Raw genomic sequence first — 72,089 nt, 5'->3', positions numbered from 1 at the left:
AAGGTCACAGTCTTCTGTTTACCATCAATAACATCACACCACTTATCTAAATCTCCACCGTCCTACAAAACAAACAAAGTGTAATCATATTAAACTGAATTGTCAAGGATAGTTTGTGATATATTTACATGTTTATATACATGTCAATGTAATGGGAAGGAAAAGAAGATATGGCTGAACTGGTGTCACAATGGGGATCGAATCCAAGGCCCTTCGTTCCCACGATATGATAGGACCAGGGATTGGACCTCAGACCCCTGTATTAGTCAGGTGCTCTAACCACTGAACTATCCAGATTAATATCAGTGGTTTTTACTCGACTAGGAATCGAACCCTAGACCCCTGTATTACATATGTAATAGTCAGGTGCTCTGAACACTGAACTATCCAGACTGATATCAATGGTTTGACTGGACCGGGAATCAAACCCGAGATCCCTGTATTACTAGTCAGTTGCTCTAACCACTGAACTATCCAGACTGATATCAATGGTTTGACTGGACCGGGAATCAAACCCGAGACCCCTGTATTACATATGTAATAGGCAGGTGCTCTGAACACTGAACTATCCAGGCCAATATAACCAATACAAATTGAACTTTTCCAATTGAAATTTATCTGTTGTTATTGACTTTTTACATTATCATCTTCTTCTCCACAACCACTTGGCCAATTCCAATCAAAACTGCTACCATTCATCCTTAGGTAAAGGGAATTCATGTTTGTTCAAATGATTGATAGAATCTTGTTTAAAATTTAAATTTAGACCTATATTCGGCACTTAAAGGGACTGGTTCACGATTTTTGATAAAAATATTTTTCATTTTTGATGTTAAACATTAGAAATATAGCTCATTTAATGTTTACAGCCAAAATTTTGACCTTCTGAATGCAAGAATAAAAGTAATATTTTAGCCTTAAATATGTGTTATGTAAACAAAGACTCGAGTCTTTTTATGTAAACAAACAAACAAGTGAAATATTGATTTTGTAATATAATGCATCTTAATTCTGCATAGTCACACATTTTAACTTTTAGATGACACATTTCACCCCAAAAATGCTTGAAATGTGAAAGATATAATAATACTTAGATAGATATCCATTTCTTTTGAAAATTTCGTAAACAATAGCATACCGCAAATCTTTGTTTACAAAACAAATAATAAACTCTCTAAAATGAGCTTCGGTGATGATGTATCACCTTAATTTTCATGTGAAATCTTTCAAACACATTAGACAGTAGATTTTGATCATTAAAAGTGAAAAACAAAATTTTGGGTAAAATCGTGAATCAGTCCCTTTAAGGCCATTGAGCAGTGAGCGTTCTTTAGCATGCCACACCTACAATGTACTGTGACATGGTACATCCATTTTTAAGGTCATCTCCGAGGACCCGTGACATTCACACCTGATGTCGAGCGTTTGACGATGGAACTGTCACTACCTGTTCTAACGACTTAGATCTGTTGTGGCCAGGATTCGAACACCAGCCTTCAGCATGCGGGGCGTGCGATTTAATCTCTAGACCACAGTGGCAGTACCGTTTGTTCAAATGAAGAGTCAAAGGGAAAATAATCAAGAAAAGGCAAAAATTGGTGGGTCATTTAACAAGAGGCCCATGAGCCACATCGCTCACCTGGTCACCTTGGCCCATATCTGAAGACTTTCCATATATATTTGCATGTAAAACCTTAGTCCCTATTATGGTCCAAACTACCCTTTGCAAACTTGAATCTACACTATGTCAGAAAGCTTTCATGTAAATGTCAACTTCTTTGGCTCAATGGTTCTTGAGAAGAAGATTTTAAAAGCTTTTTCCTATATTTGTATGTAAAACTTTGACCCCCCTCCCCCACTTGTGGCCCCATCCTACCCCCTGGGGGCCATGATTTGAACAAACTTGAATCTGCACTATGTCAGAAAGTTTTCATGTAAAAATCAGCTTTTCTGGCTCAGTGGTTCTTGAGAAGAAGATTTTTCCTATATATTTGTATGTAAAACTTTGATCCCCTATTGTGGCCCCATCCAACCCCCCGGAGCCCATGATTTGAACAAACTTGAATCTGCATTATGTCAGGAAGCTTTCATGTAAACCTCAGCTTTTCTGGCTTAGTGGTTCTTGAGAAGAAGATTTTTAAAGTTTTTCCCTATATATTTGGGCGTAAAACTTTGATCCCCCCTTGGGGCCCCATCTTATCCCTAGGGGCCATGATTTGAACAAACTTGAATCTGCACTATGTCAGTAAGTTTTCATGTAAAAATCAGCTTTTCTGGCTCAGTGGTTCTTGAGAAGAAGATTTTTAAAGATTTTTCCTATATATTTGTATGTAAAACTTTGATCCCCCTTGTGGCCCCATCCTACCACCGGGGGCCATGATTTGAACAAACTTGAATCTGCAATATGTCAGAAAGTTTTCATGTAAAAATCAGCTTTTCTGGCTCAGTGGTTCTTGAGAAGAAGATTTTTCCTATATATTTGTATGTAAAACTTTGATCCCCTATTGTGGCCCCATTCCCCCCCCCCCTCCCCCGGAGCCCATGATTTAAACAAACTTGAATCTGCATTATGTCAGGAAGCTTTCATGTAAACATCAGCTTTTCTGGCTTAGTGGTTCTTGAGAAGAAGATTTTTAAAGTTTTTCCCTATATATTTGTGTGTAAAACTTTGATCCCCCCTTGGGGCCCCATCTTATCCCTAGGGGCCATGATTTGAACAACCTTGAATCTGCACTATGTCAGAAAGTTTTCATGTAAAAATCAGCTTTTCTGGCTCAGTGATTCTTGAGAAGAAGATTTTTCCTATATATTTGTATGTAAAACTTTGATCCCCTATTGTGGCCCCATACAACCCCCCGGAGCCCATGATTTGAACAAACTTGAATCTGCATTATGTCAGGAAGCTTTCATGTAAACCTCAGCTTTTCTGGCTTAGTGGTTCTTGAGAAGAAGATTTTTAAAGTTTTTCCCTATATATTTGGGCGTAAAACTTTGATCCCCCCTTGGGGCCCCATCTTATCCCTAGGGGCCATGATTTGAACAAACTTGAATCTGCACTATGTCAGTAAGTTTTCATGTAAAAATCAGCTTTTCTGGCTCAGTGGTTCTTGAGAAGAAGATTTTTAAAGATTTTTCCTATATATTTGTATGTAAAACTTTGATCCCCCTTGTGGCCCCATCCTACCACCGGGGGCCATGATTTGAACAAACTTGAATCTGCAATATGTCAGAAAGTTTTCATGTAAAAATCAGCTTTTCTGGCTCAGTGGTTCTTGAGAAGAAGATTTTTCCTATATATTTGTATGTAAAACTTTGATCCCCTATTGTGGCCCCATTCCCCCCCCCCCCTCCCCCGGAGCCCATGATTTAAACAAACTTGAATCTGCATTATGTCAGGAAGCTTTCATGTAAACATCAGCTTTTCTGGCTTAGTGGTTCTTGAGAAGAAGATTTTTAAAGTTTTTCCCTATATATTTGTGTGTAAAACTTTGATCCCCCCTTGGGGCCCCATCTTATCCCTAGGGGCCATGATTTGAACAACCTTGAATCTGCACTATGTCAGAAAGTTTTCATGTAAAAATCAGCTTTTCTGGCTCAGTGATTCTTGAGAAGAAGATTTTTCCTATATATTTGTATGTAAAACTTTGATCCCCTATTGTGGCCCCATCCAACCCCCCGGAGCCCATGATTTGAACAAACTTGAATCTGCATTATGTCAGGAAGCTTTCATGTAAACCTCAGCTTTTCTGGCTTAGTGGTTCTTGAGAAGAAGATTTTTAAAGTTTTTCCCTATATATTTGGGCGTAAAACTTTGATCCCCCCTTGGGGCCCCATCTTATCCCTAGGGGCCATGATTTGAACAAACTTGAATCTGCACTATGTCAGTAAGTTTTCATGTAAAAATCAGCTTTTCTGGCTCAGTGGTTCTTGAGAAGAAGATTTTTAAAGATTTTTCCTATATATTTGTATGTAAAACTTTGATCCCCCTTGTGGCCCCATCCTACCACCGGGGGCCATGATTTGAACAAACTTGAATCTGCAATATGTCAGGAAGCTTTCAGGTAAATTTCAGCTCTTCTGGCCCAGTGGTTCTTGAGAAGAAGATTTTTAAATGACCCCACCCTATTTTTGCGATTTTGTGATTATCTCCCCTTTGAAAGGGATATGGCCCTTCATTTGAACAAACTTGAAAGCCCTTCACCCAAGGATGCTTTTGGCCATGTTTGGTTGAAATTGGCCCAGTGGTTTTGGAGAAGAAGTTGAAAATGTAAATGTTTAACAGACAGATGGACAGACAGACGGACAGACTACAGACAAAAAGCGATCAGAAAAGCTCACTTGAGCTTTCAGCTCAGGTGAGCTAAATATCTCTCAAAAACCACTGGGCAAGAAAAAATGAGATTGAGGTAAAAGTTTTCTGATATAGTATAGATACAAGTTTGTTAAAACCATGGCCTCCTTGGGTTTGTGTAGGGCCTCATCAGGGGTCAAAGTTTTACATGGAGATATAAAGGAAATTTCGTCTTCAAAAGAACGAGAAGGTCATAATTAATCATATCACAAATGTGGTCCTCGGGGAGGGGGAGGGGGGGGGGGTGAACCACAATAATGGACACAAGTTTTTAAGGAAATGTTTTTGAAATTCTTTTTAATCTCAAAAACAGCAGGGTCATCATTAATCATTTTAATATGCAAACACGTTTAGATAGTGCAGGTAATTCACTTCAACAAATCATTTTCAAGTGTAGCAGGTGTGTGGATTCAAGTGTTTTATACCCCTGCGACTATAGCTGGGGGGGGGGGGGGGGCATATTGTCCTGTCCTGTATATCTGCCCCCTACTTTAACATTGCTACTAACTTTTGAATTGTGAATCATATGGCTCTCATATTTCATATATCGACTTTCTATGTAAAAAGACCTTCCTGATATTACCAGAGATTTCAACCTTGTGACCTAAACCTTACCGTCTGATTTGTTTTAAAGAAACCCAACCTTAGACAGTATCTCCTGAACTATTTAAAGTACGGCCTTTAGATTCCTTCTGACAGAACCTTTCATTTTACACTATTGTCTTTGAAATCTTGACCTTGAAGTTTGACTTATATTTCAAAACTTCAGGGGAAACTTGAACCTTGCTGCTCATCACTAATGAATTGTAAGAGATAGGTCAAATTTGCGAAATATTCTCCAACACAGGTCGTAGAAGTTTGGCATCCATTACGGATTTTTACCGTGACCAACATTCTCAGTGAAACTACCAACGATAGGTTAAACATAAACTACTAGCTTCCAAGAACCAATGAAATTGCGTGTTACGTCCAATGATGAAAGATAGTATGAAAGGATCTAAAATAGATTCACCGGATAAAAATAGTCATGTATATCTATTTTTAAAAAGTGGAATACAAATTTATTAACGGATCGCACAAATGTAAAGAGCGGAATTTCGCTAAAAAGCGGAAGAAAATCAGGTGAGTGATATTAGCTGTGTGGAGCTTGAGAAGAAGTCAAAAATGTTAAAAGTTATGAAGAGACTAAAAGACTGATGCTGGACAAAATATGATCAGAATAGCTCACATTAGCTTTCAGCTCATGAGCTAAAAAGGGTTAACACTATTTGTCCCAGCCATTGTCTGAATGAGTTATAAAACAATTTACATAATTTCATTAACAAACCTGACAATTTTTACAGCAATAGAGCTATCCAAGTCCTACAAAATGTTAGAGTCTCAGGGAAATTATCCTCATCAATCAGCCGGACATCTCAAGTAACTGCTACCCTGTAAAATTGATTTCAACATTAAGCATTAGGTAACCAAAATTATTTCTTCCCACCATTATATTATACTATTAGAACAAGAACGTCTACAAAAAAACCATGTAACCCTGTCATCCCCTCTTGTCTCAACGTAAAGTTCAGAAAATAGTTCTCATCCCTGTCAACTCACTACATAAAGTTCTGAAAACAGTTCTCCAACCCATCACGTCTCGACGTCAAGTTCAGAAAATAGTTCTCCATCCCTCACCTCCCAATATGAATTTCAGAAAATAGTTTTCCACCCCCTCATCCCCCCGACGTAAAGTTCAAAAAATAGTTCTCCACCCCACCCCCTCACCTCCCAACGTAAATTTCAGAAATCAGTTCTCACCCCCTCACCACCCAACGTAAATTTCAGAAATCAGTTCTCACCCCCTCACCACCCAACGTAAATTTCAGAAATCAGTTCTCACCCCCTCACCACCCAACGTAAATTTCAGAAATCAGTTCTCACCCCCTCACCACCCAACGTAAATTTCAGAAATCAGTTCTCACCCCCTCACCACCCAACGTAAATTTCAGAAATCAGTTCTCACCCCCTCACCACCCAACGTAAATTTCAGAAATCAGTTCTCACCCCCTCACCACCCAACGTAAATTTCAGAAATCAGTTCTCACCCCCTCACCACCCAACGTAAATTTCAGAAATCAGTTCTCACTCCCTCACCACCCAACGTAAATTTCAGAAATCAGTTCTCACCCCCTCACCACCCAACGTAAAGTTCAGAAATCAGTTCTCACCCACTCACCATCCAACGTAAAGTTCAGAAAATAGTTCTCCTATCCTAAGGATATAAGGATTTCCCCATATGTTGACATGTAAAATTATGATCCCCTATTGTGGCCCCATCCTGCCTCCAGGGTCCATGAATCTTATAAACTTGAATCTGCACTATGTCGGGAAGCTTTCAGGTAAATGTAAATTTCTTTGGCCCAATGGTTATTGAGAAGATTTTTAAAGATTTTCCCTTTATATTTGTATACAAAACTTTGATCTCTTATTGTGACTCCACCTTTCTCCAGTCGTCTCCACATGAACTCGTGAAATATCCTCGAGAGGGACGTTAAACAATATACAATCAATCAATCCACCCTTCTCCTGGGGGCATGATTTTAAAAAACTTGAATTTGCACTATGTCAGGAAGCTTACTGGTAAATTCAAACTTTTTTGGCTCGTGATTTTTCAGAAGATGATTTTTAAAAGATTTTCCCTATACATGTATATAATATTTATCTATAAAACTGTGATCCCCTAATATGGCCCTATCCTACACTCGGGCGCCATAATTTTAACAAACTTGAATCTGCACTATGTCAGGAGGCTTTCATGTAAATTAGTATTTTTTTCTGGCATAGTGGTTCTGAAGAAGATTTTCAAAGATTTCACCTGTACATTTGAATGTAAAAGTTTGATCTCCTATTGTGGCCCTAATGAATCCCCGGGGATCCTGGTTTTAACAAACTTAAATTTGTTCTATGTCAAGAAGCTTTCATGTAAATCTAAGCTCTTCTGGTCCAGTGGTTCCTGCCAAGAGCATTTTTAAACAACACCACCCTATTTCTGCATTTTTGTGATTATCTTCATTTAAAGGGGACATGGCCTTTCATTTGAACAATTTTGAATCCCCTTTACCCCTGCAAGGATGTTTTGTGCCATAATTGGATGAAATTGGCCAATTGTTTCTGGAGAAGAAGATTTTCAAAAGTCGTCAATGTATTTTCACTATTTCACTATTAACCCCACTTGGAAAGGGGCACGACCCTTCATTTGAACAAACATGAATCCCCTTGTGTCAGGTTTGGTTGAAATTGGCCCAGTGGTTCTGGAGAAGAAGATTCTTTAAAGATGTTAATGTAGTTTCACTATTTTGCTATCATCTCCCCTTGGAGAAGAATGTGGTCCTTCATTTGAACAAACTTGAATTCCATTTACCCAAGGATGCTTTGTGTCAAGCTTGGTTGAAATTGGCCCACTGGTTCAGGAGAAGATGAACATGTGAAAAGTTTATGATGACCCCTACGACAATGATGACGGACAATGGACAAATTTCTGTAAGAAAAAAAATGGCCTCAATTTACATTATTTCAGCCCAATAAATTTCAGAATGTCCCCTCCGATTTACCATAAATGGGGTCATTGGCCTGTTGTGTTTGTCTTTCCTAAGCACCGGTGACCCTAATCCTATCCCCTGGAACAAGACTTCAAACAATTTACAATATGTCCGTAAGGCTCAGTGATTGGGATAAGCACGCGCCCTGCGCCAGTCGCATTAAATTTAAAAAAAATGGCGCATAGAATATTGAAACACTGCGCCAGTCTTCGAAATTAAGCGGTAGCCCGATGACCGTGGCTAGTAAAATCGGGATTGGGCTACCAAAAATTATTAACGCGCATGCCCGGCGGGCCAGTACATATTTCCGGCAGCGATTAAGATCGTGATTTCTGGTTGAAAATCGGTGAAACAACCAGTTCTTACAGAAGAGAAAGTTGGGGCTAAGACGTATGAGGCTTGAATACAATGATGGTCTCATATTTTGCATCTGGTGCAGAAAGGAAACCATTGGAAATTGTGAGTTCGTGTTCGTCTCAGATAAAGTTACCTATGGCATTACAGTCTGTCAGTAGTGTTTAGATTATAATTTACTGGACTCTCAGACTTGTCATTTTAAAATGTCTCATAAAAATTTCAATATGGCGCATTCATTTTAGAAATGTCACATTGACACTAGCTGGTAACGCACCATTGTCACATTAAGGACATGCGGGACGATGTGGCGAAAAATAACTTGTCAATGAATATTTTATCTTTTTTTCATGAAGCCAGGATGTCCTGTACAATGTGTATAAATTTCATGGCCACTTTCTAGGTATACAAGGGAGATAATAAGCTTTGAATTACCCCCCTTTTCGAAAATTGTGAATTTTACAAGATTATTCCCATTTTCAATTCAAAAAAATAATTTGATGGAATTTTTATCTATATCTTTTACAATAATTTTTAGAATATATGTAAAATATAAAATATATAATAATAAAATGCTTAAACATAACCATATAATAAGAAATTGAGAAAATTTAAGGATTTGGGGTGGAAATTGGTACCCCAAAACAGGGTAGTCCAGATACTAAATGAAGCACTGCTCAAAAACTTGTCAATGAATTTTTTTGCAAACACTGCAATTAAAGCTGGAAATAAAGGACACCACAGAGTCGTCCACTTCTGCTTCATACTTAGATATTTTATTGAAAGTAGACATTAACGGCAAACTAACAACTCAACTGTATGACAAACGGGATGATTTCAGCTTCTCCATCGTCAACTTCCCACATTTATGTAGCAATATTCCATTATCACCTGCATATGGTGTTTACATATCTCAACTGATTCGATATGCAAGAGCTTGTTCTGGGTATAGTCAGTTTTTAAATCGAGGTAAGCTACTGACAAACAAGTTGATGGTACAGGGATTTCAACAGTCTCGATTGAAGTCAGCATTTCGCAAATTCTATGGTCGTTATAACGATCTAGTTCGTCAATACAACCTCGCATTGGGTCAAATGCTGTCTGACGTGTTTCATACCGATTGTTAAGCCGTTCTTGGCACACTGATTTTGACTGCGGATAACTCCGTTTACCTGATCAGGATATGGGGCTCACGGCGGGTGTGACCGGTCAACAGGGGATGCTTACTCCTCCTAGGCACCTGATCCCACCTCTGGTGTGTCCAGGGGTCCGTGTTTGCCCAACTATCTATTTTGTATTGCTTGTAGGAGTTGTGAGATTGATCACTGTTCGTTATCTTCACCTTGCATTCATATACCTAACTTCCTGTAGAAATATGAAGGGGTGAAGCTAATCTTGATTTTGAGGTAGGCGTCCTTGAAGTTATACATTGATATGTTCACTTGGAGTTAGGCTTGACGAAATATTTGTTATTAATAACTTTCAAGCTTATATTCTTTTCATGTACAACTACTGTTAAAAGTAATGGGGGATGGTACAGTCTCAATTTATTTGCACTTCAAAATTAAAAAAAAAGGGGGGGGGGGGGGGCAGCCTAATTCTTCGTGCCTGTTTTGAAATACATTGTTAGAAACTATATTTGTTTGGAACCTATTGAAATATTTAGAATTTTCATAATTATGGAACAAAAATTGAGTTAATTAATGAAAACAAATTAAAAGTTATTTTTTTTAAACATACATGTATATATTAAACATGGCTTCGAACAAAACGTCTTGTCTAGCTCTAAACAATACGTCTTCTTTCAAACCACGGGTTAGGTCTAGTTAACGTCAATATGAGCTACTACTTCCTTTACTAGATCAACAGCATTTCCGCGGCCATGGTAGCTAGTGTCGCTTGACTCGATCATCTCCATGCTATTTTTGAAGGTATTTATATATCGCACATGTTGTGACTTTGCACTTTTTTCTTTTTCACATGTCTGCTTCTTGCATAAATTCCGACGTGTGCCATATTTTTTTAATTAGTTACCATTTTAGCAGCAGTGTTTCGTAAAGTTAGTAAAAATAATTTGGAATATGAAATAGTTTCAGAGATAAAGCATACTTATATTTTCATGAAAATGCATTCCTAGTATGGACGTTAATATTTGAACAAAAGTAACGATTGTCGTCATAAAGGGGGAGGGGTATTTTTCGCAAACAAGGATCGATTATAAAAGCACCTGAATAATTCGTACGTTTCCCAAGCAAGATTCGGAGAAATGTGTGTCCAGTTCTAGTTTCACACTACTATAGTAAATATCAACAAACGATCATCATCTTACACTTGCACTGAGTCATTGTTTACAGACGGTTGACTTTCTTTTTGTAAATGCCTAGAGATGCAAATTGCATGTGCATGCAGGAGCGATTTCGGTGACTTGTAGGCTATACTATCAAAATTATTGTGGCGCATACTATACATATATAAAATATATGCATTGTATATATATGAAAAAGAGACTTGTAATTACTATGAAATAAAATGAAAATTATCATTTGACAAGAATTCAATCAACAGATTTACACATGACACTTTACAGCGGTAGCAAATTACGACAAAATATGATGACATTTTCCCCGCGATACAACGTCGTGACGTACTTTTTTTTTATTATGACGTCATATAGTGTGTCTGTACAGTATTGTGATTTTTCTCAGGAAGCTTAACTACGCTGCGTCCAGTTCTAAATTTATAATAAATTCGCGAACATCACTTGATCATCGTCCCGCATATCCTTAAGCTTATCCCAATCACTGAGTAAGGTTTCACATGACTTATAGATGTTTCGTCATTTCTAGCTCAGTAGTTATGGAGACGATTCTTAAATGACCCAATGTTATCTTTTTTCAATTGTTGATTATCTTTGAAGGTCCTTCATTTAAACGATTTCTAATCCTTTAGGGGTAGTAAGTTTGGTTGAAATTGGGCTCTGTGATTGCAGAGAAGTTAAAAATAAGTTTACAGACAGACAGATAAACAGATGTACGACAAACAATGGGTGATCAGAAAAGCCCACTTGAGCTTATAGCTCAAACAAGCTTAAAAAAAAGATAGAACTTTTACCAGCTCCATACAAAAGTTTGTCCCCAGCAATGGATCAGATGCTAAGAAAACCTCTGTCTGCTTTTAAGAGATACCGGTAGGAACTGCTCCTACTACAGGGTGTCACCATCTCAAGAGGCCCAGGGAGCTGAAAAACCAAAGTGACAATGAGAGCTGGAATGACCAGAAATCAGACAGGTACTAGTAAAAAAAAGTTTGAGCAAATCAAAATCCTCATGAATTTGTCAAAAGAAGGCAGCTTGATATCATCACGGTTGCTGAGAGGTTGGACGTTCACCCCGCATGCGGGAGGCTGGGGTTCAAATCCCGGCTGTGACAGACCTAAGTCGTTAAAATTAATAGGTAGTGACAGTTCCATCATCAAATGCTCGGCATCAAGTGCGAATGTCATGGGTCCTCGGAGAAGACCTTAAAACAGATGTCCCGAGTCACAGTAGGTGTGACACGCTAAAGAACCCTCACTGCTCAATGGCTGTAAGCGCTGAGCATAGGCCTAAATTTGAAGCCCTTCACCGGTCTTGGTGACGTCTCCATACGAGTGAAAAATTCTCGTGCGAGATGTTAAGCAAGATACAATCAATAAATCTAAACAGGTTACTCACTGGCCTTATCGGTCACCTGAGTATTAGAGGGCATTTCATACATCATAACAAAGCATTCAGATGGAGGACAGTGCATCCCATCTTAAAACAGACACATACATTGCTGTACCATAATACGTCCCATCTACAGACAGATACACAGACATTGCTGTACCATAATACGTCCCATCTACAGACGGACATACAGACATTGCTGTACCATAATACGTCCCATGTACAGACGGACATACAGACATTGCTGTACCATAATACATCCCATCTACAGACAGACACACATACATTGCTGTACCATAATACGTCCCATCTACAGACAGACACACAGACATTGCTGTACCATAATACGTCCCATCTACAGACGGACATACAGACATTGCTGTGTCACAATACGTCCCATCTACAGACGGACACACAGACATTGCTGTACCATAATACGTCCCATCTACAGACAGACACACATACATTGCTGTACCATAATATGTCCAATCTACAGACAGACATACAGACAGTGCTGTACCATAATATGTCCAATCTACAGACAGACACACAGACATTGCTGTACCATAATACGTCCCATCTACAGACAGACATACAGACATTGCTTTACCATAATATGTCCCATCTACAGACAGACATACAGACATTGCTGTACCATAATATGTCCCATCTACAGACAGACATACAGACATTGCTGTACCATAATACGTCCCATCTACAGACAGACATACAGACATTGCTGTACCATAATACGTCCCATCTACAGACAGACATACAGACATTGCTGTACCATAATACGTCCCATCTACAGACAGGTATATAACATGTTCAATTGGTAATGCACGACAGACGAAACACAATGATGTATGCAGACCAACAGCAATAATCACTCAGGCAAAAATGCATCCCTAGAGAGTCAGGTACATGTAATATACTGTTAATTCTGTAGGTAACTGTATGTGAACTGGTACAATACAGGCAGCTATAACTCATGTCTTTGACTACAAACCAAATTGACAACATTCAAACAACATTTAATAGGTGAAATAACATCATTAGCAAGAGCTGTATTATAATTTACATAGTCTAAGGGAGATAACTGTAAAATCTGCCTTCATGCTCTTTACATGAACTAAACTTTTTAAAGTAAAAATGAATACTTCTCTGACTCTTCTCAGGGCGATGACACCCACTGTTTGCTACACCCCAGCAATTTACAATAAAGTGTTCAGTCTCCAACAGCAGGCAATGAAGGGATATCCAGTGAAGAAAAAATTTCTTCTGCCCATTCATACAAGTCCCTAAAAAATAAATGATAATTTATAACCCAAATTGAGAATGTAAATGAGGCTTAGATGATCAAGACACATGTTGCCAGCTGGTAAATGTCAAGACACTCGGGAGAAATGAGTCCCTACATGAAATCCCTGTTTAGAGTGAGTGGTACCTACTATAACCCCCTGTACACATTATGTACTCGGGGGTGAGTGAGCCGTTCTTGCAACCAGAAACACAAACTGTGTACTCCTTCCTTAAAAGTGCCACCTCAAAGCATGAAATAATTAAAATGGTGACAAAGAATGAACTTTGCTTTACGTCCGATCTACAGACAGACATTGCTGTGTCACAATACATCCCATCTACAGACAGACATTGCTGTACCATAATACATCCCATCTACAGACAGATACACAGACATTGCTGTACCATAATACGTCCCATCTACAGACAGACACACAAACATTGCTCTACCATAATACATCCCATCTACAGACATACACACAGACATTGCTGTACCATAATCCATCCCATTTACAGACAGACACACAGACATTGCTGTACCATAATACGCCCCATCTACAGACAGACACACAGACATTGCTGTGTCACAATACGTCCAATCTACAGACAGACACACAGACATTGCTGTACCATAATACGTCCTATCTACACAGACATTGCTGTGTCACAATACGTCCCATCTACAGACAGACATTGCTGTACCATAATACATCCCATCTACAGACAGACACACAGACATTGCTGTACCATAATACGTCCCATCTACAGAGAGACAAACAGACATTGCTGTGTCACAATATGTCCCATCTACAGACAGACACACATACATTGCTGTATCATAATATATCCCATCTACAGACAGACACACAGACATTGCTGTACCATAATACATCCCATATACAGACAGACACACAGGCATTGCTGTGTCATAATACGTCCCATCTACAGACAGACACACAGACATTGCTGTACCATAATACGTCCCATCTACAGACAGACACACAGACATTGCTGTACCATAATACGTCCCATCTACAGACAGACATTCCTGTGTCACAATACGTCCCATCTACAGACAGACACACAGACATTGCTGTACCATAATACGTCCCATCTACAGACAGACACACATACATTGCTGTACCATAATATGTCCAATCTACAGACAGACACACATACATTGCTGTACCATAATACGTCCCATCTAAAGACAGACATACAGACATTGCTGTACCATAATATGTCCCATCTACAGACAGACATACAGACATTGCTGTACCATAATACGTCCCATCTACAGACAGACATACAGACATTGCTGTACCATAATACGTCCCATCTACAGACAGACATACAGACATTGCTGTACCATAATACGTCCCATCTACAGACAGACATACAGACATTGCTGTACCATAATACGTCCCATCTACAGACAGACATACAGACATTGCTGTACCATAATACGTCCCATCTACAGACAGACATACAGACATTGCTGTACCATAATACGTCCCATCTACAGACAGACATACAGACATTGCTGTACCATAATACGTCCCATCTACAGACAGACATACAGACATTGCTGTACCATAATACGTCCCATCTACAGACAGACATACAGACATTGCTGTACCATAATACGTCCCATCTACAGACAGACATACAGACATTGCTGTACCATAATACGTCCCATCTACAGACAGACATACAGACATTGCTGTATCATAATACATCCCATCTACAGACAGACATACAGACATTGCTGTACCATAATACGTCCCATCTACAGACAGACACACAGACATTGCTGTACCATAATACACCACATCTACAGACAGACATACAGACATTGCTGTACCATAATACATCCCATCTACAGACAGGTATATAACATGTTCAATTGGTAATGCACGACAGACGAAACACAATGATGTATGCAGACCAACAGCAATAATCACTCAGGCAAAAATGCATCCCTAGAGAGTCAGGTACATGTAATCTACTGTTAATTCTGTAGGTAACTGTATGTGAACTGGTACAATACAGGCAGCTATAACTCATGTCTTTGACTACAAACCAAATTGACAACATTCAAACAACATTTAATAGGTGAAATAACATCATTAGCAAGAGCTGTATTATAATTTACATAGTCTAAGGGAGATAACTGTAAAATCTGCTTTCATGCTCTTTACATGAACTAAACTTTTTCCAATAAAAATGAATACTTCTCTGACTCTTCTCAGGGCGATGACACCGACTGTTTGCTACACCCCAGCGATTTTCAATAAAGTGTTCAGTCTCCAACAGCAGGCAATGATGGGATAGTCAGTTAAGAAAATTTCTTCTGCCCATTCATACAAGTCCCTAAAAAATAAATGATAATTTATAACCCAAATTGAGAATGTAAATGAGGCTTAGATGATCGAGACACATATGTTACCAGCTGGTAAATGTCAAGACACTCGGGAGAAATGAGTCCCTACATGAAGTCCCTGTTTAGAGTGAGTGGTACCTACTATAACCCCCTGTACACATTATGTACTCGGGGGTGGGTGAGCTTTTCTTGCAGCCAGAAACACAAACTGTGTACTCCTTCCTTAAAAGTGCCACCTCAAAGCATGAAATAATTAAAATGGTGACAAAGAATGAACTTTGCTGAATACATGGTCACTTACTAGATGACAATGACAAAACGAAGATGATGTTGACTATTGTGTTAGCTTTATGTGACAAACAAAACCTAGCTCAGACTCACTTTAAATTATGTAACAGGAAGACTTGATTTATTTCTTCAAGATATCATAAATACAGTGTATATTTTTTTTTCTTTTCTTAATTATTTGCAAGTTGTTAACATGGTTATTAGGTACAATATATATACTAGTTACAGGTATAGTATATATACTATGTGTTAGTAAGTTTAATAATGAATGTTTCAAATCTAAGAACTAATGTTTTAAATAAAAAAGTTTTCAAATAATTATTCAAAAAAAAAATTTGATAGCTGGCCAAGTGACCAGGAAGTAAAACTAATTTAAGATGATGTAGCTCTGTACCTTGTAATGCTTCTCGAGAAACTTCTCTGATGGGACGAACAGTCCCGGTCACTCTTCTGATAATGGACTGGGCAGATCCATTCCATGTCTGTGTGCAGGGTAGTGCTACGATCCCCATCATTAGCTTAGTGGACAACATCCTAGATAAAATAGACAATAGGAATTAAATAAAAACAAAACAAGCGAGACACAAAGTAGACAGGATTACGAGCCCGAGACAAAAAAGTGGACATCCTGAGCAGCGTTCAGATCTAAATCATTAGTTTTTCAATTATTCTTTGATATTGATATTAGTCTTTTAATTATTACATTAAATGATGCATTTTTGATGCTGTGCCCCACAGGTGGATATAGTGCATCTTCCCCTACCTGGACTCAGGTGTCGCAATGTTAACTATAGTCACTATGAATCTACAAGACATGGAGATGCTAGTACACATAATTTTAAATAAAATAGAATTCATCATGATTTGGCCCTTTAAAAGATTTTCATTAAAAATGTCTACTTTATTCATACGTAATCATTACAACTCTTTTGTGACTCCATTCTAATCCCGCAGGGGTCATCTAACATGAAATAACTGTAATCTACAGTGAATGAGGATGCCCATCTGAGTTGCAGCATTATCTCTTTTAAAACAAAAATCTCAGTTCTGTGTATTCCTCCTTAGTGACCTCATCTTGAACACAAGAGTCGTGTTGTGTACAAATTTTAAAAAGTACAAGATGATGCTTGCATATAGATTTATTTGTAAAATGAATTTAAATTTGTGGTTCCTAAAAAGAAAATTTATCTTGGAAGAAAACACTTTTTCCTCTTGTGACCTCACCCTGACCTCAGTAGTCATTGTGTGAACAAACTTGAATGTACGCTCGGTGTGCATAAATTAAAATTTTCTAAAGTCCTAAGTAGTCCTTACTCCTAACATAAAGGCCACACTATTAAACAACTTGAACCTTTATATCAAATGTCATATTGTACCCTGTGGTTCTTTGAACCTCTTTTAATACCCCATCCTTGTCCCCAGAGAGAGCTGTGACCCAAACCAGTGACGGATCTACAAGGAGTTAACACGCCCCCCCCCCCCATTTGGTTGAATAATATTTTTAAAAAGAAAGAATTTTTTTTTTCCATTTCATGGCCTTGTGTAGAAAAAGTACACATTTAGGTCGCACCCCTTTCAAAATTGCCTAGATCCGCCACTGGTGTAAACAAACTCCATGTAAGTAAGTTTCTGGAGCTGGGATGCAAAGTGTTACTTTCACCAATAAATTTCAAATTAATTTATTTCTTATTTGGTTTATGGTTTTGAGTAGTCTACATCTTCTAGTTTATAGAAATACCAAGTAAAAGATAATCCATGGTACGGATTTAATTTGAAATGAGTTTGAATATAGATGACTAACAAAATTATGGAAGTAACATGGTGTCTGAATGAAAATACATACTGCAGTAATAACTGTATTTTTATTGTAAATCTGTAATTCAACCTTTAAGATATCTTCTGAAGAGGTGATTAAAAACTTTTTTTTCAAAATTTATTATTACAGACCTTGCAGTCAGGTTGAAGAATTTAAGACGCCGTTACTTCCATAATTTTCGGCTTTGATTTATTCCATAAAATTATGACAGACATCATTAGAGAAACAGTCACAATCTTTTCCTTCATAAGAAGACATCTTTACTGTTATGACTCTATTACTTTGAGTTAGCAGTACGATTCTTAGGATACATTCATAGCAAAACTATCATCTTATGGAAGTAACACAGACACATTTTTTTCAACGCTAAGGAAAACATTTATTTCAATGCAACATCAATATGAATTTTGAATAGCATGAGCGAGTGTGAATGTTTCAAAATTAAAATAATTGTCTTCCAGAGGAAGACTGCTTAATTGGACAAAACAGGTATTGGCAAAAGTCGATGTATGTTATCATATGGCTCCCAAGAGAATTCATCCACAGGGGGCCAATATAATCTGTCTCCTTTCCGCAGCATAAATTGGAGAAGGTATTCACCCCCACAAACTTCCTTGATCTGAAAAGGAGAGAGCATCTATGAAACAACTCTCATTGTGTAAAATAACATCTTTGATAATGATTACATTGATTGATTCTGAAAAGTTTAGATGAAACAGAATCATTAATACTATGTTCGTTAAAAGACAACAAAACAGCGCCGTATCATGTGTCCGTTTATAAATTCATAATACGAACATCATCCATAGAAAATTTACAGTTTGTTAAAATAATTCATAATAACCAATCAGTTTTCTTTTTTTTAAATCGAACATCTATAGGCTAAAAATTACCCTCAGTGTCAGAAATGCAAATTTAAACTTTTAGAATAATGTTTCCGTACGTTCGTTACGTCAGACACGACAAACAACTCTTGCGGTCTCAGTGTAAAGTCGACCAACAGGCAAGAACCCGGGGTTAAAATTCTCGAAGTTGACAAACATGAGTAAGAATATGTCGCAAATAACTCATTTATGTATTTTCTAGTATGCATAAACGTAAAATAAACAGTACTTACGAATTTTTCTGCATCAGTTAACGACGAATCATGTTCGTAACGAAATCATCGTTTTGTGGACACTGTATTTACCGCCATCGCTATCCCACAATGCAAATCTGTGGGCGAGTTCAATTACACATAGGGAGTTCAGCATCGGTGACGTAATAGAATAGAAATCGAAATACATCATGTGAATCTCAATCGTACTAGCAACCAGGTGATTTATGTTCGTAACGAATCGGACTCCAAAAGTAACCATGAAAATCGTTTGAAAAATAAAATAAGTAACACAATCACAATTGGCTTGGTATTCATTTACTGAGTTAATAACGACATGAAATATGCAAACAACACGTGATACGGTAAATAAATTCTCGTCATGAAATATTAAGAGGCATCATATTTTTTCTTCATTTTCGGACACGACAGGCTACGAACGTAATATTAATTTCAGTAATGTATTTTCTAATTCGTTTCAAGGGTGGCATTTATGTTATTTTCAGAGCATTATATAACACAATCATATTATTCAAAAACATACTTATCATATGCCTCTAAGCTTATTAAATCTCTAATCTATCATTTAAAGATCCTAAGAAAATTTATGTAACATTTTTCAATGGAAAAAAAGTTGGTTCATGGACTTTGATTTTTTTTTTTTCTAAAGTGAAAACAATTTAAAAAAAAAGAAATATATTTCATTATCAGTACACATTCCTGAGAGCTGAATAAAAGGTGTTTGGCAATTTTTCAGCTCCATTTTACTTTTATACATTGGGTTTAATGAGGATATTAAGAATTTACCCAAAACCAAAAACATACTTATGTACGTTAGGCCTAGGTTGACAATTCGACATTTCTTTTATGCAACTCAACTCACATAATATATAGATAAATAACCAGACAATATATTCAGTGTATTACCTAATAGCACTGTACCCGACAGTCATTTTTGCTAAGTACCTGTAAAGATCCCTAAAACAAGCGTTTCTTCAGAATTCGGCATGCATTTCCGTTTTCACAGCAAGTGTCTTCTGCTTCTTAAAGAAAGACAACTCTTGTAGATTTTAAGTGAACATGGACTGAGCTGTATTTCTTGATAACAAATCTGTGGCGGATCCAGAAAATTCCTTCAAAAAGGGAGGTGAATCGAAGACCGCAAAAGAGCAAATGCTGATAATTTTTGGTTGATAACGTTCAAATAAAACCCACCCACTAGATCCGCTACTGTAAATTATGTAGTGCTCAGCTAAAATTATCAAAATAGCAGCACATAATCTTCCCACTCCACATACTTATAATATTGAATTGTTAAAATATTGTAGATCCCGCCACATTTTTACGCTTTGGCTGTAAGGTTGATTTGAACAAACTTTTCTCGCTATATTCAGATACGAAATAAGCCACAGGAAGACAAGCTGTCATTTCACCCCCCCCCCACCCTTAATTGATTTTTAAATGACAAAGGATATATCATATGATATATATATATATATATATATAAATACACACTCATATTAGGTCCACCCCAATGTTCGAGCTGTGATTTTGCAGTTTAAATTTTAAATTTGCAATTTAAATAGCTACTTATAGATCGATAACTGTGTTATTTCTGCATCGATTTTGATGCGTTTTTGTACGCTCGACTCGGTAAAGAAAATTCTTTTTAAACACAATTAAATACGATTTCATTCATAGGCCCTTTTTTCAAAAAGTGAAAAATATATATCAAAAGTGATAAACAAAAGTTTTTGCAATAAATCAGTTAAAATATATCTTGTGTGTTAAATTTTTTGTAGTATTATAGACTACCTATTCAAATACATTGATTTCAATCAGCGCCGGGTCGCTTTAGAGATTGGCGTTCTACCGGTATGATAAAATAACGGTAGAAACTTGCAAAAAGTGTGAAAAGATTACAAATGGGATAGACAGGGAGCCCACATATTTTGGAAATATTATCGCTGCAAAGAAAAATCAGAAGTGGGGGGGGGGGGGGTAGGTGAGTAGTAGTGTCCATACTTCAGGTGCCTGTGACTGAACCCGTGCCAATAAGGATGTCTCCAGTTAAACTGGGAAATATCAAAGTCGAATATTTTCCCCGGCCTTATTCAATGCTTGACCGCTCAAGGTTTTTTGCAGTTTCTGACCATGTATGCGCATGTACACAGTACATCTATTTGGATAAATTGCATTCACAATTCAATATTTAAAGATAATTACATACAAACAAGATTAATAATCAACAACATACATTTTGGGGGTGACACGGGTATGACATGCACAATCCAAAATAGACATTTGATTACACAAAAAATATATACATGTATATAAGAGGGAATATAGTGCAGCTTTCAAACTTTGTTGTCTCTGATTGACAATTATTTACCGTCACGTGGAGTTATGATTTATTTGTCAAATATGCTTAAGGCGAATCGTCGCTATGATTTTGAGCCCCCTAATACTGAATGCATTTGGATTGAAATTGATAATCTTACTTGTAATTACTTTTTATGCTGCATATATCGTCCTCCTAATTCAGATGGTGGATTCTGGAACAATCTGTCGTGGTCCATTGAGAAAGTCCAAGAAATTAGCGAAAATATAATAATTGTAGGTGATCTCAACGTAGACTTTTTAAATATCCCACGTTATCATCCACTCCGAGATGTATTATCTAACAATAGCCTTGTTAACAAAATATGCGAGCCCACGAGAGTCTCGAACACCACGCAAACACTCATTGACCCTATTTTAGTTACAAACACTTTAAATGTCGTCGAGTCTGGTACTCTCGAAGTAGAACCTTCAATTAGTGATCACAAAGCCACATACATTTCAGTCTCGTTAAAATATAACTTAAAGCGTGCTTACAAACGCAAAGTTTGGGTATACAAAAATGCTAATATTGATAAATTAAATACATTGATACAAGAATATGATTGGAAAATAATTATCAATGACGCGCATACAATAGAACTAGCAACAAAAAAATTTTCGGAAATTTTTTTATCTTTTGTGAAGGAATGTATTCCTGAAAAGACAGTTACAATTCGACCGAATGATAAACCGTGGTTCGATTCTTTATTAAGAAAAACAATACGGACTAGAGACCGATTACGTAACAAAGCTTTAAAGTCAAAAAAGGAAGAACATTGGGAAGATTACAGGAAAGTTCGAAATAAAGTTAATAACATGAAAAAGCACGCTATTTTGAATTACTATGATAACATTGAAACACATTTGAATGACTACTCAAAAAATAACAACAAATTATACTGGAAACTTATTAAAAGCGTGTTCCAGGTTAAAGCCGGCAACGAAATTCCGCCCATCCAATATATTTCCGATGACGGTATCAATATGGTAGCTTTTTCAGATAGAGAAAAGGCAGAAGTATTAAATAAATATTTTTCCTCAATATCAAATATTGACGACACAAACCACATTTTGCCCCATTCAAATTACTTGGGCAATGACAGCATTACTGATATTTTTATTGAAGAACAAGAGGTCATAGATATTCCAATCTTCCTGTCAACAAGGCTATTGGGCCCGATTGTATAAGTCATAGGATGCTAAAGTCAACAACACATGTCATTTCTAAACCACTATGTATGCTTTTCAATAAATCTCTGCGCGAAAAATCTTTTCCTACCTTCTGGAAAGAGTCACATGTTCTACCTCTTTTCAAAAAAGATGATCCCTCTTTGCCTAGTAATTATAGACCCGTGTCCCTTTTAAGCTGTGTTAGCAAAGTTATGGAAAGAATAATTTTTAAACATGTATATAATTTTTTTCATAAAAACAACTTATTCTACAAATACCAGCTGGCTTTTTACCAGGTCATTCTACAGTTTTTCAACTATTAGAAACTTATCACAGCATTGCAAAAAGCATAGACGATAGTAAATCTTGTTGCATGGTTTTCTGTGATCTATCTAAAGCTTTTGATAGAGTTTGGCACAAAGGTCTTCTTTTTAAATTACAAACCTATGGGATCAAAGGTAATATTCTTGAATGGTTTTCTGATTATCTTTCTTGTCGCAGCCAAAAAATTATGTATAAAGACCATTTGTCTTCAAGTGCAAGTGTAAATGCAGGGGTACCCCAAGGCTCTGTTCTTGGACCACTATTGTTTCTAATTTATGTTAATGATGTTGCTGAAAATATGCTGTCTTTTTGTAGATTATTTGCTGATGATAACTCCATTCAATATGCATCTAAGAACGTACATGAAATTGAATTCACGTTGAATCATGATCTTCGTGTTCTAGATGAATCAGGTCTAAACAATGGTTGTTAAAATTTAACCCCTCTAAAACAAAAGCTGTATTTTTTACATTGAATAAGAATATTGATCCTCCTAAATTATTTTTTCAAAATTGTCAGTTGGAATATGTGCCAGTGCACAATAATTTAGGGTTGTTCATTTCACGTGATTTGGGTTGGTCATATTATATAAATACAATAACAAGTAAGGCTTACAAAAATTTAGGACTTCTTAAAAAGCTAAAATTTACTTTAGGAAGAAACACTCTATTAAAAATGTACACTACTTTTATTAGACCAGCTTTAGAATATTCCTCAGTGGTTTGGGATGGTTGTAATGCATACGATAGTGATTTGTTAGAAAAAGTCCAACTGTGTGCAGCGCGAATAATTACTGGCCTTCCTATATTAGCATCTAGAGATTCTTTGTATTTAAAAACTGGCTTAGAGCCTCTGTCTTTTAGACGAACGACCGCTAAATTAGTTACCATGTTCAGAGTTCATAATAATGATGTTCCTGAGTATCTACAAGAAACGATCCCAAGAAAAATAAATAATACATCCAAGTACAATCTCCGTTATGGAGACAATTATAAAATGCCAAAATGCCGACTTGAACTTTATAAGAAATCATTTGTACCTGATGCTTTATCAAAATGGAATTCACTTGATATAGAATCAAGACAAGCTACTTCAGTTAAGCAATTTCGTAAGAGTGTTAGCTCCAAAAATATCAACAATCCCAAACCACCGGCATATTTTTCCTATGGTACTCGTTTTCTGAATATAATTCATACCAAACTTAGACACACATGTATTTTGAATTACGATCTATATAGACGCAATATTGTTGATTCTCCGTTATGTTCTTGTGGTATGAAAGAAGACGCTTATCATTTCTTCTTTATTTGCAGTAAATATTCAAATGCTAGATATAAATTAATGGATAGCTTGCTGAGGTTAAATGATCTAGTTATTATCGATGTCCACCTTCTACTTTGGGGTAATAATACTTTATCTTCTGAATTAAACAAGTGTATTTTTTCTTATGTTCAGTCGTTTATTCATGAAACCAAAAGATTCAATTGATGTTCAATTTAAATGTTTTGTACATTAATTTTCTACAATAATATATTGTTATATTTTTAAGGAGAAGAACTCGTAAGTTATTTGAACTTGTTTCTGATCCTTTTGTATATTATGTATGTACAATAAAATATGTTCAAAACAATACCGTCACTTTGCATGTACATACATGAGAGAGAGAGAGAGAGAGAGAGAGAGAGAGAGAGAGAGAGAGAGAGAGAGAGAGAGAGAGAGAGAGAGAGAGAGAGAGAGGTGTATAATGTCATTCAACAGGAGGAAAGAACATTGATAACTAAGTGTTAGCTTACAAGCATTCATGAATTTCAACTATTTAAAACTAGTTCTAATTGTAACGGGGACCGTTACATATGTTCCCCAAACCTCCCTCAAATAAAATGTGATGTCCTTGTGAATCTATAGCAAAAAATCATTTTATTTTAGCCTTTAATTACATGTAGTACGTTTAATATGGTCATTTCAGTACCAAGAAATGAAAGAAAGCGTTGCACGTGCATACACGCGCACGCGTGTAGGATTCCGAATTTTTGTTGATGTCGTTCAACAGGCATTTGTATCATATACCCACAGTATGAATTTCATAACGTTTCCACCAAATATAAGGAAGTTATAGCGATTTTAAAATCGTCTAATCAGAATTCAGCACACGTGCATGCACGTGCTGAGCAGTAATTCTAACCACAGCAATTTGTAAGGAGTACCAAGACACATCTAAAACCCTAATATCAATAGAATTTGATGAAAAACTAAAACGTTATCGTCATTTAAAAATCGAACATTTGAAAAACGTCCCACGCGCATGCGCGTGTGCGTTGGCATTTTTTGTTATACCAATATATAGATACACATATTGTCTACGTATGCTGTGAATATCAGCTCATTCGCTTCATAAATAAGATAGTTACAAACGTTTTAGTACTATCCAATCAAAATGAAGCGCACGTGCATGCGCGTGCAAATTGGTAATTTTGACCATGCAAATCAGTTAAGGGTCTCAATATCTACCTATGATATGAATATCAAGCTATTTCAATGAACAACAAAAAAGTTAGACTGATTCCAAAGTTAGTGTACAAATTTTGTAATGCATGTGCACGCGCATGCGTGCGCGTGCAGAGAAAATTACTATCATTTTTCATATCTACAAATGATATACTACCATCCTAGTTAGGTTTCATATCGATCCCCTTAATATTCTGATTTTCCAATTTTTGTACCAAAATTGCAGTGCACGTGCGCGCGCGTGCATGCATGTGCAGACAAAATGACTATCACCATGCACATCTACAAACGCTATACTATCATCCTGGAAAGTTTCATATCAATCCCTTTTGTAGTTTCTGAGAACACTACCGGACAAAAAAGTACAGGAGAAAAAGAATAATAACGAGCTATAACTGTGTTGGGATGCCAACACAAATGTCTCCGAACACCTCCCCATGTCAGAAATGCTTTTTGATGCCAGATATGCACTCAGGATCCTCAAAAAACCCTAGAAACTAAATTTGGTTGAAATCCGACGGACTTGATTTTTGGCCGCCATTTTCTTCAATGGCGGCCATTTTGAAACATTTGAAAATTGATTGGAAGGAAATACTGATGCTAGAAATGAATTGTGGACCCTCAATTGACTCCAGAAGCCAAATGTTGTAGAGATTTTAACACTTTCAAATTTTTCGGTATATGGCGGCCATTTTGAAAATGGCGGCTCAAAAAAAAATTTTGATGGTGGAAATGGACTTGGGGTCACTGAATTACCCTAGAAATAGAATTTGGATGAAATCCGACAACCTTGAGTCTTTGACGTTTTTTGGCCGCCATCTTGAAACGGCGGCCATTTTGAAAATTTGAAAAGTTGAATGCACCCCTCCTAGTGACCCTTTATCAGCTCAAAAAGTTTGAAGTAGATCTGTCGAAGCACTTTCACAAAATCGGTCGGACAAATTTCTCACTAAAGAAGAGGAATAATAAGAATAAGAAGAAAATAATAATAACGAGCTATAACTGTGTTGGGATGCCAACACGAATGTCTCCGAACACCTCCCCATGTCAGAAATGTTTTTTGATGCCAGATGTGCACTCAGGATTCTCAAAAAACCCTAAAAACTGAATTTGCATGGTTGAAATCCGACGGACTTGATTTTTGGCCGCCATTTTCTTCAATGGCGGCCATTTTGAAACATTTGAAAATTGATTGAAAGGAAATACTGATGCTAGAAATGAACTGTGGACCCTCCATTTACCCCAGAACCCAAATATTGTAGAGATTTTAACACTTTCAAATATTTCGGTATATGGCGGCCATTTTGAAAATGGCGGCTCAAAAAAAAAATTTTGATGGTGGTAATGGACTCGGGGTGACCATATTACCCTAGAAATCGAATTTGGTTGAAATCCGACAACCTTGAGTTTTTGTCGTTTTTTGGCCGCCATCTTGAAACGGCGGCCATTTTGAAAATTTCGAATGTTGATTGCACCCCTCCTCATGACCCCCTATCAGCTCACAAAGTTTGAAGTGGATCTGTCGAAACACTTTCATAAAATCGAGCGGACAAATTTCTCTGGAAAGAAGAGGAATAAAAAGAAGAAGAAGAAAATAAGAATAACTAGACACTCATTACTAGTAATGAGTAGGTCTTCCGTTAGACCACTTCCGGTAAAGAGCTTTCTATTTCTACGAAAACCATTTAAATGTATCAGAAAATGTGCCTTCACAATGTATGAGAAATGTATTATCGAATTTTTTACTTCTTTCTCGTAACTTCCGGAGAAGACCGGAAGTACTATTCAGATGCGTTTTTCTATAAATGACAGCGACTCTTTACTGTCTATATTCCCTGAAAATTTCACGTCTCTATCTGAAAAAGTTCTTAACAAAAAGAAGTAGACTAAAGAAAGAAAAAGTAGTAGGTTACTACCGACCGGAAGTCAATTTTAAAAAACAAAATTATCAAAACTTTAGAAGTTGATATTTTTATTAAGACATGTGAAAATCATATGAAAGACTTCAAATATAAGCGAGATTTATGGGGACAAAGAGACGAAAAGTAAAAAGGTATTTTATCAAGAAACCGGAAGTAGTCGTTTTGACCACCGACAGACTCAATATTATTTTGACACTTTGAAAGAGAGTTGATAAACTAGTATAGGTTTCAATTTAAAAGAAAAAGTTTGAAATTTGCGATTCTTTCCATCACTTCCGGTGACGACAGGAAGTGACGGTCGACATGTTCAACCCCCTACTGCACGCTTACAAACGGAGATTGATCATTCCTGAATATATGATGAACCTATATTTTACCTTTTCCAAGAAAAGTGCTGGACAAAATTCCTTTTGAGAAACAGAAAATCGGCCCTATTTTCCGACCGGAAGTGAATTTTGTAAAACAAAAATACCTATAGCAAGGTCATTTCATCAGACATTATTCCTGAAAATTTCAAGAAAATATATCCAGCCATCTCTGAGAAATCACTAGAAGAAATTGGAAAATCGACATTTTTTCAAATACTTCCGGTATAGACCGGAAGTGACGGACGAAAAAATTGAATGCATGTGTACAATGGACTAATGCTAGTTGATCAACTCTACAAGTTTCAAACGTCTATCTATATTCATTATTGAGAAACTGAAAAAACAAGGTTTGAATATGTCCACCCCATATCTCACGACCGGAAGTGAATTTTACAAAAATATTTAAATATAATCTAGACAATTATATTGTCTCTAACATACGTAAAATTCAAATCATTAACTTGTTTTATGACCGAGATTTATGGCACTGAAAAATGAGAGAATGAATAATCTTTCTTTGATATAACCGGAAGTTGGAGTTTCAACTTCCGGTGGGGTCAACATTTTTTGAAAATTACAACAAGACCTAGTAAACCGATATAGGTTTCAGTTTGAAAGAAAAAAGTTTGAAACTTATGATTCATCAATCACTTCCGGTGACGACCGGAAGTGACGGTCAATATTCTTAACCACCTACTGCACGCCTACAAAGTGAGATCTATCAACTCTGAAAATTTGGTGACTCTATCTTTTACCGTTTCTGAGAAAAACGCTGGACAACGAAAACAGCTAATAAGCCGTATTTGCCGACCGGAAGTAAATTTTACAAAAATATTTGACGTTACTCTAGACATTTATAGTGACTATAATATATGTAAAACTCAACTCATTAACTAGTTTCATGATCGAGATTTATGGCACTGAAAAATGAGATAATGAATAGTCTTTATTTGATATAACCGGAAGTTGAAGATTCAACTTCCGGTGGGGTCAACATTTTTTGAGAATTAGAACGAGATATAGTAAACCGAAATAGGTTTCAATTTGAAAGAAAAAAGTTTGAAATTCATGATTCCTTTAATCACTTCCGGTGACGACCGGAAGTGACGGCCGACATTCTTAACCCCATACTGCACGCCTACGAAGTGAGATCTATTAACTCTGAAAATTTGGTGACTCTATCTTTTACCGTTTCTGAGAAAAACGCTGGACAAGATATCTTGTAAAAAGACGAAAATTGGACATATCTTGCGACCGGAAGTGAATTTTGAAAAAATGAAAAAAATGCCTCGAGGTACCATCGTTGTCTATAACCTGTGAAAGTTTCAGGAAAATCCATCCAACGGTCTAGGAGACGAAAGGGAAAAAAAAAAAAATAATAATAATAATAATAATAACTAGACACGATCTCGTTGCGAGCAACGAGTAGGTCTTCCGTCCGATTTGTTGATGCACTCGGAGTTAAAAAAAAAGAAAGAAAAAAAGACAAATGAGTCCCAATTTAGTTTCCGACTTTAAGACACTTTAGATATAATCAATTTTTCATATCATAAGCTTCTGAAGCAAAGTTGCGGTGAAATTCGTTTGAAATTCGACTCTCCAGGCGAGCCATAAGGCCCGCGGGCCTATTTCTTGATGTCATTTGTTAGCCCTCTATAGACTCAACAACTTTAGTTCTATATGTCTTTACAAAATATTTACCTGTAAAAAGTTATTGAGATCGACCGATATCGACAAAAAATCGACTCTACAGGCGAGCCATTAGGACCATAGGCCTATTTCTTGATATCAATCGATAGATCTCGATAAACTGTACAACTTTTGTTCAATATGTCCTTACAAAATATTTACCAGTTACAAGTTTTTGAAATCGACTGATATCGACAAAAATCGACTCTACAGGCGAGCCATGAGGCCCACAGACCCATTTTTTGATATTGATCGATAGGTTATGACACATTGAACAACTTTTGTTCAATAATGCTTTTCAAAAAATATGTCGTTTTAAAGATATGAGGTGTCAAATATTTACGATTTTGGCCCTTAAAATCTCTAATTACGTAACATATGACCTACTTTTTGATTTGATAAGATCAAGCTCGTTGAGATGAACATTTCCGCTTCTACAACTTATTATAAAATATTAATAGTTTCTGAGATATTCTCAAAAACATTTGGACCCTTCTGAACCCCTAATTTAAAGGGCCAGCCCGTTTTGCTTGATATCGTAAGAAAGGCCTTGTCATTTTAAACATTTTTTGCTCAACAAGTATTTAGAAATTCTTTACCGTTCTCGAGTTATCTCTACAAGAAATATTTAGGGGCCAAACTGTAGCTCCCTAACGGGGCCACATAGGGAAAAAACGAAATGTACATATTGTTTAGATTATCATTCTGAACAACTTTTGTTCAATAATGCTTTTCAAAATATTTGTCGTTTTCAAGATATGAGGCGTCAATTATTTATGATTTTGGCCCTTAAAATCCCTTATTACGTAACATATGACCTACTTTTTGATTTGATAAGAACAAGCTCGTTTAGATGAACATTTCCGCTTCAATGACTTATTACAAAATATTAATAGTTTCTGAGATATTCTCATAAACCTTTGGACCCTTCTGGGCCCCTAATTTAAAGGGTCAGCCCCTTTTGCTTGATATCGTAAGAAAGGTCATGACATTTCAAACATTTTTTGTTCAACAAGTATTTAGAAATTCTTTACCGTTCTCGAGTTATTTCTAGAAGTAATTTTTAGGGGCCAAACTGTAGCTCCCTAACGGGGCCACATAGGGTAAAAACGAAATATGCATATTGTTCAGATCATCATTCTGAACAACTTTTGTTCTTTATTGCTTTTCAAAATATTTGTCGTTTTCGAGATACAAGGGGTAAAAATTTTATGGTTTTGGCCCTTAAAATCCTTTATTACGTAACATATGACCTAAATTTTTATATGAATAGATTTGGATTGTTGAGATGAACATTTTTTGTACTTTGACTTATACCAAAATATTAACGATTTTTGAGATATTTGATCTAGACTTTGAGCCCTTCTAGATCCCTAATTTAAGGAGCTAGCCCCTAAATCTTGATATTTTCCAAAAGATCTCGTAAATGTGCACAACTTTTGTTCTACATGTCTTAACAAAATATTTGCAAGAAAAAAGATATTGGAGATCAAAGGTCAAAAATCGCCGAAATCGGCGAAGAATTTTGGCATCCATTTTTTCAGGTCCAGGCGAGCGTTTAGGCAAATCGCCTCCGGTAAAATCGAATCGCCCACAAATCTTCTAAAATGTTTACTCTATCTTGTGTAGAAATTTCAAGACTCTAGCTTCAAAACTAACGGAGGAGATGCGTGGACAACAAGGCCCTTCAAAAAGTCACTAAAAGAGAGATAACTCCTGACCGGAAGTGACGTCAAGCACGAAATTTTGCAAGCAAAGTCTCGTCACCAAAGGACATCTTTCCTGAAAATTTCGTGAAAATCGATCGAGAAATGGCTGAGAAAAACGCGTGTACTACCAAGGAAAATAATAATAATAATAATAATAACTAGACACGATCTCGTTGCGAGCAACGAGTAGGTCTTCCGTCCGATTTGTTGATGCACTCGGAGTTAAAAAAAAAAAAAAAAAGACAAATGAGTCCCAATTTAGTTTCCGACTTTAAGACACTTTAGATATAATCAATTTTTCATATCATAAGCTTCTGAAGCAAAGTTGCGGTGAAATTCGTTTGAAATTCGACTCTCCAGGCGAGCCATAAGGCCCGCGGGCCTATTTCTTGATGTCATTTGTTAGCCCTCTATAGACTCAACAACTTTAGTTCTATATGTCTTTACAAAATATTTACCTGTAAAAAGTTATTGAGATCGACCGATATCGACAAAAAATCGACTCTACAGGCGAGCCATTAGGACCATAGGCCTATTTCTTGATATCAATCGATAGATCTCGATAAACTGAACAACTTTTGTTCAATATGTCCTTACAAAATATTTACCAGTTACAAGTTTTTGAAATCAACTGATATCGACAAAAATCGACTCTACAGGCGAGCCATGAGGCCCACAGACCCATTTCTGATATTGATCGATAGGTTATGACACATTGAACAACTTTTGTTCAATAATGCTTTTCAAAAAATATGTCGTTTTAAAGATATGAGGCGTCAAATATTTACGATTTTGGCCCTTAAAATCTCTAATTACGTAACATATGACCTACTTTTTGATTTGATAAGATCAAGCTCGTTGAGATGAACATTTCCGCTTCTACAACTTATTATAAAATATTAATAGTTTCTGAGATATTCTCAAAAACATTTGGACCCTTCTGAACCCCTAATTTAAAGGGCCAGCCTGTTTTGCTTGATATCGTAAGAAAGGCCTTGTCATTTTAAACATTTTTTGCTCAACAAGTATTTAGAAATTCTTTACCGTTCTCGAGTTATCTCTACAAGAAATATTTAGGGGCCAAACTGTAGCTCCCTAACGGGGCCACATAGGGAAAAAACGAAATGTACATATTGTTTAGATTATCATTCTGAACAACTTTTGTTCAATAATGCTTTTCAAAATATTTGTCGTTTTCAAGATATGAGGCGTCAATTATTTATGATTTTGGCCCTTAAAATCCCTTATTACGTAACATATGACCTACTTTTTGATTTGATAAGAACAAGCTCGTTTAGATGAACATTTCCGCTTCAATGACTTATTACAAAATATTAATAGTTTCTGAGATATTCTCATAAACCTTTGGACCCTTCTGGGCCCCTAATTTAAAGGGTCAGCCCCTTTTGCTTGATATCGTAAGAAAGGTCATGACATTTCAAACATTTTTTGTTCAACAAGTATTTAGAAATTCTTTACCGTTCTCGAGTTATTTCTAGAAGTAATTTTTAAGGGCCAAACTGTAGCTCCCTAACGGGGCCACATAGGGTAAAAACGAAATATGCATATTGTTCAGATCATCATTCTGAACAACTTTTGTTCTTTATTGCTTTTCAAAATATTTGTCGTTTTCGAGATACAAGGGGTAAAATATTTATGGTTTTGGCCCTTAAAATCCCTTATTACGTAACATATGACCTAAATTTTTATCTGAATAGATTTGGATAGTTGAGATGAACATTTTTTGTTCTTTGACTTATACCAAAATATTAACGATTTTTGAGATATTTGATCTAGACTTTGAGCCCTTCTAGATCCCTAATTTAAGGGGCTAGCCCCTAAATCTTGATATTTTCCAAAAGATCTTGTAAATGTGCACAACTTTTGTTCTACATGTCTTAACAAAATATTTGCAAGAAAAAAAGATATTGGGGATGAAAGGTCAAAAATCGCCGAAATCGGCGAAAAATTTTGGCATCCATTTTTTCAGGTCCAGGCGAGCGTTTAGGCAAATCGCCTCCGGTAAAATCGAATCCCCCACAAATCTTCTAAAATGTTTACTCTATCTTGTGTAGAAATTTCAAGACTAGCTTCAAAACTAACGGAGGAGATGTGTGGACAACAAGGCCCTTCAAAAAGTCACTAAAAGAGAGACAACTCCTGACCGGAAGTGACATCAAGCACGAAATTTTGCAAGCAAAGTCTCGTCATCAAAAGACATCTTTCCTGAAAATTTCGTGAAAATCGATCGAGAAATGGCTGAGAAAAACGCGTGTACTACCAAGGAAAATAATAATAATAATAATAATAATAATAATGAAGAAGAAGAACGCGAACAATAATAGTAAGGTCTTCCGCAGGAGACGGAAGACCTTAATGAAGAAGAAGAACGCGAACAATAATAGTAAGGTCTTCCGCAGGAGACGGAAGACCTTAATAATGAAGAAGAAGAACGCGAACAATAATAGTAAGGTCTTCCGCAGGAGACGGAAGACCTTAATGAAGAAGAAGAACGCGAACAATAATAGTAAGGTCTTCCGCAGGAGACGGAAGACCTTAATAAACAGTAGAATCACTAGAAGGTCTTCCGTTGGAAACGGAAGACCTTAATAAGAAACGGAGCAAAAACAATATGTCTCCGACACTTTGTGTTCGGAGACATAATAAGAAACGGAGCAAAAACAATATGTCTCCGACACTTTGTGTTCGGAGACATAATAATAACTAGAGCAAAGCTCGTTGCAAAGCAACGAGTAGGTCTTCCTTCATAGCTGTGTGATTGATTTTATGTTGATTTTGTCTCCTTTGAGAATTTTTTAATCATGTGGAGACATCACCATATACTGGTGATTGGCTTCAAATTTAGACCTTTACTTGGTAATTAGGGGCATTTAACTGTGAATGATGGCCAACATTGGCCACAACAGTGGGCCTTGGATTTTCAGGCTTTATCTGAATGGTTGATTCACTTCAAAGTATCGAGCTCTTGGCGATGGAACGGTTTCTATAATTTTTTGCTATTGACCTAATCAATTTTCAAATATATATAGATTCACAAGTTCTCCTCTTGAAAAAGAGCATTTCCCTGCAGATGAAATGAAAAATAAGAATATCCTTCTATTAAGGATGTTTTAAGAAAAGTGTAATAAAACTTGTTCATGTGCTCCTGGAGAGAAAGTTGAAAATAACAACGTCTGTAAAACGTGATATACATTAACTGAACAGACTTTGATCACAAACCCATTTGAGCTTCTGGCTCAGATGAGCTAAACATCACTTGGTTTTTCTTATTAAAGTCACAAATTAAAATAATACAAAATAAAGTGCACCGCCACGGCACACGATACGCCCATCACATATTGTTAACAGTATAGATTGTACCCATTAAAACATTTTTTTATATATCAACTTAATTAAATGTCGCAGTGACCTTAAAGTAGGATGCGACACACCTTCTACCTAAGATGCATTAGTTGACCAATTTTGGTTTTCAAGTTATGAGCTGGACAAGTTTTTGCCATATATGGCCATATCTTCTTAATGAATAGTCACAGTGACCTGGTTTTAATGTGCGACACACCTTCTACCCAAGATGTATCTACAGACAAAGTTTGATGATTTTAGGCCTTGTAGTATTTAAGTTACGGGTCGGACACGAAAAAGCTAACAGACGGACGGACAGGCGGATATCTTCTTAATGAAAAGTCACAGTGACCTGGTTTTAATGTGCGACACACCTTCTACCCAAGATGTATCTACAGACAAAGTTTGATGATTCTAGGCCTTGTAGTATTTAAGTTACGGGTCGGACACGAAAAAGCTAACAGACGGACGGACAGACGGATATCTTCTTAATGAAAAGTCACAGTGACCTGGTTTTAATGTGCGACACACCTTCTACCCAAGATGTATCTACAGACAAAGTTTGATGATTCTAGGCCTTGTAGTATTTAAGTTACGGGTCGGACACGAAAAAGCTAACAGACGGACGGACATCTTCTTAATGAAAAGCCACAGTGACCTGGTTTTAATGTGCGACACACCTTCTACCCAAGATGTATCTACAGACAAAGTTTGATGATTCTAGGCCTTGTAGTATTTAAGTTACGGGTCGGACACGAAAAAGCTAACAGACGGACGGACAGACAGACGGACGGACATGAACGCCATACCATAATACGTCCCGTCTTAAGACGGGCGTATAAAAATCACAATGTAATAATCTTTCTGTGAGCTTTAAAAATTTCAGATAAATATAACAGGAAATGAAGAATTCTCTATGTTTATTTTTTGATCTGTTGGGAATCAAAACTGTACATAATTAAAAAAAAACAACAGGATTCAGCTGTAAAAGCTTTGTTGTATTTTAAATGTGATTCAACATCACATTGAAATAACACATGAAAGATGTACATTATAGTAGTACATGTTCTATACACTGAGTCAACAAACAAGCAACCATGTATACACAATTGTATACATTAAAATAGCTCTAATACTGTAAACGTATTACATTTGGTTGTGTATTCTTTTTAGCGCCTTTGGCGGAAAGCAACTTCCCGCTCATTCAAATACAACGCTAAATGTCTTACACTCTACACATAAATAAAAAAAAAAAAAGGAATTCGCTAAATCAAATTCACGCTAACTTGTTCAAAAATCAATTTCCGCCAAATATCGTACACGCTGAATATAATACATTTACAGTAAATATATGCATACATTTAAATTTCACTTGTTACATGTTCTAGTTGTATAGGCCTAATATGTAAATTATATTAGATAGAGGGTTTTTGTCCATCGGTGTCTCTTAATTTCTGTATTCTGCTGATATTTTTAAGCATCACCAATTTTCTATTCATATGCTCTTTTGGCAAATCATCGTTATGCTGGGAATCAATCTACACAATCACTTAACCTGGAGACATACTGTCGCACCTAAAACAAATATGAAAATTCTTGATTTTAATAGATAAATAAATTATAAACCATGTGTTCAGAGCCATTCACTATTTTTTTTTTATGTAAAAGTACATGTATTTCACTTAGATATTTAGTACAAGCTGTTAAAAACAGTAATGAAATTCAAGTAATGCTTTGGGGTATCTGTAGAATTTTTTCATCATTTCAAAAAATGAATGCACATAACTAGCACAGTATAATATTTACTTTTAACATGTTTAAAGAACTGACTAATTATGAATCCTGACAACAATTTTGTTAAACTAATCAAAATGGATTTTGCTTTCCGACAGGACTGTCAAGGGAAAGTTTGTTTAACATGTTTAAGGAAATAATTTCACTATATGTTACTATATAGCTTTAATTAAATTAATTAAGTAACTAGACTCTCAGTAGATAATTAATGAAAGAGAAAATAAAAATTAATGCTTGGGCAAAAATTTGAGATCAGAAAAAAGACGCCTTATGCGGCATTTAAGAAAGAAAATTGACAGTAAACACACCTACCTCAAAATACATGTGGGTTTCACATGTTGACAAACATCCAGAAAGTTGCATCATGCGCACCTGAAAAAAGAATTCCCTTTAATTCAGTGGGACAATTCCAATAAAGTTATAGTATTCCTAGTAAATGAGCCCAAAATTAATACAGTAGGCCTAAAATAGGATGCCGAAAAAAGAAAAAAAGAACAGAAATTCTCTCTATATATAGAACTACAATTGACTAAGTTCATTTTGATTGGCTATTTCCTTGCGTAAGACCTTTAAGATGACTAAAAGTTAATGAAATTAAATGAAATTTGCAGAAAAATGTCTATTAGTTATTTATCTCTCATATACTAGTGCATCAAAATCTATTTTGACCCTAAATAAGGGATGAAAAATAGGAGATAACTCTTCCAAACAGATTGCAGAATTTTAGGCTAAAATTTCTGGTCAAATTGATCTCCAGTATATCATTTTCAAAACAGAAAAAAATCTTATGAGTGAATTATTTAGGAAAAAATTTGGAATGATATGCAAGCTGAGATGTTGGAGTTTGTGTCCATCTGCATAAAAGTTTTTTCAACTCTAATTAACAAGCCCTAATTAACTAAGAAACAGGAAGTTTACTGACTTATAAGGAAGTAATTAGCAAAAAATTGTCAATCTTAATTCTAAACAAAGTCAGGGACTGGAAAAAATGGTGCTAAGAAAGACTTCAATGACGTATCATGGAGCTTTGATAACAGTGATCACTGATAAATGGCTGGTGATTAAGATAAGTGGTTCTTTAGCAGTAGGGAGTGATGAGGCTTTTCCATCAGTCATCAAAGAATGGAGTTTCTCTTAGAAGACCAGGCAGCTCTAAAATAAATAAACAAGATAAAAATTTACAATACATAAACATGCACACCACAACACAATAGCATATTCTTAGAAAAGGTTTGCAAGTGTACAGTTAAATAATAATCATGCCAAAGAAGGGACCAAAGTGGTTGCATCAACATCAACTCAAAAAAGGAAGTATTCCTCACAACAAGGGTCAGCATAGTACAGGGACCACCAGCCCAGTCCAATCTCTAGTACCCATAAGAAGGCTAAGTAAAGAAGAGTTTCAGGATGTTGTATGGCCACAGAAGAATGGAATGTTTGCAGTTACCGATGCTGAGAGCCGAAGCAGTGAAATGAAGATTTTGCGACCCGGACCAAGTGAAGTCCAGCCTGTAGACTCCAACATGGACGCTGTGTCAGATGACCCAAACTCAAAACCATACAAAATACTTCACCAAGAGAAGACTGCTAAATTGTGGAATAATGCATTTAAAGAACACTCACAGAAGTTTCCAGACTGTAATGGTTCACTGGACTGGAACCAGCATGGGGAGGAAAAACGAGGCCTGGCATGGATCCTTTCCATCCGATGTAAGAAGTGCCACTATACAAGTCGCCGTGAAAAGCTGTATGAAGAGGTGGGGAGATCCAGAAGGGGACGCAGAGCTGCACAGCTAAATGTGGCTATGGCTGTCGGTCACATGGGTACCAGCCTTACTACAGAGGGTATGCGTGGTATGCTTCTTGGCGCAAATATTGAACCAGCATCAGCTACCAACATGCAGCAGACCTGCAACAAAGTGGGAAAAATTATCACAGATGTGAATAAAACCAGCAAGAAGAAAATAAGGCACGCAGGGTGATGACCGTCCACTAGACATTTCCCATTATACCAGTGATGGGGATAGTGCCACTGCATCCGGGGCATCTGAAAAACAAGAACATGTCATCGAAAACCTTAAAGACATGCGTCATTTCTTTGACTCTCAAAGAAAACAGACAGCTAAGGCACTGTTCAGCAGTCACATGTTTCCCGGAAGATCCAAAGCCATGAAAGAATACATGCAGAGATTTGCCTTAGATCTGAAGCTTCGAAGTAGGACAGAGTACGAGAATTGCTACAAACACTACTCCGGAGACTTACCTTTGATGAAGCGGGCTATGTCTACTGCTGTCCGTTCTATCATAAGCTGCTACCAAGGACAGTGCGGGAAATCCTGTCAACTTCATTCCTTTTCCTGTCGCGGACTGAAAAGCAAGAAGTGAAAATCTTCAGTGTTGCCTAGTGACTTTGAATTAAACATGACAGAAGAAGACAAATGTTTATTAAAAGACTGTATAAATTTGACTTTAGGACCAAATAATCTTGATAAAATTAAATATCATACTTCTACAAAAAAATCTGAATCTGTGATTAGGGCATATTAAAAATCAAATCCAAAATGTATTACAAGTAGTAGAAATTTTGAAAGTAGAATACATAAAGTTGTGCACTCACTGAATGGGGGTCATGGAAAATCAACATTGGAACTTTGTGAATCTGTAGGGGCACCTGTTGTAAAAGGAAGTAGAGTGGTCCATCATCTAAAACAACAACAAAATAGGCAAAATTACTTTAAAATGAAACAAAAACTTTTAAAATATAAATATCAATGAAAATACTACAGATTTAAGAGATATCAGCTCTAAGATAAAAAATCAAAAGACACTTACAATAAATCACTAACAGATCCAAAATTAAAAAGGAAGTTGTAAGTGTGAAAAAAAGGGCGGGGGCATTGATGATGTGTATCATTTGTGTATGTAATTTAAATGTATGAAATTTGTATTTAATACACATTCTGTAAATTGTGTTGCATGTAATAAATGTTATGTTTTATCATGCACTGTTTCTATTCAACTGCGTCTATGAGAATATGTATAAATGATGTATAATCGTATTGTAAAATGTGACATTTTCTTATACGAGGAAGTTTGTACAAGTTAATTTGTTCTATCTTTTATTATTCATTTTAATAAAGTTATTTAAAATAATTATCATGTATTTCTTACCTGTCTGATGAACACAACAAAGGTTACAAAGGTGATTGGTAGAAATACGGGTATACGGGTGTCAAAACTCTCTGTTGATGACATGACAGCATCCTGCATTGTTTATCCACCATTATTGATCTTTAACAGGGGAGGCTACTCCTGAAATCAGAGAAATTGCAGTCAAAATGAACGTTACCTGTTACTCTTAAGGTCTCACACAAGGAAATAATTTCACTATATGTTACTATATAGCTTTAATTAAATTAAGATAATTAATGAAAGAGAAAATAAAGATTAATTCTTGGGCAAAAATTTGAGATCAGAAAAAAGACGCCTTATGCGGCATTTAAGAGAGAAAATTGACAGTAAACACACCTACCTCAAAATACACGTGGGTTTCACATGTTGACAAACAGACTACACACCATCCAGAAGTTGCATCATGCGCACCTGAAAAAAGAGTTCCCTTTAATTCAGTGGGACAATTCCAATAAAGTTATAACATTCCTAGTAAATGAGCCCAAAATTAATACTGTAGGCCTAAAATAGGATGCCAAAAAAGAAAAAAAGGAAAAGAAATTGTCTCTATATATATATGTAACAGGAAAGGAGAAAATGTATGGCTGGACCGGGAATTGAACCCGGGACCCCTGCATCACTAGTCAGGTGCTCTACCGACTGAGCTACCCAGGCCGATATCCACGGCCAGAACCATTACATTCCTCCCTCCTTAAATTGTCTTCGCCCTCGAAGATGCAACCCAAGTTCTTATTTGTCCCTGGGAGGACTTTCACCTCCAAGTCCAGGGGTGGTCAACGGCACCAAATCTGTAACAGGAAATGAGAAAATGTATGGCAGGACCGGAAATCGAACCCGGGACCCCTGCATCACTAGTCAGGTGCTCTACTGACTGAGCTATCCAGGCCGATATCCACGGCCCAAACCATTACATATAGAACTACAATTGACTAAATCATTTTGATTGGCTATTTCCTTGTGTAAGACCTTTAAGTGTATATTAATTGTAAACTTTGGCAGCATGAAGTGTGCATTTATGACTGAGAGAATAATTTAACTCTAGAGGCTAGCTTATAAATCATCAAAGATAAAATATTTCAATATTTATGACATTTGAGAAAGGTAATAATGGCTTAGAAAACTTTTTTTTTTGGCAATTATGGTCACCTTTTTTTAAACATTAAACTTTATGTGTAATGAAGTTCTTTTGGATTTTGTGTAGGCAATAGAGAAAATGATAAATCGTAGAATAAATAAAAAGAAAATTTATTTTGCAATAAGATAAGAAATATAGAGATGTTTGAAAAACAAAGAAATCACACTTTCACATTCACACACCCATACTCTCTCACCGAGAAAGAAAATATAAATTGGTATAATAAACCTGGCAATATTGACAATCAATATAACGTATAACTGTCAAGACAATCCAATAGTTAATACAACAAATATGTCATTCCAGGCTGAAAATATAACTGGTAATAAATGTATTACATAATGGTTCAAATAGTAGCTAATTCCGCTAACTACAGAAAAGGTTAAACAGTAGTAAATTACGTTTTGTACAAATTTCTCAAATTCCTTTTTGATAAAATGTTTAATTTAGGCCACATAAAATTAATTCTCTGGTTCTCAGGCCAATTTTCTCAAAAACAGATGAGGGAGGGAGGCTTTTTTTTCTTCTTATTATTCGTACCAAAACAGATGAGGGAGGCTTTTTTTTATTTGCCAACTTGACATAAAACATATAACATCAAGCAAATTCTTTATTGTACCGTCACTATACATATGAAACAAATTTAACACATGCTATCTTAACAAATTGTCTTGTGTGGTCAAAATAATAAAGCATATGTACTACAGTTAAGTTGCATAGTGTTTTGGCATTATTATTATGATCATCGGCACTATCATTGTCGAAATGTGCAGAAACATTGGCGGGCTTGGTTTCACACACCGTATATCTCACAAAGTGGCCGAAAACAGGTATCGTTGACGATACTTTATTTGTAATGATTGCAGAGTCTAATTCGTTCTTGTTCTTACCGACACTAACGGAGACAGCTGCATTTTTTAATTTCTCAGGAAACGTCCAGCTTCCCAAATCGAACTTCATTGCTTTCACACCCTCATAAAGATCTAGGAAGGTACATCCCTCCGAATATCCCTCTATAATTGTCCATGGTAGAATGAACACTGCTCCTTGTCGAATACTTATTGACACAATAGACATTCTCAAAATAATGCTGCAACCACGTTGTTATACATCGGAAGTCTTTATTGCGCACGACAAACGAAGATTTCCGGTATTCGGCATTCTCTGCTAAATACAGCTATTCGTATACTGAGACAGGAGGAGCTCCGAATAATGCGGAAGTTTTGAAAAATTGAATGCGGAATTTTTTTTTCCGGATACGTCGCCGCATTACCTACTTTTTATTTTATTAAAAATGCAATAAAATTTGCAATGCGGGCACCTCAAAACAGATGCGCGCGGGCCTGAGAACCGTAATTTCAATTTTATGTGGCCTTACTGAAACTCAATATGAAAGTTTGGCTACTCAGCACAATTCAATTTAACGCCACGTCACACTTGGCACAACCAGGCCTCCATACAGCGCGAATAGCCCCTCCGCTTCCAGTCCCGGACTCGCAGGCCTCTCACTGAACAACGATACTGGGTATAACGCCAACTACACTAATGGCAACACTAGGCCCACAAAATAATTGCCAAGTCCACCACGTGGAACACCCATGTACAGTGCGGTCTCACGTGTTCTGATTCCCACGCCGAACACCTACTGAAACGCTTAGAGTACTGCCTGATATGGCCCAGATAGCTTCTTAAATCCCCTCTGCACTGAAATAGCAATAACTTAACCTAAAACCTATACACAAAGTGACTTGGGTAACAACAAATTTGAAAACACAATACACGAGAAAATTAACCCGAAACCTCGCAAATATTTTCACACAAAAATAGCTTACCGGCTGGAGAAAACCTATGCCCACACAGTAAAATGTTTATCTCTCTGGCTACCCATTACCCAGACTAACTTCTGGAATTCGCCAAGAAAAGACCCCTGCTGGACAGCATGAAAACGTGGCCGCACGCTTGACAAACAGCCGCTACTCTGACTGACCAAACCGGTATGCTAAAAATAGCCTTATCAACCAACACTCACACTACGGAAACACCTTACAAGCATAAACAACTATTTACAGACAACACCACAAAAACTAACTAAAATGAAAATTAACTTCATCATATTATGACTCAACACTATACCAAGGTTAAAAATTTTTCTCTTGACAAACATATTTATCCATATGATATAATTTTGTAAACAAATGTTTGCAACTCATGTATTCATTCCAGAATATGCTTGTTTAAGTTTTGGGGTGCTCTAATCCAACATACAGGGTTCGAAATTAACTCATGTCTGTAAGTCCGAGACTAGGCCACAATTAAAAGAATGTTTGTTTCCCCTCCCCCGGGTCTAGTTTTTGAAACTGACCAGGCAGGCAGGTGATATTTTTTTTTTTTAAATTCATATAATTTTATATGTATTGTCGGAAAAAAGCAGATCTGTCAAACAGGGCACTGATTGTCTTCAATGCTTAACATCTGGAGAAGAGAACATTTATACTTCTATGTTGAGGATTGGTTGAGCTTCAATGTTTTATGTATTAAAATCCTGGAATGGCTTGCTGGCGTTGAATCTGTATGCTAATATGAATGCTCTGGATGTGTAATTTCTGTTTTCTTTACTCCGACATTTCTTTAAAAAACATTTAAAGAAATAAATGAAAATAAACAAAAAACATTTATTCTTGACTAGAAACAAGTAGAAACAAATATCATAAACAACATGTTAAAAAGAATGACTTAGAGAGGATGAATATCAGACTAGAATTAACTGATTGTCAGACTAGAATTAACTATTTCTTAATTGGATTTCTCTTTGGGACTTCCAATTTTTTTGAACGACACAAGTCACAAACTGGCAGCACAACTTTAAAGTTTTTGCACAAGTCCTTGTCCTTTTGGATCTCTGTTGCAACACAATATGCACATATGTCTTTGCGGCCAACATCCGAGCTGTAGTATGCAAATTCAATGTGACTGGTACATGCAAGCTGGAGTCTTGTGAAAACTTTTCCATGTAGAACATCCCCTGAAAGTGACAAAAAAACACTTGTCAGAGAAAAAAATTGATTTTAATGTTTTTGTGCTCTTTATTTTCTTTTTCAGATTACCCAAGGTTAAATTCAAAGATTCATCCCTACTTCCATTACTTCAATGATACAAATATTATAAAGATGTTATCATTCAATGACTGTAAATATAAAGGCTGCCAAAAACATAATTTCCACAGATTGTGCATTTAATACTGAATGTCCTTTTGGAGAGTGAAAAAGGGGAATATGCATGGTAGATGCAAACATGTTTTATCCTGCACATGTATATAAGGCCTACAAAAAGCATTTAAATTTTTGAACAATGCAAGGATACAGATTGAATGTGGACAAACACACAAATCCAATTTCTGTTCTTCTGACATTTTGTCATTTGATTAAAAAGATATGAAAAGTGAATATTCATCTTAGTTCATGTATCCATTGTTTATGATATTGATCATCATGATGATAAACAAATGAAAAAAATTTGGGCAGCACTTCCCCTAGGAATTTACCGTTTTTACACCCCCTACCATAAATTTCCCCAGACCAAAAGTTTGGGAACATTGAAGAAAGAAATGAAATGGTGTGGGACAGACTCATTTATAACTTTAAGACATGAGCCATACACCATCTCAAACCTACTTGATAGAAATATAATAATGCATATAAATTACCTGTAAATCTGGGAGAGGCTTCATCAATCTTTTGAGGGAGCTTTGTCAGTGTGCTGGACTTTCTCATCAAAACATCGAAAGCTGTAGAACATGTAGGAGGATTTTGACCTTTTGGTACATTGTTATTTGGTTCTAAGTCTCTTATCACGTCAAATTGTACATATTTCAATTTTTTATCAAAGTTGTGAACCACTTGTATCTGTTCTTCAAAATCTGGCTCAAAAGTTACACCGTTGGCAAGTTTGTCCGACACGGTGACAGTTACTTCGTCCAACTTGTCTATGTTATGGTCGCCGTCCGCTGTCAAATCATTCAAAACCTCATTCCATGTACAGTGTTTGGAGAAACTGTAGAGTCTGTTGACTATTATGGGCACAACTTTAGATGTGTGTTTGTATTTTATCTTTACAGTAGACGACAACGCTATTCTGTCACCCATTTTTTCAAGTATCGATAAATCCCGGTAACTTCCGAAAAAAGCAGAAGTAACGTCTAGAACCGACACGGAGCGGACACGATTTTTTTACGGAAATAAAAAAAAAAAAACATCGCAATTTTTTGGCAAAAAAATTTTTGACCCGGGCCCTTTTTTTTGACCCGGTCGGGGCGAGGGGAAACAAACATATTTTTATTTTTGGCCCTAGTAGAAAACATGTCGGACTAGTGAACTCTCTATAGCACTAGTCCGTACGGACTAGTGAAAATCCGGAAATCAATTTTGAATTGGTAAAGATTTTAGCAAGATTTGTCTGAGTCTCTTAGATGTTTGAACTTATGGTTGATTACCTGCATGGTCAGGTGTTTGCCTGACTATGACAGTCTGATCTTCCAAACACATGGAGTGCGTTTGAGACCGCCGTTCTTCGAACGTGCACACATTGTCAAATTCCTGCCGATTCCGAACGCCGAGTACACATCAAAAGAACATGTTCTAGGTGCAAGAATTGCAAGTAGTGTGGTCTGAGAACATGTACGTTTGTGCGCACTTGTTCTCGTCATTCGCGACTCTAACACAGTAGTTCATAACACTATAGCTCATGACTTGGTCAATCGAGTGAATTTTATTGACTTTCTTGATAAAATTTCGAACTCCTGTGACTCTAAGGTCTGAACACTAAAACAACAGGAACGTCGATCTCGAACGCACTTATGGACGTTTATCAAAGGATTAACTCGGAGGTTAATATTGTATGCTTTTGAAGATCTTGAATACGAAATAAAATATGGTGGTCTCTTTTTCTTCTGTAGGTGTCAGAAATCGAATTGTTTGCAACTGTGATGTGTTTAGTTTGATTAAAATGAAGATCATTTTTTGATATACTGGACGGACTAGTGAAATGCTTTGCGGACTAGTGAACATCAATAGTGACTAGTCCGTACGGACTAGTGCTTGAAAAAGTTAATTTCGAACCCTGAACATACCTCTAACTCTAACCCCTGCTTTTATATTGTGACATGTGCGGGGTTAGAGTCAGAGGTATCACAGATTTGGAGTGCTCAGAATATGTATTATGGGCACTTATGAATAAAATTGGGGGAGGGGGGGGGGTAAATACTACATGAACTTGGTTGCCCCTGAAATTTTTTTTGGAAAGTTTGTGCATGGGGCATTTCCGTTTTGGGACAAAGCGACTTAGTAACCATTCAACATAAACAATATTTATAGTATTCTAGCCTGTGTATTGTTGAACTTTTGCATATTTTGTTTAAAGAATGACAGACAAAAGACTAATAAGGATTTGTAACAAATTCTTTTATCTTCATTCAAAAGTGGTAAAGTGGTTAGACAGTATCTTTCAAGAGTCATGAAATAAGGGACTCCTTACATAGTCCGAGATAACATACATACATACATGATGTTTAACATTTCATCGTGTTGTGGTAGTTTGGGTTTTACTTTTACTTCTGGATTTCGATCACGATGTAAATTATTCACCCGTTGTATTTGACCACGCCCACTTTATCTTTTAGCCAATCACTTTAATGACAGTTTCTACTTTCTATTGTCTAATTTGCTATATAAAGCCATGCAGCTTATTATTCGTCGAAGCAAGACAGCTGGCCTTGCTAGCTACTCTTCTCCTTCCATTATTCCTGTTTTAGAATTACGTTTTGTACGTCTACTTTGCCCCTTTTTACTTACTAAATTATTATATTACCTTTCGGTTGGGAGATTTCTTGATAGTTTCTAGGCTAAGTTCTAGGCTTTAGGAGTGTGTATTTGTCACATTCATACTGGTAATAAATTCGTAAAGTGTTATTTATCTTATTTTCATTTCTATTTGAATCTATTTCAAGTTTAAAATCATAGTGTAGTTGGGTCGTTTCGGAGTCGCTACTATCAAAATAAATTAAAAACAAACACAACGCGAAGTACAGACTATACGAACGCCAGACCTGCTACAGTGTAAAAACATTGCATTTTGTTAATTATCTACAGCCACCTGCCAAAAGTTTATAGACAAAATGGCGGATCTAAATTCCAACTTCACGGAAGTGGCTTGTTTTTTCTTTTGTAAATTCTATATATAGATAACGGGGATTCCGTATGCATACCACATATAAGTACAGGGTCTTGAGACGTCATATGTGACATCATGTGTTGGTATTTATTTGATGATCGTCTGATACAAGCTTCTGAATGTAGCTATGGGAAAGTCTAAGAATTTATCGCCAGCTGTGAAACAAATTGTCGTAGACAGTTACAGACAAATGGGAAATTATTCTGAAACTGCTAGGGTATTGAAAATGGACCGGAAAACCGTGTATGCTGTTGTAAAACGGTGTGAAATTCAAGGAAGTGCGGGAAATGCTAAAAAATCGGGACGCCCCAGAAAAATGGACGTTAGAGGCGAGCGTCAACTATTGCGGCTTGTAAAATTTAACCGTACCACTCCATTAAAAGACATAACAGGACAATTTAATCAAGGTAGGCAAGTTCCCGTGTCTGAAAGATCAATTCATCGTTATTTGTCAAAAACTAAGTACCATCGACGTGTATGCAGGAAGAAAATTCGGATTCGCGAACAAAATAGGAAAAACCGTGTGGCATGGGCAAGAGGTAAACGACGGTGGACTGTTGACTATAACTGGTCAAAAGTGATCTTCTCTGATGAATGTAAAGTTGTTTTGGGACAAAACAATCGAGTTTATATTTGGAGAAAGGCAGGAGAAGAATGGTTACCAGCGTGCATCAGCCCCGGCGCACCACCGAAACCTGCTATGAGTTTAATGTTGTGGGGATGCATTACCTGGAATGGAGTTGGCACACTAACGGTGGTTAATGGCAACATTAATGCAAATAAATATATTGATATCCTTGAAGAACAATTGTGGCCGGTTGTAGTGAAAAATTTTCCTACTAACGATTACATATTTCAAGATGACAATGCCCCGGTTCACCGTGCCCGAATTGTACAAGAATATAAACAAATAAACAGAATTCCAGGTATGTTTTGGCCAGCACAGTCACCTGATGCAAATATAATTGAAAACATTTATTTTCTGTTGAAAAATAAACTTAAACGCAGACTTTCTAATATAAACAATGTCACTGACTTGGAGAGAAATATAAATGACATCTGGATTAACATACCCGTTACTTACATACGAAACCTCTATCGATCCCTACCTATCAGAATGTTGAAAATGATCAGATCAAAGGGATATATAACAAAATACTGAGGTAAGATTTATTCTCTTTGTAATTTCATAGCCACTGAAAATCCGTATTACGTTGACGTTTAGACATTGACGTCCACCATTTGTCTATAAACTTTTGGCAGTTGGCTGTAAATAAATTGCACATTAAATATCAAAATCGTGAAAAAGCCTGGAAAACGTCAGATATTTCGGACTACTCCTTATAATGCGAATGAATTTTGTCATTGAGTGAATGAAGACCGAGCATATAAACAAGGTCTCATGTCACGCAAAAAAGATCTCCCCTTTCAGTGAACCTAGGACAGCAGAGAATAAATCTAAATTTGCACTCTCCTAATAGCATTGGTGGAGTCCATGAATGAAAATTTCACGAGGGAATTTTAATAAACAAATACAACTCTCCCACTAAAAACAAACTTTTAAAAAAATAGTAAAATTACAAGTATTTATAATGTAAAAGCTAAATCATGGGGAATTTGAGAATGTCATTAGAAAGCTTATCAACACAGTATCGACATTAAATAAAAATCAGTGTGTGTGTACGCAAAATACTGACATTTTAATACCACCCTCTCTGTCTGTGTGGATTTTAGATAAGTAAAACGTTCTAACCTTTTTAGCAACGTCCAATTCCATCACACATTAAAGTGTCACCATTAACTTTTCCTTACTAGTTACAATATCACTGGGGACAGTTTATAAATATATCTGCACTGTATCTTTATGTGTTTATCAATCCATTGCAAATATGACCGTCAGAATTTTCTCGTAGTCGAAACATGGTAAACGATTCAGACAACAATATATCCTTCGTTAGTATTGACTAATGCTCCAAATGCGTAATCGAGGGCAGTTCATGTGCTCGTAGCTGTACAATGAATATACATGTCTACATACGGTGATAAAATGTACACATCACAATTTGATTTCGCCATTCTCTGGCCTTCCCACAATGCCTCTCGTGAATGTTTACATCCAGGAGGCCCCGTAAAGACTTGCTCTGCACTGATAACATACATACATACATGATGTTTAACAGTTCATCGTGTAAAAACATTGCAGTTTGTTAATTATTTAAATAAATTAAAAAAGAGAAGTCGAATCAAAACAATGTATCTAAATCAACTAGATCTAAGCACTACACAAGCATGAGGCCCCGAAACAGCTTGGCGGGCTTGTACAGACAACTTGTTCCTGTACGATTCTCACACATTTCTTTTATGAAATAGAAATAAATATAGCACAAAGCTTGTTTCTTATCATACCAAATGACAAGATTTAATATCCTAAAGATTATTTCATTCAAACTTTTTCAATATATGTCAACATTTTTAAGTATTAAAAAAACACGTTTATGAGCTGCTGACCCCTAAATATAGGGGCCAGCCCCTTTTTCTTGATTTCATTCGAAAGCTCTTGTAATTACACACAACTTTTGTTCTATATGTCTTACCAAATTAATACCAGCTTAAAAGATATTACACAAAAAGCAACAAAATTCTATGGGAAAAAAATTCTCAAAATTTGCCATCACATAGCTTCTGAAGTTAAAAAGTTTAGCCAATAATTTTAACTTCCTGCACAACTACAATACCTTACCTACATTTTCTCCAATTTTCTTGCTGATATCATTTGTAGTTCCTGAGATTTCTGCTGGACAAAAGACCCCCCCGAAATTCAATTAAAGGGCAATAACTCGTAAACGGAGGTACATATCAAAAATTTGAAGAAAAAAAAAAACTTGTTTAGGTCTTAATGCAATGTATCTACACTGAAAGTTTCATAATAATCAGATAAAGGGTTTCCGAGAAATCGCCTGAACAAAAAAAGCGGGGGAAAAAAAAATAATAAGAAACAGAGTAAAAACAATATGTTCCCAAACTTTGTTTGGGGAACATAATAATAATAATAAGAAACAGAGTAAAAACAATATGTTCCCAAACTTTGTTTGGGGAACATAATAATAATAATAATAAGAAACAGAGTAAAAACAATATGTTCCCAAACTTTGTTTGGGGAACATAAAAATGTATTTACAATGTAGTGGAAACTTACAAGAGTGACATCGGTGTTCATATTTGAATTCAATTAGAATTTTTTTTTAAATTAAATGTTTGGGTTTGGACATAAAAAATTCAATTGTAAAGTACTAAAAGTCTCTCAATTAGTTGCATGAAACTCCAAGTTTAATAATTCCTTCTTGATATTGTGATATACCGGCACGTAGCATTGTTTTTTAAAGTAGGGGAAGGGTCAGCCGGGGTTCACTTCGCACTTACATTAAAAATTTTGAGAAGCAATAAAGTACTTCTGTCCAAATCTCATTATCTTACAAATCGTAGGGGGGGGGGGGGGGGCAAAGATTAGTTCACTACACGTATTCTTCAATTCAGCACTTCTCGTGGGGATCCGGGTTGGAATAGGTGCTCAGTAGCCCTTGCTTGTCATAATGGGGCAGTCCTTCGGATGACACCGCAAAATCCGAGGTCTCGTGTCACTGCAGGTGTGGTAAGCGCCGAACATAGGCCTAAATTTTGCATCCCTTCACCAACAATGGTGACGCCTCCATATTCAGTGACATATTCTCGAGAGGGACGTTAAACAATATGATTGCGCCCATGACAAAAGGGCCCTTATGACAATTTTACCCATTTTCACATTTTAACAGATTCTGATAGATAATAGGTAGATGATTCAAAATATGTAATTTTATAGCCCTCCTTCACTTCTAAGACGTATTTTTCTGCGTTTGAAGCACTTAATAATAAATTTCACCACTTTCATATGATACTCACGACTTTAAGGAAAATTAGCACTGCATGAAAATTTGCATTTAATTCAAAATTATATTCCAGTTATTACCCAATTAAATGTCAAATTTAAACGTATAATACAGATTTAATACAACATTATACTTGATATTTAATTGGAATTTCCTTATGGATAACATTTTTGTAAACTCCGAAATTTAATGAAAATTATACTTCAATTTTATGTCAATTATATATCACATAAACAATCGTTTTATACTTCGTTTACGATTTTATGTGAAATTTCACGTATAATCCACTCATTTTATTTCAGTTTTTCATGACGATTAATCTGGTTATACTCCAAGTTTACGATTTTATGTGGAATTTCACGTATAATCCACTCATTTTATTTCAGTTTTTCATGACGATTAATCTGGTTATACTCCAAGTTTACGATTTTATGTGAAATTTCACGTATAATCCACTCATTTTATTTCAGTTTTTCATGACGATTAATCTGGTTATACTCCAAGTTTACGATTTTATGTGGAATTTCACGTATAATCCACTCATTTTATTTCAGTTTTTCATGACGATTAATCTGGTTATACTCCAAGTTTACGATTTTATGTGAAATTTCACGTATAATCCACTCATTTTATTTCAGTTTTTCATGACAATTAATCTGGTTATACTCCAAGTTTACGATTTTATGTGAAATTTCACGTATAATCCACTCATTTTATTTCAGTTTTTCATGACAATTAATCTGGTTATACTCCAAGTTTACGATTTTATGTGAAATTTCACGTATAATCCACTCATTTTATTTCAGTTTTTCATGACAATTAATCTGGTTATACTCCAAGTTTACGATTTTATGTGAAATTTCACGTATAATCCACTCATTTTATTTCAGTTTTGCATGACAATTAATCTGGTTATACTCCAAGTTTACGATTTTATGTGAAATTTCACGTATAATCCACTCATTTTATTTCAGTTTTCCATGACGATTAATCTGGTTATACTCCAAGTTTACGATTTTATGTGAAATTTCACGTATAATCCACTCATTTTATTTCAGTTTTTCATGACAATTAATCTGGTTATACTCCCAAGTTTACAATTTTATGTGGAATTTCACGTATAATCCACTCATTTTATTTCATTTATACGAGGTGCTAAGGTAGCATTACATGTAATTTTACGTGAAGATCCAAATCTAGTCCATAGCATGCAATAGCAATACATCTCAACCGAAATACACGGGGTTTCACATTCATTTGTATATAAACCTAAAAATTGCTTTACAATTCAATGTACCTTCAGTTGGAAAACAACACAACAAATCTTAAAACACAATTGATATTTATGGTAGCCATATGACATGTAGCATTTTTATTTACAAAGTAACACATCCACACATATAAACAGTCATACACACACACACATATATAAACATGTATATCCAAATTGTTTTGTTTTTTTTAAATCAGTGTCCGGTATAAAATATTAAAAGAAATAAAATAAACAGTACACAAAGTTAAAATTTTAACGCAAGCGCTTTCATTTCATAATCTTCAGGCGTTATATTTTAAAATAGTTTTGAAAAATTTCAAATTTTCAATGAAGAAATAAAAAGTTTTACAAAACCTTTTGACACTAAAATGGCAGCTATTATTGCTTCAATGAGCAAACACCCATTCATGCCCCGGTTCAATCTGGGCCGGTTTCTGCCTTGCTGAGGGAATGTCACCTTTAATTCGCTTCATCATTTGTCTGCGCGAACGCTTAGACATAGACCTGTCATATTTGCAATCAAGATCATCCAATATTTTCACATATTCCTCTTATCTCCAACGAAGAGGTTTGGTTTTTAAAAAACTTTCATCGTCGGTGTTGTGCTCATCCTCTGATGACATATATGACAGCACCAGAGCATCACCGACACGTCTCTTCTTTGCCTCATCCCACCCAGTTTTTTTTCCCACCATGGACTTTCTCCACTGCAATTTCTGCAAACATAATTAGGAATATCTAAACAACATAATCAGGAATATCTGAACAACATAATCAGGATTATATATAAACAACATTGCCTTTTCATTTCTTAAGGTAGCTCACTACACTAAAGCTTTAATCTTTATGACACTACGTTGAAATAATTGTTTTGAAAATCATATTTTTATCCAAATTTGCATATTTTCTGCCTTTTTGGTATATATACTTATTATATATCATCATATCTTTTATGATTAAATCAATTCGTACTGATTTAAGAAAACATTTCTTGGGTGTAATGAGCCACCTTAAACATGCATATCATTAAAGATTCTTGAAAATTCACAAGACTACTACTATGTAAATTCGTACCCTCTTCCTCCTGCTGTAGTGGAGCATTTTGGTTTTGTGCTGCTCCACTTTGCCTGTTTTTTCTTTATGTTCTCTCTGTGCCATTGATTCGAAATATCTGGCAATTGCAGCTACAAGAATAGAACATATACATTTATGTGTCTATATATCTATCTTAAAGGATTTATATACCAAAAACATTCTTGCTCCAATGGTGTCAGATCTATCAAGAGAATGTGAGGTCAATATAAAGCACAAGAAGGATCAATGACACAATATTGATTGAGTTTTGGTCATTCTTGTACTTTATATTGCACACACATTACTCAACATATTGCTCATTCAGAGTTTTAAATTTCTTTTTTCTTTCTTTTAAAGTTGCAGTTGTTCTTGTTTACTTTTTAACAATCATCCTTCAGACTGAAAAAGTGAAGATAACAAATGGTGATCCATCTCATAATAAGTCATTAAATTGTTTTAATTAAAAACAGGTCATGTACGTACAGAGCATCCCAGTTGATTTAAGTTAGGAAGGCAGTATGCTAATGCATTCAGTAAATTAAATATAACTTACTTTGTAATAATCCTTCCTGGACTTCAGGATAGAGCCCTTTTACAAACTGCTTTATAGACTGTGTGGTGGCCTTGTTCACTTCAGAAGATGCTCTAAAATTGGAAAAACTAGATGAATCTTGCAATGTCTCAAAGGTATAATTTCAAGCTTATTAAACAAAGTTTTTGAAATAAAAAAAATTCACTGGTCAAGTGGACCGCTGAGTTGATGGAATTTTCAGGTCTTAACAAACATTTACCAGTCAGTATGTGTTTGTTACTTGAATGAAAAACAACAAACGAAATGAAACTTCAAAACACATTAATGTGTAAAGAGAATTCCGAACGCAAAATGTGAAATTCAGATTCCTCCCGCGCACCCCCCCCCCCCCCCCCCCCCCCCAAGATACGTAAGCGCATTTCCAACTTTTTATTTTATTGAAAAATCGATAACATTGGCAACCTCTGAATGGATGCGCGCTGGCCTGAGAACCATAAATACAATTTTATTTGGTCTTACATGTAAAATAGTACAAGTTTTCTCAATAATCTTATATTTAAAGTCCTTCCTCGTGTGACGTCATAGACTTTTCCAACATCTACATCAAATTGAACTCATTGCATGATAGAAATATATTGTTTATAGAAATTTTATATTTTCCATAAAATCAATTATCTACAATAGAAAATGTTGTAAAGGGCAATAACTCCTATGCTGATATTTTGCCTACTGCATATCTATATTTATATGACCCCCCCCCCCCCGATATCCACAATCAATTGATACATATTTATAAAGGCTAAGCAGCAGTGTTTTGAAATGGTTAACATTAAAAAATTGTCATTTTATCAAGTTTTATTTTCATTATTCTGTTTAAAGAAAATGTGCCATTTTCCGATGTTGACATGTACCTCCATTTCTGTCTTTAAAAGATGACAACAAACGCATTTTCTTTTGGTTATTTATCAAACTAAACTATATCTTAGTGGAATTTAATAGCTTTTTCATTTCAAACCATTATATGCTCATAAGTCACAAGAGGGTGGAGCTCTACAAGTACCTGAATTGGAAAATTAATCAAATTGAATTAAAATTACATACTTTAGTTTATTGTCTTCAAGCTTAGTTTGCCATCTGACAGCACCATCCTCGTCCACAAGCTGTTTGTATGCATCATGAACAGCTGTCTACATAATAAAGAATATTATATTATACAGTGAGGAATAGTTTGGTGTTTCTGAATCATGAGACAAAACAACAAATTGTTTAGCATATTGAAGATGCTGACAAATCAGTCAATAATGAGGATATAAATTGCTTCCTGGTAGATTACTAGCACAGTAATCTGAGGATTTTGAGTTGAATTTCCAAGTTGAGATTTCACCTTTCTGCACCATTTGACCTAATTCTGTGATATCATTCAAGTCCTACCAAAACTCAGTTTTCAAGGGGGTAATAAGGAAATAATGCATGGAAAAAGAACAACTTTGAAGTAGTTGATAATGAATTTACCCTTTTCTGATGGCTAAATTATCATGGAATTACAAAAATTCATAATTAACACAGTTATTGTATGAATTCATAATACATACTCTAATTTTTGGAGGAACATAAAGTTTCTGTTGTTCCTCTCTCCTAGTTCCTGTTTTATTGACTGCAAGTTCTTCCCTCATCGATTTTAAGTCATCTTGAAGTTTGTCCATTTTCTTATCCAGTTTGATTAAATACTGCATAATAGCCTATAATAATAATAAAAAAGAATTCAAAGAATATGCACATTATTGTACGGATAGAATTTCCTCATTCACTATATAAAACCTTTCTATGGACTTTGTCCTTGAAATATTTGTAAACAAACAAGGTTCAGTCTCATTTTGTACTAGGCATTGCAATTGGTGTACTTTTATTCTGAAAACAAAGTCTGTTAAGTCATCCTGAACAAAAAGTCTAAAGGACAGTTCATTTACCAGATGAAGGTAATTACAGTTCACTATTAATATGCAACAGAATGGGAGAAATGCAACAGACCAGGCCGGTATTTAAACCTAGACCCTCTGTATCTCTAGTCAGATGCTCTACCAATTGGGGTATCTAACCATCAGCAATCGAACCCCGGTCTGACCACCTCACATAATAACATATATTGTTATGATTCCAGTTAAATAAAATGTTGGTTCCCCTTGTATTACATGCATGTTATTATTTATCAAAATCTTGTTCAAAAGGATGTTTGTAATTAAGAAGTGACAGAGGGAGCAAATCAACCTTCTGATTTCATTTACCTAGAGCATCACTTACTCTCATTGACTGAGAGTTCTGCGCTAATCAAATGTTTCCTAAAATTCCTAACAATTAAATGAATTGTATAATATTAACAGAATATTTAGTTTTTCACAATCTGGATGGGGAAAAAGTGGATTATTTTCTAATTCATATTTCAACATACCTCTTCACCTGGGGAGAGTTTTGATTTTTGTCCAGTCTGGTATGATGTATCCATCTCAAAGGACGACATTCTTGGAAGCTGGAGGATATAATTAAATATGAATCACTTAGTATGCAATGCATATTAAAAATCCTGAATTTTGCAAATCCAGGCTAAGGAGGGGGGATACATCTCCCTCCAACAGAAACCTAGCAACATAAAGGCAAAAGTATTTAAGGTAGCTCCAAAAAGTTAATATTTTCTATAATTTATCAATAAATTATCTATTTCTAAAAAAAAGTGTTGTCAGGGCCAATAACTCCTGTGTTAATATCTATTGACTTCCCTGATCCACAATGTATTTATATCAATTTAATGAAGATTATTTGAATTCAATGTCAAATAATCCAGCTTAATTGACCGAAGTTCTTTTGCTTATATTACTTTTGTGTTATCACCTTGGTGGCTTTACCGTGGTACGACGTATTCGTATAACGCACACCAAGTACGACTTAACCAAACGGACCAATACTTGCCTCTTCCGTTTCCGTCTACAAGCAGACAAGTCACGAATTTTCGCTAGACGAAGTGTAATCTATATTATCGACTACTTCTCCATCCTTATTTGCCATCATCATGCCACCCGTGCGAACCAGGGTGACAAGACTTTCAGAGGCGGAAAGAAACCGTCAATTCGTGTCCCCAGCCCGGGGACGTGGGAGAAGACGTAGGCCAAACAGCGTGGCCACCGACTCCTCGAGACCCATACCTACGGCATCCGCTGTTGTAAATGCAGCGGGGGGAACCACACAATCAGAGACTGACGACACTCATGCCATTCAGGACTTGCAGGCTAATCCGTCAGGTGAGTTTGACGTAAACCATCAATGTCTTATTCCCCCCATTGACATTTTCCCGCCGGCTGTCGACTTGGCGGGACCCAATTTCTCAGTCGCGGAGTATCAACCCTCGGTAATCAATAGCTATTTCGATCCTGTCAGCTTTCATGTCCCGGAAAAACTCAAAAATCAAATTTGGGAGGGAAAATTTATCGACATTTCCTTACTGCTTAGGTCAGCGCGGGAACTGGACGGCCATCTTGAAACTCAGGGCCAAATCGAAATCCGAAATGGTGTCATGTGCCTCGTCAAGCCTAAACATAATTCCTTTCTGTCAATTGAAAAATGGTCATCGGCTTTCATTATTTTCACCAGTATCATGCTAGAAAAATACAGAACCAGAGCCCAAGAGTTACTTAAATATATGCGAGATATCAGACTGGCCGCGTCCAGGTCATCGGGGTGGTTCCGCTATGAAGAGCAGTTTCGCTTGAGAAAACAAGCTGACCCACAGTCTTCGTGGGGAATCATTAACTCCGAGCTATGGCTCTTGTATATCACAAACGGTACTCATCCTTCAAAACCCTCGGGAAAAAACTCCGCGGCCCCGAACATGCATCGCGAGTCTCCCGGCAATTATCCCCAATATAAAACACAGGTCAACACCTTATTTTGCAAGTTGTTTAATGCTGGTATAAATTGTAAGTTTGCACCAAATTGTAGGTTCAGCCACAGATGCAAAGGGTGTGGTGGAGATCATCCAGCATCAAAGTGCCGGGCAACAAAATAATTACCAATCGTTGTATACACTTGGGAAAACCCCCATCAATGTCGACCAACTTGCCCATTACCTACACAATTATCGTGATCAACCTTTTCTCATTAGAGGCTTTCAATCTGGTTTTAGTTTACATTATCAAGGGCCAAGGCGCCCAAGGGATTCCAATAATCTAAAAAGCATAGTACTAAATCCTCAACTAGCTCAACAAAAAATTCAGAAAGAAGTACTGCTCCAGCGAGTCGGGGGGCCTTTCGATTCACCCCCCTTCCACTCGCTACAAGTTTCACCTTTAGGCTTAGTACCCAAAAAGGATGGGGATTTTCGGTTAATACACCACCTATCCTTCCCCGAGTATGACTCTATTAATGATTTCATTGACCCAGCAGTTTGTTCTGTTCATTATGCATCCATTGACGATGCCGCTGCCATCATATCCTTCTTGGGCCCTGGAACCTACTTGGCCAAATCCGACATTAAATCGGCATTTCGTCTAATACCTGTTGCTCCCTCAGATTTCGAACTTTTAGGTTTCAAGTTTCAGAACAAATACTATTACGATAAAATGCTACCATTTGGGGCATCAGTCAGCTGTGCAACCTGGGAAAGATTTGCTTCGGCATTACATTGGATAGTCCAAAATAGGACACGCAATCCATCCATTTTACACTATCTTGATGACTTCCTGTTCATGGGCTCCGCAAATTCAAACAAGTGTCAGGCTACTCTCTCAGAATTCAAACACATTTGCCAAGATATAGGTGTACCCATTGCTCTCGAAAAAACTACAAACCCAACTACAATCCTTATTTTCTTAGGTATAGAGCTAGACACAGTGAATATGATCATGCGACTCCCACAGGACAAGCTACCTTTGCTCAAACAGCGCATTCATGTCTTCCTTCACAGTAAAAAAGCTACTCTTAAATCTTTTCAGTCACTCATTGGGCTGCTAAATTTTGCATGTAAAACGGTAGCACCAGGGAGAGCCTTCTGCAGACGTTTAATTGATGCTACTATGGGCACTACCAAAACACACCATAAGATCAGAATCAATTCTTCCATCAAGGAAGACCTTAGAGTATGGGAACAATTCCTAGCAAACTTCAACGGCATTTCGGTCATTTCCTCTCCGACATTGACATCGGATTCGTACTTGCAATTATACACAGATAGCGCTGGGGGAACAAAAGGGGGGTTTGGCATTTACTTTGCAGGTAGCTGGGCTCATGCAAGCTGGCCGCACAGCTGGAGTCTTTCGGACATAGTTAGGGACATGACATTCCTTGAGCTTTTCCCGGTATATGTAGCAATCGTGCTATGGTCGCCACAATTGGCTAACAAACGTATTCTTTTCCACATAGATAATTCTGCTGTAGTCCAGGTTATCAATTCCGCTACTTCAAAATCTCACAGGGTCATGAAAATTGTTCGAAAATTGGTTCTCATCACACTACAACACAATATTACAATCCAGGCGCAATACATACCCTCCAAACGCAACGTTATAGCAGATAGTATTTCTCGTTCGCAGTGGAGAAGATTTCGACATCTCGCCCCCCACGCCGACCAGTGGCCAACCCAGCTACCCAACCAAATATGGGATATCTAAAGGTAGAATCACAACGCCTCATCAACAACGCCCTGTCTGATAACTCCAACAAAGCTTACAATTCTGCACTGAAGAAATTCCATGCATTTGCCCAGATTTTTGGCATTGCCATTTCCTGGCCGTTACCCTTAGATATAATTTTAAACTTTATCGCATATTTGTCGTTACAACATATGTCCCCAAATACAGTTCAGTTATACATACGCGCATTGGCATATTTTCATAAAGTAAGGCAGGTATCAGATCCAACTGCCTCCTTCTTAGTCGCAAAAGCTCTACAAGGGTTGGCACGTGGCAACACAGCCCCAGATACTCGGTACCCGATTACCCTACCCATTCTAGAAAAATTGCTAGCGTATCTACCTTTTGTGTGCACATCTTCTTTCGAATCTACACTCTTTGCTAGCGCCTTCTCACTGGCCTATTTTGGTTTACTCCGAGTAGGCGAATTCACTCTGGCAAACTCCTGCAATAGCCGATATTCTCATTGCATTCAATTTCAACATGTTACTCTGGGGGAGGAAAGCAAACATGTCACATTCACTATACCTCATTCCAAAACCGACCAAACGGGCAAAAAAACCACTATATTCATTCGGAGTCAGCCCCACTCGATCGCATGCCCAGTCCACAGTATTCGCAATTTCCTAGCAATAAGGCCACACACCTCAGACACTCACTGTCTGTTCATCCACAGTAATGCTATGCCTTTGACTAGATTCCAATTTAATGCAGTACTGCAGAAAGCAATTCAGGATATCAGTACACCAGGTCATTTTGGTACAAATAGTTTTCGAATCGGTCGGGCCACTGACTTGGCTCTACAGGGTTTTTCCGACCAGCAAATACAAACATTTGGGAGATGGAAGTCTTTAGCCTTTCAGAAATACATCCGCATGTAATGCGACTTCGCAGCCCTCGGACCACTACAGGACACACAATTTAAGTAATGACACCCCTACCATCAATACATAACAAATAAGTAACCAAACCAAAGATATTTCAGATTGTTCAATATGGATCCTCGGGTCTTCAATCCCATTTTGGGCAGGTCAGTCGACATCAAACCGCACAGGCGGAAAAAACCTTGACTTACCAGCCCACATTCATTGGCATGGAAGACGGGGGATGCAGTGGCAACAATTGGACCCCTTGGTGATGGACCTCCTGAGGAAGTATCCTGCACCTAGATTCATGGTGATACATCTAGGTTCAAACGACTTGGTCACCCCAGGCCTAACTGGCAAAAAGTTGGTAGAGGAAATAAAGTGTTCATTTCTCAGATATAATGCCCTAATCCCACAAACTACATTAGTATGGTCCTCCATCTTGCCCCGCCTATACTGGCATGGGGTTCCTGGCAAACTAGGTGGTAAGATTAACAAAAAACGTGTAAAGGTTAACAAAAGAATTCTTAAGTTCGTGTTAGATTTGGGGTTGGTTGGTCATTAACCATCACAACATCTCAGCAAGAAACGTGTGCTTATTTAGATTTGATGGAACACACCTTTCGGATATGGGCAACGACATTTTCCTAAACAACATCAGGGCAGCTTTTCACATATTCATCAATCAACTAGGCAATTGTTACCCTCAACCTGTTTAACTGGGTCTGGCATTTTAGGGGGGGGGGGTAGTGGTTTTTCATGGTTATTGGAGGTACATCATATCGATGTCTGTGGCAGGTCTGGGGGGATATAATACAAGAATGTGTCCGTCCGATCTGGCCTGTTGTTCCCTGCCCATCTGTCATACAAAGACAGAGGGACTAATGTGGCTCATATGAGCAAGTACTGGCTCATATGAAGTAGAAAGCTGTGTATAGTGGCTCACGTGAAAAAGTTTTGATTCAAGTTAATTGGGGCACCCAGGACTGCAGTCTTGGTGTCCTCTCCACCTCCTTAACTGGGAGGGGAGACCCCAGTTCCGGAATACCAGGGGGAGGTACTGGTATGACTCACCGGGGGGCTATTTGGTGGAACAGGGTAAAGCAGATCGGGCGGGCCCGTTTTCGGTCCCTTGATGTCGCAGTCTGGGACGTCGGCTCTCGTGCTCACACGAGGCCACCGGTTTGCCCTAATACCTATGGTCGATACTCCGGATATCCCTTTAGACCTGCAATTTTTTACTTTGTACATGTACATGTAACATGCGGCCGTAGCTGCCAATTCACCCTGTGTGCACTATGTCCATTTTAGTTCAATCGTTTCATGTTATGAAATATGTCTGGTTATTCTAATAAATATAGAAAAGCTCAGTATGTGTTCTCTATCAGCTAAAAGGCCAAAGGGGCCAAGAGAGTGGGTACCCAATATGGTTAGTTAGGGACTACCACCGGAGTGTTCAATTAAGTATATTTATAAAGAAGGTTTTTCTAAACTATTGACAGTATAATTTTGTCATTTATACAGTTTTCATGTATTTTTATGATGCTGTTTAATGAAAATGTAATATTTTCTGGTTTTGATATGTATACATGTACATGTAATTAAACAGTTAACTGAATGCACCATATATTAGTGGAAATTAATACAATTTTTCCAGAGAAGGGTGGAGCTACCTTAAACAGTTAAAGGTAATATTGATGCCAAATTATAAAATTGTGTAGGTACATTGTATGTACAATAACGTTGAATATTTTCATTCTAATTCTTTAAAAACTTAGGAGGATTATTACCCGTTACTGGACCACTCTTCCCACTATAATATTTTTAGGGGCCGACTTTAACATTATGTAAGATTATTGGTCTGGCGCTTCTCTTCATGCCCCCCCCCCTCCCCCCCCCCCCATTGAGCGGGAGGAAATATGGATAAACATTACATAGATCTAAGTACATGTATTTACCGAACTGCTAGGTCTGTGTCTGGTGGAGGTTTTTGGTGTTGAGGTGAAAACACAAGATGAGGATTTCTTCTTGGAGTGTTTGTTCTTTATATTGGATGTCTGGAGCTCTTCGAGGTACTTGGTACGTCTGAATCATTCAGGGAAGAGTCGTCACTGTACTCTTCATCTGGATGGTAACTTTCCTCCGAGTCAACTAGGGAGGCATTTTCATAATCGGAAAACATCGTGGTAATACTTTGAGATTCTGAGAGCTCTGGCAGCGCGGGATGAAAAGAATCGTATAGTCCGCCAATTTTATAATGTGATGATATTTTCGCATCTGTACTTGGCTTATATCAAGTCATTAAAAATGTAATTGTAAATACAAAGATGCCGAAATATTAAACTGTATATATATATTAATATATATCTATTTATTTCCCTTTTGATTATTTTGTTTTAAATGATTTACGAAAATGTTTAGCATCACATTTCATCCAATCAGCAGCAGCAATTTTGGCGGCTGTAACATTACACCTCTCGCCACACTGAATGGTAGACCTACACACGTGTGAATAAAGAAGTTAGAAGATAGTTTGATTATTAGAATAACAGGTAAGCCTATCGAACATTGTTCAAAAATTTACATGATGTCATTTTTACTATATCTTTAGTTACGATACTAGGCCTAAACACTAGATGCATGTGCAATCGTCTGACTATGCGCACAGCAGGGGTGGATCTATTTAGAGGAGTTGCTACCTTCAAACATTGTGAACAAAAGATCCTAATTTTGATTGTTGTCGTTTTGAGGGTCTTCAACCCCAACCCTCGCCGATGGGGACGCGAAAAGATAAACATTTTGTTGACCCCCCCCCCCTTCGAAAATTTCTGGATCCGCCGTTGCGCAAGTTATGTACTGCAAGGAGCATAGGAATTCGAAATTTTATCGATAAAGCCAATATAAAACATAACGCATAGCCCATGGCTTGGTCAATTGAGTGAATCTTATTTAATTTATTGATAAAATTTCGAATTTCTATGGTAGGAGATACATTATCTATCAAGACTACCATATTTGAAGAAATGTATGAAACAAACGCACATGTGTTTAGTTTAAGTTACCTGTAGTTTTTTGCATAATTCAAATTACTGATAAAAAAACACACCGGGTTACATATGTCTAATTAGAGTCTCTTTATAAATAATAATAATGAAAATCATAGATTTCCATCCATGCCCAAGTATGGCAAATTTGTACCAAAAGCTAGTAGATAAATTCATTAAATTTTTAATTATTTTTTTGTTTACCTTATTTCAATTTAATTTGCAAATATTAAGGCTTTGAAATAGCTTAAATACACAACTTGTAAGTTGTCTTATAAGAACCTTTCATAAGTAATGGCATAAAGGTTGTTTTTGATGGCAGTGGGAACAAAATTAATCTAAGCCAGTATTCGTTCGAGATCGCACAACACATGCAACATGTTCGATTGGGTTCGGCATTCCTAATATTACTAAGATGACAAACAGTAAACATGAAGGCTGGAAGTTTTACGTGAATGTTGTTGTGACGCCACCGGAATTTGTTGGGTCGTCCGGAAAACGTTTATTTAGTTAATAGTGATTACATCCGGTTTGAACATTAAGACATTTTTTCTCGTGCACCGAGGACAGACTCGGGGAGTCATTTTCCCAACACAGCGTCTGGGACGCTTTCCATCGATCTTGCGGTGTAAAGGGGCAGCGATATATGTTCATTCTATTTATTTTTATGCTATTTGAATTATATATTTTCTAAAGTAAATGTGAAATTCTGAATTTATTAAGTCAACTATTCTGATATATGTGTGAGCAGAATTTGTTTATATGTATTTCAGTTTGTTACTGTAATTACTGCTACATGAATAAAGAGGTAAAACTGCTGGGCGTTTTTTATTGACAAAACAGAGAGCTGTGGCAGAACGGTAACAAAATCGTGAGTATTCTACCTCAACCACCCATCGAGGATCGACAACGGACCTATCCTGGGGATAATACGTTCTTCCGCGGATGTCAGATACCTGTGAAGCTGGGCTTACCACCTAATCCTCTCCTTACCTGTACCATCACCTTGTATTCCGTGATACTTCCTGTGTTCCTTGGACAGTGACATGTTTGTTTATATATGGTATGTGCAAATCTACCGTGAGCTAGTTGTGACATATTGCTGACATCGGTGATTAAATATGACAACTGGAGGAAAACCGGCGGATGTCAACGCTGAGGAAAGTGAGGATGTACACAAACAGACAGAGGAATCTGAGGATAAACGTCGACTGAAGACCATGACAGAAAAAGGCTTGATTCAATTTTCTACCTTTTTGAAAAATTATAAATCTCAGGAAGAAAATGCTTGGATAAAGATTGAAGAAATCATAGTTGACATAGATGAAATTATTACACAAAATAACTATAAAGAATTGTGTAAGATAAAAGCAGAGCTTCGACATCTTAAGCTTACTTATTGTGATTGTGCAAATGACTTCCTCTCATTTCTCAAAAGAACAAATACAGCAGAGAGTAACGAAGAATACTCGATCCAAGAACCAAGGTACCGTAAAAGAGAAGACATCATAGATCAACTGATGAACCGCATTGAGGACGCTCTACTGGATGCAGCAGACACTATTTCACGTGCAAGTGGTTCCAATAGACCTCGATCCAGAAGCTCTCTCAGCGATGCATCTAAGTCTCAACGAATTCAACTAAAACATAAAGCTGAAACAGAAAAAACTAAACTAGCATTCATCAGAAAACAAGTCAACCTTCAAACCGAAAAATCTAAAATCGAAGGACAAATCTAAATCCTTGAACAGACACAGTCGGCCGCCATTGCAGATGCAGAAGCTAGAGTATTTGAGGAAGCTGAGAGTGAAAACAATAGTGTCCGAAATTCTTTCTTGGATGAGTTACCTAGTGACCGACATAAGCGTGTCGCAGATTATGTGGACAGTGTTTCTCAAGACCGTGGATTAAGTTTAGACACTCATGTGAATCCTAGAATTGCGCAAACTATTCCTAAAGACTACTACTACAATGATGTTTCTTCAGTTCCTCATAGAAATGAACATTTCAGAAGTGAACTACAGCCACAAGAGAACTTTATGGAATCAGTGTCAAGATTCCTACTCAGGAAAAAAGTTTTATTATCCAGATTTAAAAAATTTAACGATGAGCCAGAAGCTTACAATGCATAGAAACTGAACTTTACATCTATTGTGACTGACTTACAAATTTCTGCATTTGAGGAGCTACAACTACTTGTAAGATGGCTGGGACCAGAATCCTCCAGACATGCAGCAGATATTCAACAAGCCAACGCGGAGAATCCTTATGAAGGACTGCGTCAAATATGGACCAGATTAGACAAGCGATACGGAGCAATCGAACTCATTGATAACTCGCTGAAATTGAAGATAGCTGTTTTCCCATCACTTTCTGTGAAAGATCCCAAAGAACTTTATAGACTATCGGACCTCTTGACTCAAGTTGACGGTGTGAAAAAGAATCCTAGATACTCAGCAGCCTTATCTTACTATGATACCTCTCTCGGAATAGTACCAATCGTAAACAAACTACCCTATCAGTGGAGAGAGAAATGGATAAACAAAGCTTCAGAATACAAGAATCGGTATAATGTTCCTTACCCACCATTCACTTTCTTTGTGAAATTCATGCAAGACTTATGTCGTGTGAGAAATGACCCTGGATTTCAGTTTAGTGAACCAATGAAGAAGGAGATTAAACCGAAACCTTCAAGTCAAGTTCGTTCAAGAAAAACCGAAATCAAACCTAGCAAATTAACAGGACAAAAGAAAGTATGTTTTCTGGAACACAGAGATGAATCAAATCACACTATCAAAGACTGTCGTAAATTCCGTGCACTTCCTATCAACAATAGAAAAAAGCTCCTCAAAGAAAACGGAATATGTTTCAGATGTTGTGACTCTAAGGACCACTTAGCAAGAGACTGTACTGTGGCTTTGAAGTGTGACTCGTGTCAGAGTGATAGTCATTGTGGGGCATTACACGTGAATAATTCTCAAGGCGGGGAGGATAAGGAGAATTCATACAATATTGAAAGTACAAGATCTAAGGAGTACTATTCATCAGGATCTCTCACAACTAGATGCACTCAAGTCTGTTCAGTGCCATTCAGTGGAAAATCCTGTGCGAAAATCATTCTGGTGGATGTTTTTCCATTTGGACGTGAGGATCTCAAGAAAAGAACATGTGATTCTTGATGACCAGAGCAGTAGAACTATTGCAAGGTCATCCTTTTTCGACAAGTTTGGAATTCAGGGAAAAGACATTTCCTATATCTTGTCATCATGCAATGGATCAAGCATGGTCTCCGGGAGACAAGCCTTCAACTTCATAGTATCATCAGTTAATGGTGATGAGCAGATACACTTACCATCCATTATAGAGTGTGATGGTATCCCAATCTCCTATGAGGAGATCCCAACGGCAGCTGTAGTGAAATCATACAAACACTTGTCAGACTTGGAATCTGAAATCCCACCAATAGATAGCAACGCTGAAGTTCTTCTGATTGGACGGGATGTTCCTTATGCTCATCATGTACTGGAACAAAGGATTGATAAACCAAACCTTCCATTTGCGCAAAAACTTCCCTTGGGCTGAGCCGTGATAGGGGAATGTTGCTTAGGCAAAGTACATAGACCTCAACAAGTGATAGTGAACAAGACTCGGATCTTACCCTCTGGACGAGGAACTCACTTCATACCATGTTCATCTCATTTGAACATTTCTACACCTCAAAAACTTTCTGATTCTCACCTGTCATGTGAAACTGGAATACAAGTTTCTCCGATCTTTGAACGAACTAAAGATGACGATATTCCGGGATTGTCCATCGAAGACCGAGAATTTTTAGAAATTATGGAGAAAATGTGTCACAAGGACAGCACTGGACATTGGTCAGCTCCACTCCCACTGAAGTCAAATAGAACTAAGCTTCCCAACAACAGAGCACAAGTACTAAAGAGAACCTTTTCACTGCTTGCGTCGTTTAAACGTGATCCTGTGAAGAAGGACTTGGCCATAAAATTTATGGAAAACCTGTTTAATCATGGATTTGCTGAGGAAGCCCCCGAAGTTCCAGAGGGAGAAGAGTGTTGGTACCTTCCTATCTTTCCGGTATTCAATCCAAAGAAACCAAACAAAATCCGTATGGTTTTCGACTCGTCCATTACTTACCAATGACAATCACTGAATTCCTCATTACTTCAGGGACCTGATCTTACCAACAATCTACTAGGTGTCCTTTTACGTTTCCGCAAGGAACGTGTAGCAATCACAGGGGATATAGAACAGATGTTCCATATGTTTCGCTTAGACGAAGAACATCGAAACTTTGTCCGCTTTATTTGGTTTGGAAATAACGACCCAACAAAGCCTTTAAGAAACTACAGAATGTGTGTGCACCTCTTTGGAAATTCCCCTTCACCATCAGTCGCAGCATATTGTCTTCATAGATGTGTAGAAGAACCATGTGACAGTGAAGTGAAATATTATGTGACTAGAAACTTTTATGTCGATGATGGACTGTCATCCTATAGCCCTAGACGTCTTGCTGCAAACACAAAAAATACTCAGGGAGAGAGGTAAAATCAGATTCCATAAGTTTGCCTCCAATAGTCAGATCGTCGTGGATGCTTTGTCACCTGGGGACAGGGCTGGAGATCTTAGTGACGTACAATTAGATATAAATACTATACCATCACAGAGTAGTCTGGGCTTGAAGTGGAACATATCGTCAGATACTTTTACCTTCTCTACGGATCTCAAAGATGTACCAGAAACAAAACGAGGCGTTTTATCTTATTTGCATAGTCTGTATGATCCAATAGGTTTTCTATCACCAGTCATTCTATCAGGAAGATTCATTTTCCGTGACATAACACAGTTGGAACTCGGATGGGACGAGCTGCTACCCAAGGACATCATCTTGCGCTGGCGGTCATGGCAAAGTTCTCTCCATCACTTGTCTGAAGTAGAAATACCTCGACGTTATGTTCCAACATCCATTAAAAATACAGAAAGGATTGAGCTCCATACCTTTGCAGATGCTTCTGAAAAGGCCATATCAGCTGTCACATACATCAAAATTACAAGAAATGGAAAAAATCATGTAGGATTCATTACAGGGAAATCGAAATTAGCATCTCACCATGGACATACAATTCCAAGGCTAGAACTTTGTGCAGCACTTCTTGCTACAGAAATTACTACCTTTGTTGAACGTCAGTTTGATACACAGATTGATGATATTCGATTCTATACTGACAGCCGAGTTGTTTTGGGGTACCTACATAACAAGACTAGGCGATTTCACACATACGTCTCTAACAGGGTTCATCGCATACTCAACAATTCATCTCCTGAACAGTGGACTTTTGTCGCATCAGACCAGAATCCAACTGATATTGGAACGCGCTCTATGCCAGTGAACGAATGAGTAAAATCTTCATGGTTATCTGGACCAATTATTTTGAATGACGACTCGTGTGACCATTCATCAGAATTCCCATTACTGGATCCAAAAAATGACTCTAAAATCAAAAACACTGTGATTGTTGTTAAAACAAATGTGTCTTGTGGTTTGAACACAAATTTTTTCCTAAGATTTTCATCCTGGGAGTCTTTGATTCGTGGACTGTCATTCATTCGCAGATCAATTCACAGGAAACTCAACCTTGAAGATATAAGTCCTACAAAACTGCACAAAGATATGGAAATGATAGTTATCAAAAGTGCGCAGTATGAAGTTTATAGACAAGACATTGAGAGACTTCAAGATCACAAATCAGTTGTCAAAGGTAGTCCCCTACGAAACCTAGACCCGTATCTGGACGATGGGGGATTACTTCGTGTAGGAGGCAGAATCCTTACGGGAGATCTATTGGCCGGATCAAATGGACCGATTATCATTCCCAAAAAGTCACATGTGGCGAGTCTACTTGTAAAGTATTACCACCAAAAATGTCGACATCAGGGACGTCACATTACAGAGGGCGGAGTGAGGTCAGCAGGTTATTGGATCATGGGCGCCAAGAGACTTGTATCATCAGTACTAAACTCTTGTATTACCTGTAGAAAACTACGCCGGAAGCCGGAAATACAAAAAATGGGAAACTTACCCGATTTTCGATGTAAACCATCACCACCTTTCACCTACGTAGGAGTTGATACCTTTGGACCCTGGGAAGTATCAGCTAGGAAAACAAGAGGAGGAGTAGAAAATTCCAAGAGATGGGCAATCTTATTTACTTGTTTGGCTAGTAGAGCAGTGCATATAGAACTGGTGGACGAGATGACTTCTAGTGCCTTCATTAACTCCCTTAGACGTTTTGTAGCGATTCGTGGCAAAGTTACCGAATTTCATTCAGACCGAGGAACTAACTTTGTGGGGAGTACAGATGCACTTAACATCAATACTATCAACGTAGAATCTCAACCAGTAAGGAAATTCATGGTGGAAAATGGATCTACTTGGATATTTAACCCACCTTACGCATCTCATGTGGGAGGGATATGGGAGATAATCATTGGAACAGCTCGCAGAATTCTTAATGCCATCATCATGGAGTCTAAGAAGCTTCTTACACATGATGTTCTCAACACTTTTATGTATGAGACATGTGCTATTATCAACAGTCGTCCATTGGCTAATGTATCCATTGATCCAACAGAACCTTCAGTTCTATCTCCTTCAGTGCTACTTACACAAAAGACAGAAGTCGATTATGGACCTTTTGAAGCAGTTGATCTGAAAGACATGTATAGAACATCATGGAAACACACTCAAGTCCTTGCCAACCAGTTTTGGAAACGATGACAACTGGAATACTTGTTCAGTCTGCAAACAGAACCTTCAGTTCTATCTCCTTCAGTGCTACTTACACAAAAGACAGAAGTCGATTATGGACCTTTTGAAGCAGTTGATCTGAAAGACATGTATAGAACATCATGGAAACACACTCAAGTCCTTGCCAACCAGTTTTGGAAACGATGACAACTGGAATACTTGTTCAGTCTGCAATCAAGGCGAAAGTGGACTATTTCAAGGGAGGACATCAAGGTCAACGACGTAGTGCTACTGAAGGATACTAACACTGTCAGATACGAATGGCCAATGGCAATTGTTCTTCGAACCTTCCCTAGCAACGATGGACATGTACGTAAAGTAGAACTCCGACTTGTTAGGAACGGTAACTGTGTTACGTGTGTTAGACCCATTACAGAGGTTGTTCACCTGTTTACACCTTCATCATAGTGACATCATAAGATGTCAGGCGGGGAGTGTGACGCCACCGGAATTCGTTGGGTCGTCCGGAAAACGTTTATTTAGTTAATAGTGATTACATCCGGTTTGAACATTAAGACATTTTTTCTCGTGCACCGAGGACAGACTCGGGGAGTCATTTTCCCAACACAGCGTCTGGGACGCTTTCCATCGATCTTGCGGTGTAAAGGGGCAGCAATGTATGTTCATTCTATTTATTTTTATGCTATTTGAATTAAAAAATTTCTAAAGTAAATGTGAAATTCTGAATTTATTAAGTCAACTATTCTGATATATGTGTGAGCAGAATTTGTTTATATGTATTTCAGTTTGTTACTGTAATTACTGCTACATGAATAAAGAGGTAAAACTACTGGACGTTTTTTACTGACAAAACAGAGAGCTGTGGCAGAACAGTTGTACATTCATTATGTACAACATTTGTAAGTGTTGATAATTCCTAATATTATGTGTTGATATTATATCATAGATACATCAGGAAAATTGACATCACATGTTTGTGTGTGTAAATAGTCATCCAAAATGATATGTTTTCCGATTGCCTTTTCTTATGATATTTTTAACCCTGATTGTGATTTTGTGTACTTTGTACAAATAAACCAAAGGAATTATGTGATGTTGGTAGCAGAGACCATTTGTTAGGGTGTACTTTGGCTGTTTATATGCATACATGTATGAGAAACATGTGGATTAGAGCATAGACGGATCCAGGAATTTGTAAGGGGGGGGGGGGTCTACAAGGGTTGGAATTTGTAGTAGACAAGATTGAGATTTGTCCTGGGCCCTGTAAATCTATAGTGAGGTGCTCTATATACTTAGCCATGTACTACTTGCTTCCACGGTTCTTGTCGATCTAATTGCCATACTCGTAACTGACTGCAATTAATAAGTGTCCACCTTAGACTTTCCATTCAGTGATATCTTATGTGAATATCTTCTTGTTCTACAAAGGGGGTCTTCTTGCTCTGGAAAGGGGGGGGGGGGGTCCTAGACCCCCTGAATCCCTTGTTGAGGATATTATTAATGGCTGAAAACAATTGTTCCATATTTCAGGTTAAAAAATTTGCTGTACAGAAGTTGGTCATTTAACATCAAAAGAATATCTGGTGGTAAGAAATTCATCTAATTACTATACAATCAATTTTTACTAGATTGCTGTAGATTATATTTAATAAGAAGAATTAGCTCACCTGAGCCAAACTTGCAAGGTTTAATAAAGCATTTCTAGTCTTCACGAAAAACTTTGTGAAGCACAGGCCCTTCGGGCTTCCCAGTATAATAATTTTGCAAGCCCGAACAATATTTTAAAGGCCCAAATGTTTTTTTCTAATTTGACCACTTGTCATTTGCCAGGTGCTGCATGCTGATTCTACACTATAGATACATGCATGTTCAACTGTAGGAAAATACATATCAAGATGATCATAGTTAGAGAACAACTGACACTAAAAGGATTATCTTATTTTATTTTTCAACATATTAATCTCGCAGACACATCAGCAGCTCATGTTCTACTTTGTTTTGTATATACCACGTACAAAACATTTTGTTTTCTCCAGAATCAAATCCTAGCCAAGGCCTACCCTTGGTCCGATGCAGTATGGTTGATCGTTTTACGATGCAAAATGTGACTGCTAGTCGTGACCAAGTTGGAGTCGATCTCGCGCTTTATTTATCATATATACAGAACATATATAAGAAAACATTTACAGGCCCGCTGGACTCCTGGGTTATATATTTTTAGAATCCCGATTTTACGGGCATCGGGCCCAGTCTATG

At 36.9% G+C, this 72,089-nt stretch overlaps 3 protein-coding genes and 2 long non-coding RNA genes across 8 annotated transcripts; 1 reads left to right on the top strand and 4 right to left on the bottom strand.

Annotated features, from left to right (window-relative positions):
• Positions 1-18,136: 18,136 nt before the first annotated feature.
• LOC130047701 (uncharacterized) lies at positions 18,137-19,699 on the bottom strand. The gene is made up of 2 exons (XR_008796522.1): positions 18,900-19,699; positions 18,137-18,401 (listed from the first exon to the last, which is right to left on the bottom strand). It is a non-coding gene; the product is annotated as an uncharacterized LOC130047701 (long non-coding RNA).
• Positions 19,700-37,205: 17,506 nt separating this feature from the next.
• On the bottom strand, positions 37,206-48,927 carry LOC130047699 (uncharacterized). 4 transcript variants are annotated; one of them, XR_008796518.1, is made up of 7 exons: positions 48,410-48,927; positions 39,637-39,707; positions 39,276-39,416; positions 38,722-38,807; positions 38,368-38,471; positions 37,728-38,013; positions 37,206-37,256 (listed from the first exon to the last, which is right to left on the bottom strand). It is a non-coding gene; the product is annotated as an uncharacterized LOC130047699 (long non-coding RNA). The 4 variants fall into 4 exon arrangements; XR_008796520.1 differs by having other exon boundaries at positions 38,704-38,807; positions 39,637-40,084; positions 48,410-48,845; XR_008796517.1 differs by having other exon boundaries at positions 39,637-40,084; positions 48,410-48,842.
• LOC130047695 (uncharacterized) lies at positions 43,084-44,697 on the bottom strand. Its single transcript, XM_056143084.1, has 2 exons — positions 44,135-44,697; positions 43,084-43,453 (listed from the first exon to the last, which is right to left on the bottom strand). Exons 1-2 carry the CDS (start codon positions 44,571-44,573, stop codon positions 43,218-43,220), a joined length of 675 nt encoding a protein of 224 aa, XP_055999059.1. The 5' UTR covers positions 44,574-44,697; the 3' UTR covers positions 43,084-43,217.
• A 2,994-nt stretch (positions 48,928-51,921) lies between the features above and the next one.
• On the bottom strand, positions 51,922-62,015 carry LOC125674788 (uncharacterized). The gene is made up of 7 exons (XM_056143085.1): positions 61,958-62,015; positions 55,905-55,974; positions 55,051-55,197; positions 54,560-54,645; positions 53,480-53,571; positions 52,927-53,036; positions 51,922-52,568 (listed from the first exon to the last, which is right to left on the bottom strand). The coding sequence occupies exons 2-7, from the start codon at positions 55,971-55,973 to the stop codon at positions 52,404-52,406; spliced, it is 669 nt and encodes a 222-aa protein (XP_055999060.1). The 5' UTR covers position 55,974; positions 61,958-62,015; the 3' UTR covers positions 51,922-52,403.
• Positions 62,016-67,544: 5,529 nt separating this feature from the next.
• On the top strand, positions 67,545-68,462 carry LOC130047579 (uncharacterized). Its single transcript, XM_056142901.1, has one exon. The coding sequence runs from the start codon at positions 67,545-67,547 to the stop codon at positions 68,460-68,462; it is 918 nt and encodes a 305-aa protein (XP_055998876.1).
• The last annotated feature ends 3,627 nt before the right edge of the window (positions 68,463-72,089 follow it).

The sequence above is a fragment of the Ostrea edulis genome, chromosome 7 (assembly GCF_947568905.1).
Source record: "Ostrea edulis chromosome 7, xbOstEdul1.1, whole genome shotgun sequence".
Taxonomy (NCBI): Eukaryota; Metazoa; Mollusca; class Bivalvia; order Ostreida; family Ostreidae; genus Ostrea; species Ostrea edulis.
The sequence above is the reverse complement of the archived record's forward strand: the minus strand, read 5'-3'. Positions and strand labels throughout refer to the sequence as shown.

What these genes read in the sequence shown, in the direction of transcription:
- LOC125674788 (XM_056143085.1), bottom strand. Translation starts at nt 55,973, where the DNA reads ATGTCGTCCTTTGAGATGGATACATCATACCAGACTGGACAAAAATCA. An exon ending in AACTCTCCCCAGGTGAAGAG is followed by an intron (nt 55,198 to 55,904) that starts GTATGTTGAAAT and finishes TTATTATTATAG; the next exon opens with GCTATTATGCAGTATTTAAT. An exon ending in ATGTTCCTCCAAAAATTAGA is followed by an intron (nt 54,646 to 55,050) that starts GTATGTATTATG and finishes TTTATTATGTAG; the next exon opens with ACAGCTGTTCATGATGCATA.
- LOC130047579 (XM_056142901.1), top strand. Translation starts at nt 67,545, where the DNA reads ATGGACTGTCATCCTATAGCCCTAGACGTCTTGCTGCAAACACAAAAA.
- LOC130047695 (XM_056143084.1), bottom strand. Translation starts at nt 44,573, where the DNA reads ATGGGTGACAGAATAGCGTTGTCGTCTACTGTAAAGATAAAATACAAA. An exon ending in AGCCTCTCCCAGATTTACAG is followed by an intron (nt 43,454 to 44,134) that starts GTAATTTATATG and finishes TGTCACTTTCAG; the next exon opens with GGGATGTTCTACATGGAAAA.